Genomic DNA, 72089 nt, shown 5'->3' on the forward strand with positions numbered 1-72089 from the left:
AAATGGTCATAGAGGAAGACTGCTTGATAGGGCAGATGCTCTGAGCATAGGGATCCCTTACATGTAATGTGTCTGCTAATCTGTCAATAATTGGTTCTGAATGAGATCAGCATTGATCCCCTGTGTGGTTAAGGTAACTCTTCTGTGTATATATGACTTTTCAACAAGACCCACATTTATTCTGACAAAAATATTTGAATCTGGAACTATGACTTACAAGTTTCCATTAAACTTTCTTCTGGGGCTGGGGTCATGCCACTGCCAGTTCCCCCTAGATTTGGAGACAGATGCTTGCTGGTGACCGCCTGCGGCAGCATACCTTAAAACCAGTGACGACCTGGGAAGGTTCCCAGCTGCTGAAATTAGCCTGCAGGATCCTTGCAGGCAAAGTTATATTTTAGGACAGCAGTACCGAATAGCATCACAGAATGGTAAGTGATCTGAACAGAGCCCCTTCCACGTTTCCTCTAATGTCCAAATAGTTCATGCTCACATTTGACCTTATTGCATAGTTGCTTGTATATAGTGAAAGAACCTATTTATTTGTTAAATCAACAAATATTCATGCATACACAACTCAGGAACTGAATAATAATGACTTTCTTTTAATAAATTTTAATTATAATAAAACAAATTCTCTTCTTCTTCATAGATCTGCACCACATTTTAGTTAGCAAACTTATTTATTGCAAATGATTTCATTATCTGCTAAATTCTTCCATGGGAATCATTTAGAGTTCCTGGTAATAATAATAATGATGGATGATAATGCTTCTTAATGAATTACCATGAATAAAAGTATGACTCAATAGCCCAGTATGGAAAGAACTTTATGATCTAGATCAGGAATATTCAAGAAAGAAAAAAACTTAGATGTTTTATTCTACACCATCACCTGCCCCAGGAGCATAATTTACAAATCAGGAAGCAGGCTCAAAGACTCTAGATCATTTTCAAGGTCACTCAGTGGGTTTGAGACACAGCTAAGGGTCTGGACGTCCATGACAATGAAGTCACATCAGTTCACCATAGTTACTCATTCACTGTCTACCGTACAGCTATGGCAGTTACTGTGAACAGGTAACTCACTACTCCCCATTTTGGGGATGGAAATTAGAGGTTATTACACAAGTCATATTCACAGGAAGAATTCAAAATATACATCGAATAGAAAGTAGAGATGTGCTAGGAATCCAAATCCAGGAAAAATTTATTGAACCTTCAACATGCAGACACCCAGCATCTCATCACGCTTGTACAACAATCCATGGGAGTGACATAATTGCCCCATTTTACAGCTAATAAAATGGGGTTTAGAGGCATGAAATGCCCTAAGTTCACATAGTAAGTAATGGAATGAGGATTTATTATTGGACTTTGTGATTCCAGTTCAGGACCTTTTTACTTCCTCGTGGCAACACTTTATTGAAGTTTCCGCTAGCATCCCCCAAAGGAAGAACTAAGGCTCTTGTTGGCTCTATAAATGACGAGACACTGCATCATATGCTATTTCCAGTGCCCATTTAAGGTAAAGGCACAGCATTGGGCTTATGGCCCTTACCTTGAGGAATTATTCTTCTTTCTGGCTGATGAACTGAAATTATTCAGAAAGATCTTGGGTGAAGTGTGACTGCTGGCACGAAGGACAATGGTAAATGGAATAATAATAAATTCCAAACTCAAGCATCTTCCCTACTGTTCCAGCTTGGACAGCTTATTACTGCACAGATAAATCCTCCAACTAGCTCAGGGAAAACATAAACATCAGCGTCTGCATTTTGCCCATATTGATAGCTGGTCACATGCCAAATGGTTTTGTAATTTAGTATGCAACATTAAAACCTCTAATTCCACCATCTTTGGCTTATATTTGATCCATCTCCCTCCTCACACTCAAAGGCTCCACCATTCATTTCCATGCCAGCTGGGTATATGTAACTCTTTACTAATCTCCCCTGCCTCTTACAGATCAGCTTCTTCTTCTTCTTCTTCTTCTTCTTCTTCTTCTTCTTCTTCTTCCTTCTTCTTCTTCTTCTTCTTCTTCTTCTTCTTCTTCTTCTTCTTCTTTCTTCTTTTTTCGTTTATTGCATCAGCTTGCTATGTATGCTAGAAACCTTTAAATACTTAAAGTTGTAATTTAGCAAATTATAAAGAAGTCAGTAATAGAAGTTTGGATTTTTAAAATTTTCCTATACAAAAAGGTTTGAAATGCACTAACCCAAAAAGGGAAAAGACTGAATCTCCAGCAGAGGTTTGAGAAGTTGTTGCATATACATACTGTCTTTGTAAGGTGACACCTTGTTAACTATTACATGTATAGACAAAGGGCACAGAGTCCATATTGCTCAACTGACCCTCCTTCAGAGTTTCTCCCACCAGAGTCAATGCCCTTTCCTTTTGCTTTCTCTTCCTAACTTCCCATTCCCTGCATACCTGCACAGCAGTACAGTTACAGCCTAACCCCCATCCAATGGCACAGCTCTTATCATGACCAGCAATAACCTTCCAATCGCTAAATTTGTTGAGTCTTTATCATACTTGTCCTTTGTACCATACTGTTTCCTGTTCCCTCATCCTCAAAACTCTCCTCTTTAGGTTAATAATAATAATAATTATAATAATAATAATTGTTCTTGTCATTATTATAAATTTGCATTAATAGAGTGCTTACAATATATAAAGTGATATGTTAAACACTTTATAGGAGTTCTGTCCTTGAATATGCATGACCCCTTGGGGTAAATATTACTATTACGCCTATGTTACAGACAAAGAAATTGAAACATAAAAGGTTAACCAATTTGCCCAAAGTGACACAGCTAGTAAGCAGCAGAGCCAAACTTTGAACCCAGGCTTTCCCTAACTCCAGAGCCCATGTTTATAAGCCTTATCCTATACTGACTCCTAAAGTTTTCAACACAGTGACTATATGGAGACCATAGAACCATTAAAGCTAGATCTAGATTGCAATTTGTTTCTCCAAATTTGAGCTAGAGAGCAAAGTGAGAAAAGAAAAGAAATTTAAGAAGTAAGAGTGAAAATACATCATAAAAGTACCACCAAATAAATTCCAGCCTTTTAGAAATACTTTAAAGTAAAATAGAAAAGCTCTTCTCTCCAAGATTTTTCTCCACATCTTGTTTAGAATGGTATTTGGTTTGCAGCCTATGGCAGACAGACTCTGGAAAGCCCCCATGATCCCTACATCTTAATGTTCATAACCTTGGATAATCCTCTCCCATTAAGTGTGAGCAGGACCTGTGGCCGGCTTCTAAGTGATAGAATATAACAAAGGGATTCAATGCCACTTTGGTGACTAGGTTACAATTTTTTAAGACCATGTTGCTAGCACCCTCATCCTAAAGACTCTGCCTGCTGCCTCGGTGAAAAAAGTGGCCATGTTGGGAAGTCCATGTGAAAGTAGCCACGAAGAACCATGGGCACCTTCCAGGCAATAGCCAACAAGAAGATAGAGCCCTGAGTCCTACAATCACAAGAAATGAATTCTTCCAAAAGTCTAAGTGAGCTTGGAAGCAGATTCTTTCCTCAATAAGCCTCCAGATGAGAAGTATCCCAAATGACACCTTAATTGCAGCCTGGTTAGACCCTGAGCAGAGGAACTAGCCAAGTCAAGCTCTGATTCACAGAAGCTGTGAGATAACAAGTGTGTAGAATTTTTAAGCTGTTAAATTTGTGGTAATTTGATATGTAATAATAGATACTAATAGCCTCATTCATGGCCTCTCCCAAATTTCAACAAAAACTCTTATGACATCACATATAAAAACTGTAAAAAAAAAAAAAAAAACCCAAACCCCATAATGACACTGAATACTTGACCAATAGTCAATCTATTCTTAGAATCTCAAAGGGACTATGCCATGAAAAGAACCCATGACATACCAATTATTCTATGCACTAAAAGAAGGGCAATTTTTATCAATTCCTGCATAATAAACTGCCCCAAAGCTTTAGTAGTTTAACACATCTATTAATATTTATTCTCAAAAAGTTAAAGGTAGAATTACCATATGACCCAGCAATTCTACTCTTAGGTATATACCTGAGAGAATTGAAAATATGTGTTCACGCAAAAACTTATACACAAATGTCCGTAGCAGCATTATTCATAGTAGCTAAAAGATGGAAACAACTCAAGTGATTGCATGGATTATCTGGAGATGAATGGATAAACAAAATAAGGTATGTCCATACAATAGAATATTATTCAGCCATAAAAAGGAAAGAAGTGCTGATACATGCTACAATATCACAAAGCTTGAAAATATTATGCTAAATAAACAAAGACAGACACAGTCACATGTTGTGTGATTCCATTTTATATGAAATGTCCAAAAAAGGCAAATCCAGAAGACAGAAAATAAATTACTGGTTGTCAGGGGATGGGAGGAGAGAAGAATTAGGAGATACAGGATTTATTTTCGGGGTGAGGAAGTATTCTGGAATTAGGTAGTGGTGATGGTTGTGCAATAGTATGAATATACTAAAAACCATTGAATTGTAATTTTGAAAGTAGTAAATTATATGGAATACAAATTTTATCTCAATTTAAAAATTTAAATAAAAATAAATGAAATAAGCGTATATTGTTTCTCACAGCAGTTTCTTTTTTTTAATTTATAGATTTATTTTTTATTGGTGTTCAATTTGCCAACATATAGAATAACACCCAGTGCTCATCCCATCAAGTGCCCCCCTCAGTGCCCATCACCCAGTCATCCCCACCCTCTGCCCACCTCCCCTTCCACAACCCCTAGTTCGTTTCCCAGAGTCAGGAGTCTCTCATGTTCTGTCTCCCTTTCTGATATTTCCCACTCATTTTTTCTCCTTTCCCCTTTAGTCCTTTTCACTATTTTTTATATTCCCCAAATGAATGAGACCATCTAATGTTTGTCCTTCTCTGATTGACTTACTTCACTCAGCATAATACCCTCCAGTTCCATCCACGTCGAGCAAATGGTGGGTATTTGTCCTTTCTAATGGCTGAGTAATATTCCATTGTATACATAAACCACATCTTCTTCATCCATTCATCTTTCGATGGACACCGAGGCTCCTTCCACAGTTTGGTTATTGTCTCACAGCAGTTTCTGGGGGTCAAGAATTTGGGAGTGAATTGTCTGGGAGATTCTGACCTGAGGTTTCTCATAAGCAGTCAAGATGTCAGATGAAGATACAGTCATCTTAAGAAGTCCAGACTAAACTGGACGAGAGCTGGAAAAATTGTTTCAAAAGTAGTTCATTCACATGGCTATCATATTGATGCTAGTTGTTGGTGGGAGGGCTTGGTTCCTCTCCATGTGGGTTTCCTCACAGGGCCGAATGAGTATATTTATAACAGAGCAGCTGGCTTTCCCAAAAACAAATGATCAAAAAGATAGCAAGGTGGGAGATGCCATATCTTTTATTTCCTAACTTCAGAACCCATGAAAGTACTTTCGCAGAAAGTAAGAGATTTTGTTTATCTTCGAATCACTTTTCTTTCCTTATTAAGAAAGTCAGGGTCTTTACCAACTAGAACACTGAGAACACAACCTCCTATTATAGGAATGATAGATAGATAGATGATAGATAGATATTGGAATGTTGTTCTCTATCTCCAATTTATTCTACTTTTTCTACATTATCAGCAACTATAACTCCCATTAACTATGTCAGCATGAAGTGGGGAATGGAGGGAGGGGTTTAGGGCAGCAAAATCAGGTAATACCATTGGGTAAAGAACAGTAGATGGAGCTGGAGAAAGATAAACCCTGGGGAAAAGATATACAGTAAATGATAGATTTTCACAATATCATCTGTTTAGTTACTAGAGAGCTTGACAGTTAGAAGGTTATAGCATCTCAGTCCAGCCAAGCCACACAAAATGAAAGAGTATTAGATTCTGCTACCTGAAAACAGAATACAACCAAATTCAAGAGGGCAAAGAATGAGATCAAAGACCATCTACTTACCATAGAAATACCTCTTATTCAAGTATAAGTCAGTGGGAAAAAAGCATCAAGCTGATTTTTTAAATGTTGTAGAACAAAGAAAAAGGAATTCATACTCAGTGTGAGAAGAAACCTCTGAATACAATCTAATTTAAGATCCAGAAAAAGAAAATTATAGAAATCTGTTTGCTGGTTTAGCAGTGTATAAAAAAATAAGACTCTTATAAAAAATTAATCCTAGAAAAACTCTTCTGGAAAAAATATAAGGAGAACAGTCCAAGATGTAAGAGAACAGGATGAAATGAACATGGAGATGAGTGAGGAAAGAAAATATATGAACCCAAATATATAATAATATTTAAATCGACATTTGGAGGCGACATTTACAATATGAAAAAAGATGAGGGAAAAGGAATGGAGAAAATGGGATTTTTAAAAATAATAGTTATGGACAACAAAGAAAGAGCTGGACAGAAGAATTATTGATGTTCCTTCCTAAGAATAAAACTTGAGTCAGAAACAGTAATCAAAGATCTATTTTAGGAACATTTTTCTGAGTTGAAAAACACTGGAGTATGAAAGTTAGGAAGGAAAGGGTTGACTCCTTCTCTACACAAGGGTATAAATGACCTCATTCAGATCTCGTTGTAAACATGTCAACAGTATTTTTTCCAAGTAATCTCTAGCTGTAGAACATTATCATCAGGATATGCCTGGTCTGTCTAGGTTGCTTATTTTGAATACAGCAGGAATGTCTGGATTTAAGGAACATAGCTGGAGAATAAGGGGTAATCATGTAAGCATTTTCCTATCCATGTGTAGTTGATGGAATATAAATGAAACGGTCCTTCAAAACCAAAATAGCTCCCTTTGTGAATAAGATTTCCATGCACATTTGTTCAAAATTAATTGGTTCCATGCACATTGTTCAAAATGCGTTGGTTAATCCAAAACCAAAGCCCAAGCCCCAATGTGTTAAAAAACAAAAAAGATATTTTGCAAACTTTTGCAACCTTTTGATGATTTCAGGCTTCTCCAGGAAAAGAATGCTTTCTTTCTACCTGGTGTGTTTGCCTCTATTCTTTGAATTATTCAAAAACTTTGATGAGGAGTGAAATCTATGGCTCTTGAGTCTGCTTTGACTTTTGCATTAGAACAAAGATTGAAAGAATGAATCATGTTCCAGGTAAGACTAATGACAGTAATAATTGTCACTTACTATGAGCCAGGTACTGTGCTATACATTTTCTATCCATGCTTTCATTGAACCTTAACAACAAATGTAAGCAGTAAAGTCATTATTCTACTTTATGTTGAGGAAACTGAGTCTTGGAGAGGGTCATTAGAGGACATTTAAAAGTCTCAACTCAAGTAGCAGAGTTGACATTCAGTCTATGTTATTGGATTGCCAAGCTTGAGTCCTTAACTATTGAGCTTCTTGACTCCCCTTGACAAAAAGATAAATGCATAGACATATTCTGAAAAAAGTTTAGAATTATATGGATAAAGGAAAAACCTTACAGGAATATGTACAAACATGTTGTGCATAAAGGAACCAGGCTGGCCTCAGGCTTTTATTTGCAATGCTAGTGCCAGAATACAATGGAGTAAGATTTTCAGAGTTTTTGGAAGAGAAATGCTCCAACCCAGATTTTAAAAATTCACTCAAATAGATGTGAAGGCAATCAAAAGACAATCTTCTGTGTGTAACAGACTAAAAGTCTCTATTCACCTATCCTATGAAAAAGCAGAAAGCAAGAAAACAATAACCTTTAAGATTAAGAGACGAATCAAAATTAAAGGGAAAAATAGGAAGATGTAAAAGAATTGGCAACAAGCATTGAAAACCTTTGAAATAAGTCTAAAGAATTATAAACTTGGTTACAAAATGGAATATAGTTGTCAAATTGCAATCCTGATAGAAAGATTATATAATATAAAGACAATTTTAAAAATATAAAAAAATTTAAAGTAAACTCCAGATTACATTAAAAAAGACTAGAAATGGAGATGAGAAAGGGAAGTGTTGCTTCATCATTCATATATAGAAGAAAATCCAAAGATATCATTTCATTTCTTATTTTGGTAATTAGAAAAAAATATAGGTTAGTAATATTTTTGAAAAAGTTGAAAGAGAACTACTAGTGATCTTCAAAAACAGAAGATAATAAAAGAAAATAAAATCACATAACATATAAGAACATATTTTTTTATATATGAAAATAATAAAATTATAAAAGATATAAGACCAAGTATATACATGTTAATTAAATTATCTATGACTTAGTTTCTTATCTATGAGTAGGACTAATAATATCTACCCGAGAAGATATTGTGAAAATGAAAATGGTTACTATACATCAAGTGTTTAGAATGATGTCTAGCACATCATAAATACTATATAATATTAGCTGTATTATAGTATTCTACTGTATTTTAATTTTTTCTATAGTAATACAATGTTACTTTTTAAAGTCCAAACAGTAAGCAGACATTACTTTTTAAATCGAAAAGAAAAATAAATGTTATTTTAAAAATTAGACAACAGTTTTAGGACAAATTTTTCTTTCTATCTTCCCTTCTACTATATAAAACAATCAACTTTATAAATGATTATTATATATATTAAACATATATATACATTATATATATAATAGAGTGGCATAAAATCTGAGTTTGAGTTTTAAGATCCTTGACCATTATAATTGCACATCCTCTATTTATTTCTCCAAAACTTCTACATTGCCCTTGGTTAGATTCCATTTTTTCTTCTTTAAATTGCACCCCAGGGATTATAGGCACCGAATGTGATCTCATAAACTTCTAGAATTATAAAATATGCATTAGCAATTGTAACACTTGGCATTATGCTAGAGTACAGAAAATTTGCTATGTCCTATCCATCAACATTACCTCAAAGAGGGTCTGAAGAATGCAGCCCAGGTAATTATAAATGTTTGGAGAATCAGTAATAATCATGAGAGTAGATATTAATGTATTTTCCACACCTTTCTTTTTCAGGTTAGGTCCATAGAAATAAAGTAGAGAAATGTTCAGAAAATCTGAGCACAAATGTATGTACACCTACACTCCCACCTACCCAAGAGAAAATCCTTAGATTGAAACAATGAATACTTGCAATGTGAACCCAATCAGACCTTTCGATTCCTGGCTGTGTTACATACTCAGAGATTTAGTTTTCAAAGGATATAAAAGGAGAAATGATGAGACAGATGTGGGACAAGTTATACAACACTGCCTACCACAGAAAACAATCCCCTTGCAGAGACAGGCAAGCACCTGTTTTTCTAATTAAAGTTATCTCACATTTAAGAGGACAGAAAAAAGGAGCGATCAAAACCTTTTTCTAACTTCCATCACTAGGGGCACATTCATCAATGTTTTTGTAGAAATTCTCTTTAGTAGAAATTCACACTAGATGACAGCATATAGGCTTCTCTTTGTTTTCTGGCGTTGCTTTTTAAATACTCTTTCTTAGGCATTTTATTGGGGAACTTTGGGAGAGCGTATCAAGTACTCCTAACATGGAATCATGGAAACTCATCACTCCATCTTAAACCACTTTTTCATCAGGTTAAAACTTTAAATGACACAAACTGAACTTTAAAATTGTTATTTGGAATTATACCTTCCTTGTGGTTCTTAGCACAACTCTTCAACCTAGTTCTAATATCCTAGAATTAGGAAACTATACTAGCATCCACGTACTCCCCATGTTTTAATGATTTTATTGATTTTTTTTTTACATGTCCTCTCAGTCATCACCTTTTCAGATTGAATCCATGCTTTTCAACCTTATTCTCTCTTCACCAACACCTTATTGCCTTTGATCACAAAAGCACATTTTCCTAAGACCTTCATATGTGGAAGTACTCAGAGCACTAATAATTTGGTGCTCAAAGAAATATTCTAAAATTTTAGTTCACCCAGTGAAGAAAACCATCAATAAAACAAAAAGACAACCTACTGAATGAGAGAAGATATTTGCAAATGATATATCCTGTAAGGCGTTAATATCCAAAATATACAAAGAACTTTTACAACTCAACACTCAAAAAACAAATGATCTGATTAAAATGCGCACAGGAACCCAATAGACATTTTTCCAAAGAAGACATACAGATGGCCGACAAACACACGAAAAGATGCTCAACACCACGAATCATCAAGGAAATGCAAATCAAAACAATAATGAGCTATCACTTCACACCTGTCAGAACAGCTAAAATAAAAAACACAAGAAATAACAGGTTTTGGCAAGGATGTGAAAAAAAAAAGGGGGGAACCCTCTTACACTGTTGGTGGGAATACAAACTGGTGCTTCCACTGTAGAAAACAGTATAGAGGGGATCCCTGGGTGGCTCAGCGGTTTGGCGCCTGCCTTTGGCCCAGGGCGCGATCCTGGAGTCCTAGGATCGAGTCCCGCGTGGGGCTCCCGGCATGGAGCCTGCTTCTCCCTCCTCCTGTCTCTCTGCCTTTCTCTCTCTGTCTATCATAAATAAATAAATCTTAAAAAAAAGAAAACCGTATAGAAGTTCCTTTAAAAATTAAAAATAGAATTACCATATGATTCAATAATTCCATTACTGGCTTTTTACCCAAAGAAAACAGAAACAGTAACTCGAAAAGCTATATACACCCCTAAGTCTATGGAAGCATTGTTCACAATAGCCAAGATATGGAAGCAACCCAAGAGTCCATCCACAGGTGAATAAAGAAGATGTGGTTTATACATATACAATGGAATATTACCCAGCCATAAAAAAGAATGAAATCATGCCATTTGCAACAAAGAATGAAATCATGCTGTTTTCACAACCTGGGTGGCTCAATGGTTGAATGTCTGCCATCAGATCAGGGTGTGATCCTGGAGTCCTGGGATCGAATCCTACAACGGGCTCCTCACAGGGAGCCTGCATCTCCTTCCTCTGCCTTTCTCTCTGTGTCTCTCATGAATAAATAAGATCTTAAAAAAAAAAAACACAATAACATGGATGGACTAAGGGGATATAACACAAAGTGAAATAGTCAGCTAGAAAAAAACAAATGCCATATGATTTTACTCACATGGAATTTAAGAAACAAAGTAAATGAGCAAACAAAGAGACAAACCAAAACAAACAAAACAAAAAACCCCAGATTCTCAAATATAGAGAACAAACTGGTAATTGCCAGAGGGGAGGTAGGTGGAGGGATGGGTGAAATAGATAAAGGGAATCAAGAGTACATTAACTTGGGGTACCTGAGTGGTTCAGTTGGTTAAGCATCTGACTCCTGATTTCAGCTCATGATCTCAGGGTTTTAAGATTGAGCCCCATGTTGGGCTCAGCACTTGGCACAGAGTTTGCTTGAGATTCTTTCCCCCTCCCATTTCCTCCCCTTCTGTTCCTCCTCCCTTGCTTGCACTCTCTCTCTTTCTCTCTCTCTCTCATAAATAAATAAATAAATAAATAAATAAATAAATAAATAAATAAAATCTTTAAAAAGAGATGAGCACTGAGAATTATATAGAATTGTTGAAGCATTATATTCCACATCTGAAACTAATATATATCTTATGTATCTTAATTATACTTGAATTTTAAAAATTAAAAATAAAGAATAAGTCATCATTGATGCAAATAAATAAGTAAAAAAAATATTTGTTCAATGTCTATTTAATGGCTGTCAGGAAGAAATTGGCTTCTACTAATAAGAGAGAATACTGCTTGCTTTATATCAAAAATGTGCACCATCAAAAAATATTGAAGTGCAAGCAGCTGACAAAATATTGTCTGAGTATTCACTGCCTCTCCCATTTCCTCCTAACAAGAGTGGATTTTGGCTGCAGGACAGGCACCCAGACCCTCCTTTGCTCTGCTAAACCTGAGAAATAAGTACATTTGGAGGAAAAAAACAAACCTAAAGAAACCAGAGAAACTTGGTTATTCTCCATCATAAAGGGCTCAAGTAGAAAGGGAAGGAGAACAGAGAAGTCCAACATAGGGCTGAGTAATAGAAGAGTTTGCAGGAGAAAAGAGAGGGGGATCATTCACTTCAAAAACCACTGCCAGACGTGTGCGCGTGAGTGCTGTGTGTACGCCTGGGGATGGAATTGAAGAACATTCTCTTCCAGAACATTTACTATTTATTAATCATATTCTGCCATTTTAGCATTTCGTCAAAAGATACTGAGAAGATATGAAATGCTTCCAATTATATTTTCCTGTCCTAATCATGGGATGTATTTTTTCATTCATGTAACACCACAGGGTGATAGGTCCAAGTGGAGCTCCAGATATATGTGGGTTACAAAGATAAGCCATTTATTAGATAGGCTGACCATAAAAAAACAATTTAGTGTCTTGAAATTGCCTCCATTTCACTGTTTTTCCATCTTTTATGATTAGACAGCTATTTGCCTCTTGATCTTCACCAGTAACAGCAATAAATGGTAACATGCAGATATAGATGCAGTTCAGCTATCTTTAAAAACGTGTTTTTCCAGATTTTCTGATAGTAAAACATTTGCCAATTTTTTGGCAATTCTTGTTTTCTCCATAGATTTCCTTTGTGATTTTTTTTGAACCAGACAACTTCTTGCAAGGCATATTTAAATTTTACATATTTACATGGCAGTTGACAGGTTAGAAATAAAATAAGTTATCCATTCCAGATAAATAGCACCATGTCATGTGTCATGGGTTGTGTCCCCCACAAAAAAAGATATGTTGAAGCTCTAACCTCCAATACCTCAGAATGTGACTTTATCTGGAAATAGAGTCTTTTAAGAAGTGATAAAGTTAAAATAGATCATTAGAATGAACCCCAATCCAATATGACTGGTGTCCTTATAAAAAATTGAAATTTGGACATAGAGATAGACTTGCACTAGGGAGGACAAGATGAAGAGATGTAGGGAGAATGTCATGTGGGGGTAGTGGACTGGAGTTCCACAGGTAAACCAAGGGACATCTGGGACTGTTAGGAGTTATATGAACAGTTAGGTAGTCAGAGCCAGGGTCCCCAACAAGAAAATATGCAGTCAGAACAGCTCAAATAAAACAGCACTGACATTCTGTTTTCCAGCTTAGACAGGACTGCACTGACATTCTGCTTTTAAGCCTTTGCACAAATGACTTCTGAAAAATGTCCTAGAATAAGACAATTAACCATAAAAGCATTGTCAATATCATGGGCAGGGGCAGTTAAGACCTAAGCCTCCGGATGTCAGCCAAAAAAAGGACCATCAGCACATGGACATTAACCTAATAAGTAGACAGACACGTGACCAAAGCCCTGATTGGCAGGACTCAGCACACCCTGATTGCTTAAGAAAGTTCTGCAAAAGAGCTCATAAAACCCCCTAAACTTAGAAACTCCTAGGGCAACTCACTCAGGCCCCTCTCCCTCTCCAGGAGCTTCATACTCTTGCTCAATAAACTTTGCTTTGCTGCCCACTACTCTGGTCTACCTCTTCATTTTTTGAAGCAGCTCAACCAAGAGCCCAGGCCCTAAGGGAACAAAACTCCTGTAACGAGACTACCAGAAGCTGGAAAAGGCAAAAGAGAATCCTTACACTATAGGTTTTAGAGAGAGCAGGGCCCTACCAAAACCTTAATTTCAGATGCTTGTAGCCTCCAGAATAGTGAGACAATATATTTGTTGTTCTAAACCACCGAGTTTGTAGTACTGTGTCATGGCACCCCAGCCAACAAATACATCATATATTAAACAGTCTCAGTGGTTTGGCTGACTATCATTACTGTAACGAGGGGACTATGGGCTGGATGTGTTCAGGATTCCTGTGGTCTGCACCAGGTAATTTGCAGTCACTCCTTGTGAAAGTACTTGATAGGTAAGTGTCTTCCCTATGAGGAATTTTTTTCTCTTCACTTTTCCTCCCTTCCTTCTTTCCTTCCTTCCTTTGTTCCTTCTTTTTTAAAGTTCACCTTGATTATGTTGTCTCCCTTCGCAAGATTGGGTCAATTTGCATTTTTTAAGTATTTAAGGAGTTGCTCATGGAAACCTGAGTTCATTAGAACCATATCCTCAATGTATTCTAATTTAATTTCAGCATTTCAGCCTGATGCCCAGGTGAGTCTCCTGGCTCATTGTCAACCACTTAATATGACTTGGTTAACCCCCATCTCATCTGTCTCAATCCTGGGGCAGAGCTCAGCAATATAATCAAAATGTCCCTTCTCGCATTACTAGTTTCTTCTTACACTGAAATTTTAATTGTACTTTGTGCCCCAGCAAAATGTTCTTGGCTTTAACATGGCTGTATCATAATGGCTAAATCAGAATAGTTAATCTTAATACCTGCCCCAAACTAGCAATCCAAGAGCAAGTCAGTAACACTAGTATTCAGATACACTGAGATTGATCCAGGTTCCACCTGAATGATAACCACTGCCTGAAGGCTGTGGAAAAAGACAACATATGTAAGATGTCCTTAGGGAATCTTCCTCTGCCTTAACACCCTCCCTCTCTAACTGCTCAAACACACTCCAATCCTGAGATCTGAAGGGAGGCCTTAGGTGAGGCTAGAATAACCCAGATCGTAGAGATTAAGATACAGGAGATGCCACATTCTAGCTGCATTTCAGGCTGGTGCTACCGATGGTCATACCAGAATTGTTACAAGGCAATAAATGATTAATCATCAGATGGATTGTATCTATCTGCACTCAGCCACTTGGGTAACCAGTTTAGTCTTTTCCATAGTCTCCTACTGCATCCAATTTATGTAAATCAACTTTGGTATAAATTGATTGCAATGTTTCCCTAGCTCTTCTTCCCATCAATATCCCCTGCAATATGACTTTGCAGCTCCTCACACTTAGAGAGAGAGGAACTAGACTTGCAACTTGCTTGAACCACTATAATACAGCAAAAGTGATGGTGTACTAGTTTCACATGGCCTCAAGAGGCTGTGCACACTTCCGCTATATCTCTTTGGAACCCTGGCTCTACCATAGAAAAAGCCTGGCAAACCTAATAGGGAATGGTGGACCATGTGAAGAAGAAAGACAGGGCTCCAACAGACAACTAGCCAATCCCCATAGGCTTAGCCTTAGCAAAGCTGCAGCTGACCACAGACACATGGAGCCCAGTTGAAACCAAAAGATTTGCCTAAATGAATTCAGACTAAATTGCTGAACCATAAAATTATAAGCTCAATAGTCATTCTTTTTTAAGCCATTAAGTTTTGGAGCAGTTTGTTTTGCAGAAATAATAAATGATAGCAATAACAAAGACATCCTTCCATTAATGATATAAAAACTATCAGTGTGATATTTTTAAAAAATAACTGAAATCATGGGTCTGATATGCTAATATATTTTTCTAATATACAATAAAATGAATAGGTTGTTATTAAATTCTCTCACAAACGTTAAAGAAATTGGGAAAAAGAAGATACTATTCCAGGCAAGGCAGATGGTCAAGAGGACACTTAGAGAGGAGAGAAAATTTAAGTAGATTTGGAAGAACATGTAGGATGTGACTGCATAGAGATCAGCCAGGACAAAAAACTGGATTAGGGAGGAAAAGGATACTCTACAAATATACAGTACATTTGTGGGACAGTGAATAATTCAGCATGGTTAAGACATTGTTTTGTGAAGTTCTAAATCTGGAAAAAGAATTTGGTTTTGAGAAAAACTTTAAAGGAAATTAATGTTTTCACTTGAAAAGCTAAAAAAAAAAATCACCATCTGTTCTTTCAAACTGAGACCAATGTATTTCAACACATTCTAACCTCACTTTTAACCTAAAGAAGTTGATTTTCAAGGATCACAACTCTCCTTTAAAGTCCTTTTTCATGATAAGGAACAGAGAATGACTTGCCATTCCTACATTAAATGATTTGGATGCAGTATGAGGCAGTTCTAGAGCTGGTAACAAAGTAAACAGAAAATGCCAGTGACACCAGCTGATGCTTGTTCAGCAGCTAATGAGCTGTGTTACTTTGAGCAATGACATGTCTCTGGATCTCAGCCTCCTTATTCATCAAATGCATAGGGTTAAACCAGATGATCTCTAAGATCCCTTCCAGCTCTAAAATTCTGTCATTCTCTGTCAGAGGTTTAGTCAGACAAGCAGTCATCAAGAGATGGTCAAATTCAGTGCTGATTCAGCCCACTGGGCTTCTGAGTTCTTAAGGGCAGAAATGATGTGGTCCTGGTTTACCAAGCCCTGAGTGCCGCTCCATGTGTAACAGCTCAGTGTAACTCAGGATCTTTCCTGTGTGTGTGTGCGTGTGTGTTGAAATGAGGGTGAATAATGATAAAGTTAGGGTCTTATGACTATATTATATTTAGTCAGTCTGAAAGATTATTATGTTTCTAAGAAGTACTTAAGAGATTGAGTCACACTTTGCCTGCAAATACTGTCGTCAGGGTTAGCAAATTTCCAAAGCCAGATATCCTTAAAGGGAGCTCCTGGTGATCTCGTCTGGCAATTCAAAACAGCATCTGTTACAGCACTCAAAACAAAGCCCAGTGTCACTGAAATGAATGATAAATGGGAAAGGAGAAGAAGAGAAAGCCTTCTCAGAATCACCACTTATTCAATATCCATCCATTCACTCCAACCCTTTCTAGATTGTAGAAATCTAGAAGTATTTCTAGATTTTGTAGGCATCTAGAAGTTGTAGGCATCAGAGTATAGCAAGGAACAAAACCAATGAAAAATCCCTGCCCTTATGGACCATACAATCTGTTTCCAATTATTCCTTCTTTTTTTAAAAGATTTTATTTATTTGTTAGAGAGAGAGAGAGAGAGAGGCAGAGACACAGGCAGAGGGAGAAGCAGGCTCCATGCAGGGAGCCTAATGCAGGACTCCATCCCTGGACCCCAGGATCACATCCTGGGCCAAAGTCAGGCGCTAAACCGCTGAGCCACCCAGGGATCCCCAATGGCTGAGAGGAAAGCAAGTGCACAGGGAGGGCAGATGCATTCCATTTGGAAAATGGTGGTGGTTCTGTGTGGCTGGAGCAGTCATTCTACACCTCATTGCACAGGAAGATCACCAGGAGAGCCTTTCCAACCACAGATACCTTGACCCTACCACCAGATTGATAAAGTCAGAATCTTTAGGGGTAGAGTACAGGCCTCCCTGTACTCTAAAAAATTTTTAATTTAAATTTTAAAGCTCTTCAGGTTCTAAACAACTCTAAACTATAGCCAAGGTAGAGAACTATTAGGCTAGAATAGCATTTCTAAAATTTTAATGAAAATTCAAAGAGGTTATCAGTCCTGAGTTATCAGACTTCTCCTGGGGTTATGTCCCCTTGGATCTTCCCTCCTTCACTTTAAGCACTGCATTCCAGCCCCACCTCCATTCCCATGCCATCCCCTACTCCCAACTCAAGCAGGGTGCAGTACCCTGGTCCTTGGTTTATCCAGTACTGGACAGAAAGAGCTGAAAGTCAGAGACTCTATATCTGGCTGGCAGTGACTGGCTGGGTGACCAAAACTAACTCACTTCTGTAGGCTTCAGTTGTCTCATTTTGTTAATCTAGCCTCAGGAATTGGATTAAACAATCATTAAGGAAACCCAATATAAAATTCTATAATTGCATTGAAAGCATTTGCTGAACATGATTACGTTATTGAAAATATATTGTGTAATCTCAAGCCTTTTTCCCTGGATATAGAAGAAGTTTTATTTTTTTTAATACAGAATCTATCTTTATAAGCTCATATCACGGTGTAGAAAGATAAGACTTATGAAATATTAACTAATGTTTTGCCCCCAGATTTCTCCCCTCTGCCCTTCTCTCCTAGTCCAGTAGATGATTCTGTGCTTTCTGCCTCAGGGAGAGTGACACATTTGAAAGTAGAAAAATGGGTGTCTTCCCTGCTTTAGTTTCCATAAGTCTAAGCCTTTAGGGCAGAGGCTGTAAAATGGTGGCCCTAGGGGCAAAACTGGGCCATGGAAAGTGTTTTTTGTTTTGTTTTGTTTTGTTTTTACTCACAGTGACTATTAAAGTGTTTTTTGTTTTGTTTTGTTTTGTTTTTACTCACAGTGACTATTTTTCCAAAATGAATTAATTTCCAACATTTAAAATCAGGAAAGTTTGCATAATGTGAAAATTTCCAGCTTCTTCTTGAAAAACAAATGGGAAGACTTGGTAACTTTGGACTTCAAAGAGAGATCCAAAGCATCTTTTTTCCTAGATCAAAGTGTCCTGGAAAGAAGCAAGACCACAGAGCCTTAGCTCGGGCTAAGAGCCACATGCAGCCCCAGGGATTCATCATGAAGATAGTGGGGAGGTCTGCCAGGACCAGGACAGAAGATTGAAAACTCAGTGGTAACACATGTGGTCCCACAGCCAGGGACTCAGTGGATCAAGGATGGATCTCAGCACATGATTTTGTATACAAACAACAAAAAAGACAGATACTTCCAATTACACCCATCTCAGTCCTAGGTAGGCACTTCAGTTCTAGGTAAGTGCCCCCAGAATTGTCACACAATCCTTTGGGGCAGAGAGAGAAATAGAAAATCCCAAACAGAGGGATTAAGTCTCTGTCACATGAAAGGAATGGAGACTCAAAATAGAAATTAATTTGAATTTTAGAAAAGTAAAAGAAGGGGCAGCCCAGGTGGCTCAGCGTTTAGTGCCGCCTTCAGCCCAGGGTGTGGTCCTGGAGACCCAGAATTGAGTCCCACGTCAGGCTCCCTGCATGGAGCCTGCTTCTCCCTCGGCCTGTGTCTCTGCCTCTCTCTCTCTCTCTCTTTCTCTCAATCTCTCTCTGTGTGTCTCTCATGAATACATAAATGAAATCTTAAAAAAAAAAAAAAAAAGAAAGAAATGTATCTTTTCTGCATGCCTCAGTTTGGGACCTAGATATGTACTCATTATAAAAGGCAGTCAACACAGTAAAATTGTACTTATCTACTTGTTTTTTATGTGCACACACCCTTTTAAAAGGACATCAGGAGGGCAGCCCGGTGGCTCAGCAGTTTAGTGCTGCCTTTGACCCAAGGCCTGATCTTGGAGACCCAGGATCGAGTCCCACGTCGGGCTCTCTGCATGGAGCCTGCTTCTCCCTCCGCCTGTGACTCTGCCTCTCTCTCTCTCTCTCTCTCTGTATGACTCTCATGAATAAATAAATACAATCTTTTTTTAAAAATTAAAAAAAATAACAAATAAAAATAAAAGGACATCAGGTATAGATGAGAACAGTGGTAAGAACATACAACTATGGCTGAATCTTCTCTTCCTGAGACAAAGAACTGGTTCATTTTGAAGAGTTTGGAGATGGACTTGATCTGGACATGTGGTTCTTGACATGATTGGATCATGGACTCCTTTGAGTAGCTTATAAAAGATAGAGAACTTTTGTCCCAAAAGTGATACAATGACACTAAATTTTGTGTATAATTCCAGGGGCTTCCCTGGAATTATTCCCCTTCAGAAGCCCATCTGTGGATCTCAAGAAAACCTTCCCCACAGGGGCTGCCTATGCCTGACACTCTCCCTGTCCCCATTTTCTTCCAGAGAGTTTCAGTGAATAAAAGAAAATCCTCAGCCTATTTGGAACACAAAGAAAACTGCCTCCCACAGTCTGTCACCCTGTCACCCTCACCATCTGCAGCCATTTAAAGTGCTTGCCCATTCCCAACCCCCATGGCACCATCCTGCATGGAGGTCAGGTGTGTTCTGAACTCTGCCCTGAGTACCTTCTTTGGGGCTGCCTGACATCAATGCACATTATAAATAGAAGGGGATGAGGCCCTGAGTGCTCACCTCACTTCTGGCAGGAGATGCTTAGATTTGCCGCCTGTCAGGAAATTCACTCTGAACACAAAAGAATCCTGGGCAAGAGATGGTCAGTCAGAAAGAGTGCAGAAGTACGTGGCTGAAGGTGAGGCAGAAAGCACACTGTGCCAACTGGAAGGCATAGCACACGGTTCAGTTGACTCAGCTAATGCAAACCTCTATCCAGACACCATACCACATTGCTGGAGCCTCCTTTGTGGGAACAACTGGTTTGACTTGATGGCACCATGGAAAAAAAAATAGAAGCTAGTAACATGAGTCTGGTCATGGAGGACCGACTCATCCATCACACATACACTGGGCACTACTGTACATTGGGCCCTGGGCCAGGTACTCTGGAATCCCAGGTGCACCCACCTTCCTGCCCTCCAGGAGCACATCCACCATGCAAGAGGTTGGGGCCAGGCAATACCCACATCATGTCCTCAATGTGGTCAAGGTTACCCCTGGCTCCACTGACCTACTGTGAGGCCTCCAGAAAGTTGCTTTCTCCTCAAGAGCCTCCTTTTCCTTATTTGAAACATGAAGATGTTGGACATGACGATCCTGAAGGTTCTCTTCCAAGCTGTAAAAATTCTCTGATTCCTCTGGCCTACATACAAAGCTTTTGCAGGAAATTTTATGGCTATCTTTGAGCCACTAGATGGCAATTGTACTTAGTTAAGGAGGAATGCTGACTTGGAAGAATCACTGTGGAGGAGAAAGAAAGAAAGAAAGAAAGAAAGAAAGAAAGAAAGAAAGAAAGAAAGAAAGAAAGAAAGAAAGAAAGAAAGAAAGAAAGAAAGAAAGAAAGAAGGAAGGAAGGAAGGAAGGAAGGAAGGAAGGAAGAAAGAAGAAGGAAGGAAGGAAGGAAGGAAGGAAGGAAGGAAGGAAGGAAAGAAAGAAAGAAAGAAAGAAAGAAAGAAAGAAAGAAAGAAAAGAAAGAAAGAGAAAGAAAGAAAGAAGAAAAGAGAGAGAAAGAAAGAAAGAGAAAGAAAGAAAGAAAGAAAGAAAGAGAAAGAAAGAAAGAAGAAAGAGAGAGAGAAAGAAAGAGAAAGAAAGAAAGAAAGAAAGAAAGAAAGAAAGAAAGAAAGAAAGAAAGAAAGAAAGAAAAGAAAGAAAGAAAGAAAGATGCTTAAGGAAGGGAGGAATTGTGTAGAGTTAAACAGATGACATTGAAATGCAAAGCAGCTAATAGTGTCTGCTATCCATATAATAAAATAGGCTTAAGCAGTTATCAAACCAATATATCTAACTCATCTGTGCTGATTCAGCAGGCACTTGTCTGTGGCTGTGGTTTGGGAGCAGGCAGCAGAGTGCTCTGCACTGATTTCAAGAGACCTACTTCCAGTCCCAGCTGTTCCTCTATGAGGCTGTTGGACTTTGGTGAATCGCCCATCCTCCCTCTGCCTTGGTCTCTGCATCTTTAAAAGGAGAAGGAGCTCAACCATACTCTGTAAATTAGCCCCTAGCTCTAGCATTAAATGAGTATCTAAATAAGATTGCCAAATGCCACTTAATAAAGATTCCCAGCACTAAATACGAATGAGAAACTCCAATATTGTTGACCTCTAGGACAAGAGAAAGAAGCCTTATTGCCACATACACATTTTCAACACAACATGCTGCTACCACCATTTGAGGCAGCTTGAGAAGTATCTGCCCCTGGCCAAAGTAGTCATTTCTAAATTAAGGTAAACATCCTTTAAACCTGAAATTTGCTTCTGCTCAAGGGAGTGTGCAGTAGACCCAACTTGTCTGGCAGACAAACTGTCTCATCCATGAGCAGGCAAACAGCTTCCAATGGAATTTCCACAGGAAAGCTGTGGGGCTCCTTTTCCAGGCCACTACCATTTCTTTCTGTTCTTTGTTACTTCACCTGGCTTCATTTCCTCCCACTTTCCTTCCTCTGGATGTGTCTAATTTCACTCTGGTGGGGACAGGGAGGTACTCATGGCTCTCAAGAACAGAAAATATCCCTTGCTAGTGCTATAGACACAAATGAGTTAGCACACCAATCTAAAGCCATTTCTTAAAGTGTAGTCTATTGACTATGTGTATTAGAATTAGTTACTAAATGTGCTAAAAATGTACATTCTAAGGGCACCTGGCTAGCTCAGTTGATGGAGCGTGTGACTCTTGATCTTGGGATTGTGAGTTTGAGCCCCACATTGGGTGTAGAGATTACTTAAAAATAAAATCTTTTTAAAAAATGCACGTTCAAATCCTACCTGGATCTGCTGAAACAGGATCACTATAGGGAAGCCTGGAATGTGATTTTCACAAGCACCCAGAAGATACAAAATTTTGAGCTCCATTGCCTGACAACAAAGCCCCTCATCAAGGTCAAGGTTACTTGAGTTACAGGCCATTTTGTGGAATTCTAGGCACTGAAACTGGAATAAGGGCTAATGGTGCATGATTTGAGAAGACATATGTGGTATTTGTTGACACAGAAAAAAAATATCTGAGAGGTAGCTCAGGTGGGACTTCTCTGAGTGGCACTGCTTCTGTAGAATCCAGGCCTGCTTATTTTCTTTTCTTTTCTTTTCTTTTTTTTAAGATTTTATTTATTTATTCATGAGAGACACAGAGAGAGAGAAAGGTAGAGACAAAGGCAGAGGGAGAAGCAGACTCCATGCAGGGAGCCTGATATGGAACTCGATCCTGGGTCTCCAGGATCATGCCCTGGGCTGAAGGCGGCGCTAAACCGCTGAGCCACCTGGGCTGCCCTCATTTTCTTTAAAGGTGGAAAAATTTACATTTTCTTTCCCAAATTCATCAGAACCAAGGACAGCAACTCACCCTAATTAGCCATCTCACAAGAGATTGGTAAATAAACTAGAATGTTATTTCATTAATTATAAGGAAAGGCAGAACTGTTAAGCAAACTGGAATATTCATATCAGCATGCCAGGGAGTTGTCCTTTTTTAGAAAAATCTACATAGGAAGACAAATTACCATTAGCAAGTGGTTTGAGGCGTTTGGAAGTTAGATGATGTTAAGATCATGAAATGTGGTAACCAGAGACACAATCTTCGTCAAAGGAAGGGAGATAAGAACAGACCTGCCTGCCATTTAACTAAGCACCTGCTATGGATAGACACTGTCCCTATTTTTAATCTTGTAAGGAATACACTTGGCAAAGGAACAAGAATCTCTTTGCTAGCTGGTCTGAGCACCCTGTGTGTGAAGACCCAATGATAAATCCTTGCTGTCTTGGGTGGGGGATGCTATTTTTTCCCTAGATCCTGGTGGCCATCACATGTATCAACTCGGTCTTTATTCTGTTTCATTATAAGACAACTGAACAGGATTCTGAGATGCACGTTAGTCCTACTGACTAATAAAATGTCTTAGGGCAATTTCTTCTGCAAATAGGGTTCTAATTCATTACCCATAATTTTGTTTGCATTTCCAACCTAATCTGCAAATTGCTAAATACATATTTTAGCAAAATGAGGCATAACAAAGGAAATATTTGTGTTCTTACTGAACTATGTTCAAATTATGGGCACGTTTGATTCTTAACATCTCTTCTAATTTATAGCCGAAGCAGCCTTAGATGGAATGGAGGCAACCTGCACAGGCAGTGCACATCTAACCTATACATATCTGAGTTTCAGACTCAGCTTCCAGTCTAGGTCACAATGGTGTGCACAGCCTCCCTGATGTTCCATGGGTCCACTTTGTTACCACTAGTTAATGTCATTTCAGGTCTACTGATGTGATATGTCATCTTGAGGTTTATAGGTTAAATTTTTCCTATAATCAACTTAAATTTAGGGGAAAACACAAAGCCAAAGAAAGCACATGTATTGAAGGCTTGCTTATGCTTGTAACAGCTGCTGGGACTGCTGAAATAGAAAACACTGGCTTCTTTCCCAAGATCTTATATTTAAAGTAAAAATATAATATCATTGTATATATAAAATGGTCAAAGCTTTGGAGAAATAATACTCTTAGCCCTGGTCCACATTTTCCTATTTCAATGAAGAGAATGGGATTATCACATAGAAGAAAGCCTAAGGCACAGATAATACAAAATAAATAATTTACCAGACATTCGTATTTTCATTCATAATGCACTTTTAAATTCTACAGTACAATGTGGAAATAGAAGTAAAGTGTTCTGAAAAACATATTTTAGTGTAGGCATTCTCTGACCACACTATCCTGTCTTTTTAGAACTTTCTAGCCTCTGACCCTACTTGGTCTCTGATCTTTATAAGATCTTCAGCGACATGAGTAGTTCATTTTATCTCAGCCTTTCACTTTGCATCAGTCCCTTCCTGCATCATCCTTCCCTCTCCTGCCCAAATCCCATAGCCCATCAGTTCTACTCTCTACCTAGATAACCCAACTCCTTCATCCCTTTGCCCTGATATTACTTCTGTTTTATAATCCCCAGTCCTGAATAATCCAAACATATCTATCTTCTCCAGCTCTGCACACTAGTAGCCAAGCATTAAAGAAATACACACAGCTCGGTGGATTGATGCTACCATAGTGTTGGGATTTCCAGTCTCATCTGGGTCACCAGTGCTGCTAGCCAACCCTATCTGTTTCCCCAGTCACTGTTCTTTTAATCTTCTTCTCCATGGTAGGCCCAAGCTTGTGCCACTTTTCTAATGCTCTGTAGCCTACCTCAAGTATTCCCATTTTCTTTACCTTATGAATTAAGATGACCAGGATGAGGTTCCTCAGTTCTCTATTCCCTCTCATGAATTTATCTATACCCAGTGACTTAAGAGGATGTATGCCTCAAGGCCAGTATCAGCGCTCTTGAATTTATTCTCCTCCATTTCCATTCAGGAAGTTGTTCTATCAAATGATTCATTTGTTCTCTTTCTTCAACTTCTCCTTCCTTCTGGTTTCATCTCATCTAAACTTAATCATGTTCAAGTCTCTTCCAAAAAATAACAAATAAAACTCCCACCATCCTACATGCCTTCTCTGGCTATCACTGGATACATTTTTCTCTTATATCCAGGTCTCTGGAGTCATCTCCATTCAGCTTTGTCACTTCTTTGCTCTGCCCCACAAATCTACAGAAACTGCTTATCCTAAAGTCATCAATGACTTCCTTATTGTTAAAGCCAGTGAGTAGCTGGTTATTTCATACTTGACTTCTCTGAGATATTTGGCATCACTATCTGCTTTCCTTTTGAAATTCTCTTCTCTAATTCCCTGTAGGTATGTAAGCTGTAGGTATTCTGATGACTCTCAAATAAATCATATCTCCAGCCCAACCCTCTGCTTGGAAGTACAGACCCTCATATTGAACTGCATGCCAAATTCCTCACCTGGATCCGGATGTAACATATCCAAAATGGGTCTCATTTATTTCTCCCAAAAGTTCTTCCTTCTGTGTGCCCCAATTGCCGAGTCAGAAGCCTGGGAGTCATTCTTAACTCCCCCTACCCTCAACTGCCATCCTTTTGGCCAATGGTTACCAAATTCTTTCTTCTCTACTTCTTAAAAAGAAGGCCTCATTTATGACCTACCTATTAAAAGAATAAACCGACTGTTCTCCTACTTCTGATCTCATCCTAGATAAATCTTATGTGGATATTAGAATTATGTGGTTTTCAATCTGCTCTTCATATATAACTTCTATTCACTGAATGAAAACATTGGACTTGGGAAGAGTGAACCCAGCTGCAGTGAGGAGTGCCAAGTGTCAGGCTGATTTCTTTTTTCAATATTTGTGTTGAACAGATGAGACTTTTTTCAAAGTATAATCATCTTGAATTATGTATCTTCAAGCTGCTTTAAGCAGAAAAGTAAAAGAAATAAATGTGTAAATGTTCAGGAGAAGATTGGGCCATGAAAATAATCACAGTGAAATCATTTGGTGGGACTATGCCAGGTTCTTATAATAAGAATAAATTTCATCCGTTCTCTCTGAAATGGAGGGACTTGAGATCCTAAACTACAAAGTTCCATCTTTGTGCTCTAAGTAAGACATGAAGATAAACTAGAGGACAACAATGTGCCTTCCACCCCCTCAGTAGTCCTTCTGACACACATGGGTAGATAGTCACCCTACCACTCAGAGCCCTACTCTGGGTCTTCACGATGCATTTTCCAGAACCATCTGGAAGGTGTTTTGGAAGAAAAAGATCTATAGAGAACTTCAATGTTTATGAAACATTTCAAATTAATCAGACTCAAATTGTTATATCAGAAAAATTAAAAGAAGAGCAAAAATGAACTAAATACCAGCCAAGATTCATTTCAGCTCAAAATTCTGTAATCTCTTGAAGTCACTGGTTTTTAACTTTGGTGACAGTGGGGGTGGGGTAGATGCTTCAAATTCCTTTGAGAATCCAGCTGAAAAAAAAAATGGATTCTCTTTTCTGGAAGATGTTCTCTGTCTCTGTCTCTGTCTCTCTCTGTCTCTCTCTGTCTCTCTGTCTCTCTCTCTCTCTCTCTCACACACACACACACACACACACACACACACACACACTGCTTTATGTATGATTTCAGAAGTTTCATACCATTCCAGTTTAAGACCTCCTTTCTATCTCTGGCCACTGATTAAGCATGAATTTGAATACAATTGAAAGATTTTCTTTTGTAATCAGACAAATTTAAGATTTCTACCTCAAAGTACCCAGCCTCTCAAAACTGGTCTTCTTCTATTTCTTTTTTTTTAAAGGTTTTATTTATTTAGCCATAAGAGACACAGAGAGAAAGAGGCAGAGACATAGAAAGAGAAGCAGGCTCCTCACAGGGAGCCCGATGCGGGCGGGACTTGATCTCCAGACCAGAATCACACCCTGAGCCAAAGGCAGAAGCTCAACCACTGAGCCACCCAGGTGTCCCGGTCTTCTTCTATTTCTTTTTTTTTTTTTAATATTTTATTTATTTATTCATGAGAGACACACACACACAGAGAGGCAGAGACACAGGCAGAGGGAAAAGCAGGCTCCAAGTAGGGAGCCTGACATGGGATTTGATCCCGGGACTCCAGGATTACGCCCTGGGCTGAAGGTAGGCACTAAACCACTAAGACACCCAGGGATCCCCCTCTTCTTCTATTTCTTGAGGACTCTTGCAATGGATTTCCCTGGGGTACCCAACTCTCAGCTCAGCAGAGAGTACTGTTTTTAAGGCAGTGTGTCTTAGACAAGAACCTTTGAGGGATTTGATCCTTCTCCTATCTTCATGCCCATCCCCATAGGTCTGGCTACCTCATGGCACTGATTGGCTTTCCTTTCCAGTTAGACCCTAAGGCTATGATCAGATTTAGAAACTAGATCAGAAGTGAGATGTTGGAGGTTAAAGGGGTTCGAGCTGCTCTTTTCCTAGAGAGACAAGAAAAAATTGATTTTGTATACCACGGGTTTGAGTAAGAGATAGGTGCCTGGATAAAGGGAGAATTGGTGCCATTAAAATGAAGCTTTTAAGAGTTTTGAAGGTGCTGGCAGTTGGACTATGTGAGCAAGACCATAGAACTGGAGCTTGTATCAGGAGGTGAACACTGGGGTTAAACATGTCTCACACTTATATGTTCTCAGTACTCAGATCACTGCACATCTCTGAAAATGGGGGAGAGTATTTGGTATCTGAGGAAGCATTATTCTCACTGCTTTATTATCACCATTGCTATGTGCACTCTAATCTTTCTGTTACTAATTCCCACTCTGGTTTCCCCACATCCTTCAGTTTCTGGGAATTTCTCTCTGCATGATTTCCTAATGGCTGTTTATTTACCACTTGCATTTCCCTACCATTTAAAAGCTTTTTCAAGGATTTCAACAAATACTCACAATTTCATCTGACTCCCTTTTAATTCCAAGCCATGAGAAAATATTTTGCATGTCATAACAGCTAGATAAACACAAGTTGCAATTTCTCCAACTGATGAAAAAGTCCAATTTTGTTTCATGTTATTTCTGCGGAATTATAGAAAACAAAATGTTGGCAAAGTTCCATGAGGAAAAATAAGAATTTCAGCAGTTTCACCTAATTCCATCCTAATTCCATTACATCATCATTTTCCAAATTCACCAGTTGTCAGACCATATTGCAAAATGTCACCAACAATTTCACTATTTCATGTATTATGAAGAAGAGAATTTTGTTGGGTGCCTAGAGAGAAAGCAGAAGAGGAACTTGTACAAGAGAAGTGTCACATACAATCATGTGTACACTTGCCTCCTACAAATTCTGATAGGTACAGAGAAGACTTTGACAAAGTGTTTCTGTTCATAATGTTTATTTTTTAAAAAGAACAAAAACTGCTAACTTTAGTTTATATCATTGAGCTACCACATGTGTTTGGTATATTATGTAGAATACAATACCCATGAATTAGACACTTCTTGTGGATCTCAAGAGTAGGACCTATCAGCTTGGAGCTCCCTACCACACACACACACAAGCGCACGCACACATTCTCTTCCACTGGTTCATTTCAGGGCATTCTTTATGTTTCACCAGATTGGATAAGTGATTATAAACCCAATGTGGGTGGAGAAGAGACTCCACAACTGAGGATGTGGTGCCAACCTGTTTTGAAAAGAAGAGGAACAGTGAGAAATTAGCAAGCCTAAGTTTTCAACAAAAACTATACCTTTCTCTTCCTGCTCTAATCCCCACAGCACTGAAGACTAAACAATTATTTTTGTATGTAAGCAGTGAAGCCATATAGGGGTTAAGAACACAGAATGCGGGATCCCTGGGTGGCGCAGCAGTTTGGCGCCTGCCTTTGGCCCAGGGCGCGATCCTGGAGACCCGGGATCGAATCCCACGTCGGACTCCCGGTGCATGGAGCCTGCTTCTTCCTCTCCCTCTGCCTGTGTCTCTGCCTCTCTCTCTATGTGTGACTTTCATAAATAAATAAATAAATAAAATTTAAAAAAAAAAAAAAAAGAACACAGAATGCCTGGATTTGACTCCTTAATCCAACAGTTACTACCTATTACTATCTCACAGATGTCAGATAAATCATTTCATTTCTTTTTGCCTCAGTTTCCCCACTGTTAAAAGGGAGAATACTACTACTAATAATGATATCTGAGGAATAAATAATATGTATAAGAAATAAATGAGTTAAATGGGTGGCACCTTGTGTCTAGCACACAGTATGCACTATACAATTACTTACTATTCTTGCCTCATATGTTTAAACTATTTTACTGGGATAGGATAAGATTTTGAATTATAATCACTGTCTTTTACAACTATACTTCATTCTATTCTGTGGCTCCTTCCCTTTCACTCAATGGACCACCACTGTCGAGGGGAAAATACAGTAGGGATGATCTGCCAGCTTTCTCCCCCTAATGCCTGAGAAAGGATTAAAAAGCTTCTCTGTTCTGATGTTAGAGGAAAGAGTTAGAAGGGAAACAAAAGAGAAGAGTCTGGTGATGGTATCTGAGGAGGGTCCTTGGGCTCTGACATGCTCCATTCCCCTAAGACTTGCTATAAATGAAGAAACAGTAGAACCCCCAAACAAGAATGAGGACCTTAGAGGAGAACAGATCTCTGCCCTGCATCCCAACTGGACTGAGAAGTGCCAACTTCACAGAACATTCTACCACAGTGTGGCAGTAGTTCAGCAGAGGTGGTTGCAGATGGTGTTGAAACAAGGAAGACCTAAAATATCCCCAGTGGTTTTGTCACTGATAAGAAAGGTATAGGAGTAATAAACCTTCCCTGGGTCCCAGAGAAGTGTGGAGAAGTTTCACGGGGGAAACGAGAAAGTCAAATTAAGGGGATATTACAGTCCTGATGCATGGACACCACAGTGGAAGTAGAGACAATTTAATGGCTAGAGGTCAGTTAGGAACTTGGTGTTCCAGGAGGTGCCTGTGTGGCAGGATAGCGGTGCCTGAGCATAAAGGGAAGTTTTGTACCAACAGTGTGGAAAGGTGCCAATAATCAAGTGTTTGATTCTCTTCTCAATGATGCTGTGATGCTACATAAGGTCCCTGTAGATGCCAATTCTGGGCTTAAGGGTGGAATCAGGGAGGACAAAATCCTGGGTTAACTCAAGTAAAAACCTGAAATGAACAGTTTTACCTGAAAGTAATCAAATTGCCTGCCAGATAGTAAAATGGGGCTTGAAGTAGGAGGATAACTTGCGTTGCAAGGAGCAAAAAAGCATAAGGACTGAAAATTGATACTTGCTAACTTATCAGAGAATGGAAATGGCTAGGACTCATGTTCTAGATACTCCGTAAATTGAGTAACCAATGCCCCAGATTCCAAGATGACACTGGAAATTCTGCTTAGGCAGTCTTGGGTTTTGCCACTTTCTTTCTGAAAGAAGCCCCCGGTGTTGACGGGCTGCTAGAAATGGCAGAAAAATAACAAAGTGAGACATCATAGTAACAGAGGAAGTAAGTGTATGCTATTTATATGAAATTAAGGAGAGGCTATATTGGATACGCTGCAACTAAGGAAAAAGGCAGACAGCCTGGTAGCTGGAGCCCTGAATTTGGGTCAGAGGTCCTAACTTTAAATCCCAAACTTCCCCTCTTACTTAGCTGTGTAATTCTGGGCAAGCAGTTTAGCCCCTCAGAACCTCAGCCTCCTCATCTAAAAGTTTCTTTCCAGATCACCATGAAATAGAAGCAGATATGGAAAGTACTTTTAGGGACACCTGGGTGGCTCAGCGGTGAGTGTCTGCCTTCCACTCAGGGTATGATCCTGGAGTTCCAGGATCAAGTTCCACATCGGGCTACCTGCAGGGACCCTGCTTCTCTCTCTGCCTATGTCTCTCATGAATAAATAATATAATAAATCTTTTTTTTAAAAAAGTACTTTCATATAGCCAGACTCATGTAGGTGCTCACTGAGTATCTGCTAAAGAAAAAAAGCCCTTCCTCCAACTCCTTTATTTCTAAACCTTCGTGGATTCTTCCTCCAGGTTTATACCTGTTTACCACATGTGCTTCCATCTCTGGCTGGGGTCTTGCCCTGAATAGATAGATGACCCAGGAACCATGATGCTGCTTCACACGAATTTGATTGTTATTTGCTCTTTAGATTCTAGTAGCCCTGCTCCTTAACCCTGAGCCCCCAACACTGCCAACCACCCCCTACACCACACACACTCACTCTTCACACCTTCCTCACCAACCATGCCAGTGAGGTACCAGGTTGCCAGAGGTGAAATTCATCCTATGTGGCTACAGCCACTGCAGATGTCTCACCCCAGAGACATCTTATAACCAAAAGGGGAGAGACTACCTAAGATGAACAGACAGGTTAGGCTTTATACTTAAGCCAGAGCAAAATTGCACAGCAACATCCCATTGCCTAATTTAAGTGTTGTTCTAGGACCTGGTGCTTGAAGGGGACTCTGTGGAAGAAGCAGAGACAATGAACTCCACTCACCATAACAGAAGAACCTTAGGGATCCCTGGGTGGCGCAGCGGTTTGGCGCCTGCCTTTGGCCCAGGGCGCGATCCTGGAGACCCGGGATCGAATCCCACGTCTGCCTCTCTCTCTCTCTGTGACTGTCATAAATAAATAAAAATTAAAAAAAAAAAAAAAACCAGAAGAACCTTGGAAAGGAAGTAGTGCCTTTAAAACAGAGGCTCTGGGATCCCTGGGTGGCGCAGCGGTTTGGCGCCTGCCTTTGGCCCAGGGCGTGATCCTGGAGACCCGGGATCAAATCCCACGTCGGGCTCCCGGTGCATGGAGCTTGTTTCTCCCTCTGCCTGTGTCTCTGCCTCTCTCTCTCTCTCTCTCTCTCTCTCTCTCTGTGTGTGACTATCATAAAAAAAAAATTTTTTTTTTAAAACGGAGGCTCTTTGCAAAAAGACCCTGAGGCTGGTAGAAGGGAAAAAGAGGATGCACAGGGAAAGAACCAGAGATGGAGAGGGGCCCTAGAGGGTTTACCAGTGGGAAGCCTCAGTGCTTCCCTGACAGCTTGATGTATTTCAGTGCCAGAATTGCTGACCATACCCTTTCTGTTTAAGTTAGCACATTTTGTTGGCTTCCTTGTAGGCGTTGAGTTATTCTTTCCTAGCTCCCCGTCTGTATTCACTTTATTCCCTCTAATACACTTATGTCTGGGTCTACATTCTTTTTTTTTTTTAAAAGATTTATTTACTTATGATAGACATAGAGAGAGAGAGGCAGAGACACAGGCAGAGGGAGAAGCAGGCTCCATGCACCGGGATTCCATTCCGAGTCTCCAGGATCCTGCCCTGGGCCAAAGGCAGGCGCTAAACCGCTGCGCCACCCAGGGATCCCCCTGGGTCTACATTCTTAACAATGAATTCAAAATGTCCTGTTGTCAGGGCTTTCAGGGAAGAAAAAAAGGAAACAAACAATCAAATGACTACAAAGAAGCAGTGAGGGCAGCTGGAATTGCAACGGGAGGGAAGGCGAAATTCGAGCTGCACTCCATGAGACCTGGAAAACTTCATCAGCTTTTCCAGTTGCTCTCCAGCCTCCATATCCCCAAGGACCTCATTGTCCCTAAAGAAAGCCATTAGTGTGCACAGATTAATGAGACCCTTCAGTCACTGGAACAGGAGAGACACAGTGGGGAGTCTGTTTCTGCACACTTTGCAAGAGGCTTCTGGAAATACCTGGTCCTCTTCTTCCCCCAGTCCCTACCACCCTTAACCCAAGCTCCAGTCAGGGCAGGGCCAGCTGCTTCAACCTTGGCTGCCTGAGGCCTTCTGCTAGAAGAAACAGCTCCAAGGAATCAGAAGATTCTATCGGGGGGACCTGAGCCACCATCTGGGACTCTTGCTTCCATCCAGGGGACACTGTGTCACAGTTTCATCCTTGACAACGGCTTTGGGGAGTTCTTGGAAATGAAAAAGAGATTGTCATGAAAACTTAGGTAAAGACACTAATAGGTATCCACTCTTTGCTTTGGAAATAAGGAATTACTCTCAGTTATGGTGGTGGGGAAGTACACTATCATGGCAACCCTTATGTAAACATGAATTCACTTTCATAGATGAAATTCATTCAGTTGCTACTCACATTTCCTCTGATGGAAAACACTTAGTGCTAGGAGTAGCTCAGTCCTGTATGCAGAGAAGCTGTGTAGCAGCCCCTCATCTCTCTGGAACTTCAATGCCCAGCAAGGATCATATGGCACCATGTGGCCATTTCCTCTCATGATAGCACCAGACCATCTCTACCTCCACAGAGCAGGCACCATGAGTTCTAGCCACTACTTTGTAAGTCTCAGGAGTAAAGGCATTCATCCAGTGATGCTGTGATTCCAGAGTGACTATCTCACAATTCTGGGAAAGGCATGGTGACTTACAACTTTAATCTCTGCAGGAGCAACTTGCTCAATTATAGTTTTTATTGTGATTAATCAATGAGGATTCAGGGCTTGTTTATAGCCTCTGTGAGCTGAGATAGCGAGTCTCTCCCTGAAGAGGCATCCACCCTTGGCTGAAGATTAGCTCCTGGACTGGTGTGGATGCTCCTAGGTAAGCATGTGCCTACAGCCAGGCTTTTGGAGTGAGGCCCAACTCCTCTGTTTTTCTCTTTGCCCCAAATCATAGCACAGGCTTAAAAACGACAACCAGAAAAAGAGGTTTAGACTACACAGCACAGGTGGACATGCACATGCTGCAGATAGCATAGAGAAATCAAGGGCCTGCTAGGCTATTTCAGCTACACTCATGTCACCCAAAGAGGGAGAGCACCATTCTGAGCTTCACCAGCAAGGAAGAACACAGGCAGCCAGGTCTCCAGCTTGCCGGGAACTCTGCAAACTGCTCCAGTGTATCACCTTGTCAAGAACAATGCTTGCCCCCTCTACCTTTGGGAGCATCGTTTGCTTGTTTCCCTAAGGTTACCTGTCACAGAGCATACCTTCATCTCAGAGGAGGCAAACCTACCAAGTGTACCCACCCAGAATGCACAGTGTCTTTTTTTTCCACCCACAGTTCCTTTCCTCTGGAGGCCTAGGAAAAACCTCCTCTGCTGCTATCTGATGTTGACACCAGCTTCGTACACCAGGTTCTTCCATTCCAAGGTGGGTTTAACACTTTTCCTGGCACAGACAAAAGGAGTCTGAATGTAGTCATTCAGAGTTATATTACACTTCATTTGTTTCTGCATTAATTCATTCATTAAATGTTGCAGGATTCCTACTAGAAGCAGAACAGGGGTGGTAAGACTACAGATTCGGAAATTTTTGGAACTTGGCTTTTGCACTTAAATTAGGTGCTGGAAGAAATGAGAGCACCATGTATCAGCCTAAAGCTGGGTGCCTATCTCCCTTCAGCTCAGTTCTGCACACACCAGTGTTTCCTGGGCCCTCTTTTTATATTGAGCCTTAGCCAAAATCTACCCCTTTTCTCCTTTCCAGGAATTATATTGGGATTCACAAGGGAGAGAGGCCCTTGTGTTCATAAGTAAATAAACTTACAGGTTGTGCTTGAAAAGTGACTCAAAGGTATATATTTAAAGCCAAGGAAATGACAGCAAACATAGATATAATACACATCTGAAGAGATTCAGATACACATTTGGAAAGAATAGGAGTCATTGCATTCCTTCAGAAGAAGGGTAGGGATATGGCACTGAGGCAGTTAAAATACTACATAAAATACTACAGATACTTGGAATCATTGAGTTTCTAACTTTTAGAACACATGACATAGAGTTCTTCCAAATCTTGGAGTTTGGTTTCCTCATTGTAGCATTTCTTTGGGGAGAGACACAGATTTGGGCTTGGGATTAGGCTCTAGCTGACTGCAATAATGATACTGAGCAAAAAGAGAGCAAGACCCTACCACCAAGGGGCCCTGGAAAGGCAAATGCTCAAAACAGAAGTATGGATGTCTGCCAGCACATTTGACCCTGTCTGTGCATCAGAATTGCTGGAGACCCTGTGAAAAAAACCAGTCATGCCTGAGAGGCACTCAGTCTTCTGAATCTAAATCTTAAGCTTGGTTACCACCTCTACTGCTAAGACTTGCTGAAAGCCCTCCATATAACATAACTCCCTTGCCTGTGTACCTGTACATACTTCCCCGGTAGTTTTTTTTTTTAAAGATTTTATTTATTTATTCATGAAAGACACAGAGAGAAAGGCAGAGACATAGGCAGAGGGAGAAGCAGGCTTCAGGCAGGGAGCCCGATGTGGGACTTGATCCTGAGACTCCAGATCACGCCCTGAGCCAGGGGCAGGTGCTCAACCGCTGAGCCACCCAGGCGTCCCCCCTGGTAGGTTTTTATCACACCCCTCCTTACCCATTCGTTCACTAGCATTCCAGGTCCCACTGGACTCTGAGCCTGGTAAGTCACAGAAATGCCTATCATGGTTAGAAGGCTTCCCACCCCCTAGGAAATGGTTTGATATTCAAAATTAAAGTTAATAATTGAGTTTTTACATTAATGATTGAAATCAAATGTGATATTTCCTTTTTAATTGGGATCTAGGCATCTCATTTATCACTCCAGAATTTAGAAGGAAATTTCCTTAAGACTGTTGTTATATACCCTGAGACAGAGTCATTAGTCTAAGCAGTGACCATGGCCTAAATCTTTTTCAGCAGCAGGACTGAGAGGTGAGCCCAGGGAAGGGGAGAGCTGTCAGGCTCTGACTTTCTCTCTTGGCCAGTGACTCATTTGCAGCTGCTACATGACAAGGGGACCCAGAGAGTAGATGGGACACTGTGAGTGTCACCCAATTACCAATTTTCACATTTCAGAAAGACCTAGAAATAGGAAAACAGACTATGATAAGCCCTAAAACCACATCACATCTGCTCTTTCTATATAGTTTATTTTCAATTGGCAATGTCATCAGCTGTGTCACCCAGCAGTGACATATACTATTTCTCCTCAAAACCCCTCTAGTAGCAAATGTCCCACAGGGTCACCTTCAGTCAGCTGAGTCAGAATCACAGAATTCTGGAAATGGAAACCTGATAGAGATCATCCCAATAACAGGGGAACTGTTAATATTTCTTGAGTATCTACATGGGCCAGCCACTTCACATATTTTATTTCATTTAATCCTGACATGAATCCTGACATGTAAGTTTCATTGTTCTCATATTTTAGATGAAAACACGGCTTGGGAAGGTGAAGTGATCTGTGCAAGGTTACATATCTCATGACTCAGATCCGTGTAACCTAAAAGCCCCCATTTCTTTTTTTTAAATAAATTTATTTTTAATTGGTGTTCAATTTGCCAACATGTAGAATAACACCCAGTGCTCATCCCATCAAGTGCCTACCTCAGTGCCCATCACCCAGTCATCCTCACCCCCCGCCCACCTCCCCTTCCACCACCCCTAGTTTGTTTCCCAGAGTTAGGAGTCTTTCATGTTCTGTCTCCCTTTCTGATATTTCCCACTCATTTTTTCTCCTTTCCCCTTTATTCCCTTTCACTATTTTTTATATTCCCCAAATGAATGAGACCATATAATGTTTGTCCTTCTCCGATTGACTTATTTCACTCAGCATAATACCCTCCCTCCAGTCCCATCCACATCGAAGCAAATGGTGGGTATTTGCCATTTCTAATGGCTGAGTAATATTCCATTGTATACATAAACCACATCTTCTTTTTCCATTCATCTTTTGATGGACACCGAGGCTCCTTCCACAGTTTAGCTATTGTGGACATTGCTGCTAGAAACATCAGGATACAGGTGTCCCGGCGTTTCATTGCATTTGTATCTTTGGGGTAAATCCCCAACAGTGCAATTGCTGGGTCGTAGGGCAGGTCTATTTTTAACTCTTTGAGGAACCTCCACACAGTTTTCCAGAGTGGCTGCACCAGTTCACATTCCCACCAACAGTGCAGGAGGGTTCCCCTTTCTCCATATCCTCTCCAACATTCGTGGTTTCCTGCCTTGTTAATTTTCCCCATTCTCACTGGTGTGAGGTGGTATCTCATTGTGGTTTTGATTTGTATTTCCCTGATGGCAAGTGATGCAGAGCATTTTCTCATGTGCTTGTTGAAAGCCCCCATTTCTCAAAGTGGAGACTGTATACAAAGATATGCCTAGAGACATAAGAAGCCGCATAAACACAGCACGTCCTCTGAAATGCCAATTTTATTCAATGGTAAATAATTTAAAATACTGTTTTCATTAAAGCAAACATGCATTTATGATGGAGGAGGAATACAAATTTGCACAAAATATAAAGATAAAACATTAAACTTTAGGAAATTCTTATTTGTGGCAACCACTTCTGGTTTTGTCTCTCAGACTCCCAGGGCTCTTACCATATTTCCCAGCCAGGGAGAAGATACCCAAAGATTTTAAAGCAGAGCCATAAACCCAAACAGAATTTAGGAATGGCTCCCTCAAGTGGAAGATGGGGGGATGGCTTGTCATTAAAGAGCAAAGAGTAGTGACTCCATTTTGTGAGGAGGCTCAATTTCAATGTCCACCACTAAAGGAATATAAATCCTATAAGGCCATGAGTTCCCAAGACCCTATTCACCTGAGATGCTCTCAGGAGGTTTCCAAAGCTACACAGTGTAGAGATAAGAATCTACACAGAATGAATAAGCAGTGTCAAGCCCTACCTTCCCCAAACTCCCCAATGCACACACACATACACACATCACTTCTTGTCTTTATCCCTCCCACCTCCAGATCTTAATGAACCTAAGTCCCAGGTATCTTTTTCAAAGAAACACACAGAATCATATTTGAACTGGCTGCAATCATCAAGGGCCTGATTTTAAGGGTAGGCCAGGCTATACTCTGTTGAGGCTTGAATCCCCCTAGAGAAGTTTATCAATGGATTCTAAAAAGAATGAAAGGAAGGGCTCCAGCCAGACCATTGGCCCAGCAGAGCTGGGCACAACTGCCTGGCATCCTGATTTAGTTGAAGTTAATAGGCTTAACCAAGAAAAATCACTGAATAAGGCAAAAAAGAGCATCGCCTGGTTGGATTGAAAAGGAGAGCTGACCCAAAGGAAAGAGTATTGGCATCACATCTACAGACACACTGCAGTCAGTCTGTGCCATGCTCAGCTCCCCAAACACATATGCTCCTCCACCCCACTGACCCGCTGGTCTTTGCAATTCCCTTTGACTGGGAGGCTCTCCTCTCCACTCATTGCCTAATTCCTACTTACTCATTAGGCCTCAGCTTCAATGCCACTTCTTCCAGGAAGATTTCCATGATTCACTTCAGCCTAGCAGCTTCTTGTTTACTCCCATAAAACCCCATATTTCCCCCACCCTAGTGCTTATCAGACTACATTGTAATTGCCTATGTACTTGTCTGTGAATGGCACAAGAGTATGAATGCTCAAAGACAATGCCCAACACATCATTAAGTACTCTCTATGAATGCCTTCTCAATGAATGAATGAGTGAATGAATGAATGAATGTTAAAGATACATTACAAGTCCCCAAGGATGCCCACTGGGCCACAGGAATACACTTTTCTGGCAACCAGCCACTTTGAGAGCCCACAGCAGTAAGAGGCTGCTTTGGAAAGGACTGAAAAAGGAGAGGAGCCCAACCTCACATGTGCACTGAGGACATCTGAAAAAGAAAAGGTCTTTGCACTGGAGACACTCAATCTGACGGGGGAAACTATTAGGGACACAATAATGAGGACAGATTGCTTTGTTACAAAGCTGAAATGGAGACAAATGTGAAAACCAAATTAAGTGAGCAATGCCTTTGCTTACATACTAATCTTACTTCCCTAGAGTGTCTCACTAGAGAAAGATTTTAGAAGGAAATATTCATGAGAACTTTGATACTATAATATGCTGTTAATCTGTAAAATAATTGAGAGTCAATAAAACTCTTTCTTATATATCATTTTATTTCATTTTACTCATGCATCAAATATTTTGGTGTATGGTGCACTAGCATCTATTATTGGGCTAGTTGGGAAAGTTCAAAGATAACTCCAAGGAGCTTGGATTCACACGGAGGAGGTAACTGATAACTGTAATTCAAGGCAGATAGAGACAAGGGCTGGGCAAGCCAGGATTATTTCTGTTGTAAGTGACTTAATCTGATTTAGCTAACAAAGGAAACATATGTCTTACATAACGAAAATTCCAGGGATGTATTTCTCCAGGTTAAGCTTTATCCAAGGGATTGAATAATATATACCAGGCCCCTCTCTCAATCTCTTGTCTTTGCCTTATGCTAGGCTAGCATCACTCTCATGCTCCATCACAGTAGCCATTCAGTTTCTGGTTCAAATCTTTAAAGGTCCAATTTGACATGAGAGTAGAGCTTCTCTTCTCCCACAGGTTTTAATGAAAATTGGGGAGCTGATTATCCTGGGCCTGAGTAATGATCATACACTCTCTCATAAACCAATCACTGAGCCATGGATTGGAATTAGCTGACTGATAACCCAAGGCAATATGCTGCTCTTCCAAGCAGGTGTGGAGCCACACCCACTCAAACCACATGGGCTGAAAGGAGAATGAGTCTTGAGTAGCCAAGAGTCATTAACCACAGTCTGATTAAATGCTTGAGGCTTAATTCTCACAACAGATTGGTGTTTTCTCCCATTTTACAAACAAGAAAAAATGAGGCTAGTAAGACCAAGAATAAGGTAGGATCTGGTCTTTTGACTTAGTTGTGTGCTGCCTCCATTTGTGTTTGTTGCAATTTGGGATGTGACAGTATTTCTTTGGTTGAGACATTATAAAACATTCACGAGCATTGCAAAACATTTCGCATCCATGGCTCTAATACCAGTGACACCTGCTTCCCATGATTGTAACAACTAAAATTGCTCACACACATTTTCAAAGATCCCCTTGAGGGGCAGCACTTGCCTCACTTGAGAAAAACTGAATGCTACCCAACTGAACCTTATTATCAGGAGTTTTATCCTCCTCAAAGTTCCTAAATGTGAGCTTTAACATTTGGTTTCAGAGATAGATTGAACTTTTGATTGGATATCCCTTAAAGACCCTCTAGTCTAACCCTGCAGGCTGTCAGTTCTAGTGTAGAGGAGAAGGTATGAGTGAGCGTGGCAGGGAAGAAGATGAGCACAAAATGTACTCCTGGAAGGTAAGTGTAAAGGATTGGAGGTGGTAGGTCTCAGTTTCTCATTAATGCTCATCTGCTTCAGATACTAAAACCACAGAATCAACACATTTTATGGTCAGGATTCAAGCTGTTTCTTAGGGAAGATAGTATTATCCTCCCTTACTTGAGTAAGATAAGAAAGTATGGGAGGCAGAGTGTTCAATTCTGGACACTACTCACTATGAAAGATACTGCTGCCAAATTGGTCTGCAGTCCGATAGAGCAAATAGAATAGGTGGGAATTTGAAACCAGCTCTTGACATGAAGAACACCTCAAGGAACAGGTAAAATTACACCTGGGAAAACACTCAAAATCTGGCAAGAAAATTGGCCTTCTGAGATACTGAAGACAATCATCCAGGATTGTCGTATCATCCAGTAATCCCATAGACTGGGATTACTCTATATAGTCCAAATAGGCAGAACCAGGTGTGATCGAGAAACAGAAAACACTTGAGCAGAGTGAGTCATCTGGTTAGGTAGTAAGTTCCCCACTGCTGGAGTATCCAGCATCCAGAGATGGTGAAGTGGATTTGAAGCTTAGCCTTTTAAATGTTCTCAAACAACACAAAATAGATGAAGTTTTAGTGCCTCACACACTGCTAAGAGACATGCTAGAGCATGTCGGTTTTAATGTATGCTCAGTTTCTCCTAGAATAACTGTAGGGTAATCCCCCTTCTCCCCTATCCAAAAATCCTATCAGAACATGAGTGTGAGAAACATGTGGGATAATTTTGTAGGATAATTTTTAATCTGTTCTAATTCACAAAAGAAAAAAAGGACACCTTTAACAAAGTTTCATACTTTATTGATAACACAATACTTTTATCCAAACAAGTAATCACTTGGTAACTATGGTTACCATATTGGTTGCACCAGATGATCTCTAAGGTTTGTCCAACAAAAGTTGAGTCTAAACTTAGGGTTAGAGTGCCTACAGGGTGTTCAGTAATTTACTCACAGGACTTCTGGCAGGTATGACATGTACTACCATGCTTCTGACTATCTCATGGGCAAGAAAAGGCCCATAAACTACAAAGGTTAAAGTGACTTTACACATCACCCTAGAACTGCCTAGAGAAGTGGTGGCAAGTTTTAGAAAGCAACTGTGACCTCTCTATGTCACTCCTTTGTCTTAAGAAGTACCAGTTGAGACAGCTCTCTTTGTAAAGGGTCATCTCTGTGCATTAGCTGAGCTCTGAGATATAAAAGACATTTGGCATTACCAGCCTCTAGCAATGAAGCCATTTTAAATCAGAAATGTTATGAGATTGTGGGATGCCAGATCAGATATTGCAGAGGCTAGAAAACTCCCATCTCACCTGAAAATGCCATTGTAAGGACCTTTCCCAATCTTTGATCTTTGAAGCTACTGGAGCCGAGTTAGCTGGCCATTATATATTTTCATGACATCAAGTCCCTATGAATGAAAACACTATTCAATTTTGTACAATAGGACTTGGCATAATTCTAGGTCACTGCTTTGGTGAAATTACAAAAATTGATGTTTCTGGGGGATATCAGGAGCTTTAGAGATTATTGGAATCAATACAGAAATGTGGAAAAGTGGGACTTATTTTTTTTATCAAGAGGCTGTACCTTATTCTTTCTGGTTCTCATTAACAAACAAATGAATAGGGCAGCCTGGGTGGCTCAGTGGCTTAGCACCTGCCTTCAGCCCAGGTGTGATCCTGGGGACCCAGGATCGAGTCCCACATCAGGCTCCCTGCATGGAGCCTGCTTCTCCCTCTGCCTGTGTCTCTGCCTCTCTCTGTGTCTCTCATGCATAAATAAAATTTTTTAAAAAAAGAAACAAATGAATACCTTACTGCCACCACTGCCCCACACCTCAGGATTCTATAGTCAACCCTTTCTCCCTTCTTTTCTCTCTCTACACTTCTCCTTGGAGTATCAGATGTCCATTCATGATGATAATTATCACTAAAATCTACACCATCAATCCACATATTGGTGCTGAATTTCAGATCTGTATATCCAACTACTAACCAGTCATCTTCAGAAGTCTGGATGTTCTCAAGCCAGAATTCGTCATTTGACACCTCCTGACCCCCCCTTCTTGCTTCCCCTAACCCCCACTTCCCTTACCAACACACCAGTTTTCCTCCATGTACTTCTAGTCTTAGCTGGTGGTATCACCATTGGCCTGTCAGAAACATCGTCCCACTGGACTTCTTTTTCTTCATCACTGAGGTCTCAGCAACCCTCACCCACAGTATTTCTCTGATTGGAATCTTGGCCTCTAGTTAAAAAACCTCTGTGTGATCTTTCTAAAACACTAATCTGATCATGTCAGCCTCCACCCATCCCCACCTTCACCTCCCTCCATCCCCCCCACCCTCACCCCCATCCCCACAAAATGCTTCCAGCTTTCCTCATCCCCTCTGGAGAAATATCCAGGAGGGATCTAACCCTTGTATTTTCTCCCATTACCTCTGCATTTAATCCGTGTTTTAGATTTACCCATCTATAATCATCTCCATATTGCATACTAGTTCTTGCCACTGTATCTTTGCTTTTATTTTCTCTGCCTGATTCTTTTCCTACTTCATCCATCTGGTAAATTCTTGTTTGTGCTTTAAAACCCACTGGAGTGCCACCTCTTCCTGGACGTCTTTCCTGACTCTCCTTTTCCTTTCTGTTTCTTCATCTTACACCTGCAATCTCTATTCTTAACCCTCTATTGTCACTGGAAATCCCCTAGTAAGCCATGACCTTCTTGAAAAAAAAAAAGCATGGATTGTGCTTTAGCTTTCCCTGCCTGTTTGGTTCTGGGTACTGAGCCTGGCAAACACTAGAAGCAAATGACTCTTTGTGAATGTAAAGGAGATGTCCTCATTAGAGTCTAAAGGGGAGATAAGAGGAGAGATTTTTTTTAACCATCAACAATGTTTCTTGTCCTTTAAAGATGGATGTTTAGATTCACACCCCAGGGCACACTATTCCTTCATTTCTGGAAAACTTTAATGATCCTTTATGAAAAAGTAAAGCTATATCCTCAACTGCAATGAAGAGCTTCTGGAGATAGTGAGAATCTAAATTGCTCCACATGAAACTATAAGTAGTAGTCTTTAGTGATGATAGAGAGGCATCCCTAAGATTATCATGCTAAGATACTGATAATGGACTGAGAGTGAGAATGAAATGAGGTGTTTCCCTGAGTGTCAGTGGAGTAGGGATCTGAATCAGATAGGCAGGAACTTGGCAAGAACACTCATTCTGTGGGGATGCAAACTGGTTTAGTAAGGTCACAGGCTGGTGGTAAGAGGAAGGATAACCAAGAAGGGGTCTCTGTGGGAAAGCATGGCCAAAGGATTTGAGAAAGACAACTGTGGTGTCCAGTTTTAAGGCATCCCTAACTCCCTCCATCATTCCCTCCATCATCCTATTCTCCAATAAAGCTTTATAAAATATCACTGCCCCATCTTAGCTGAACTCTGGGGAATACAGCAGCCGATGTCCACTGTCACAGAATAAACACAAAGACCCCCAAAATAGTCTAAAATGGAGGCAGAGTATATGACCCATCCAGCAAAGAAGAATCATATTCCTTAAGAAAAGTCAGGGAGTCTCCTGCAAGCTAAAAGTGAAAGGGACAGACATAATACTGAGAAAGGGAAGGGTTTTTTTTGTTTTTGTTTTTCAAATTTCTGATTATTTCAGAAGTGGATTGGAAAGTCTCTCTTGAGATTAGTTACTGTTCTGGTTTAGAGTTATTGAGGCACAGGTATGGTTCTAAAACAGGTTAAGAATGGGCTGCAATTAGGCTCTCAGGGGTCTCAGCATCACTTAGTAGGCAAGTTTGAATAGGTGTGCTTGAGGCTTGGTAAAACCCTTATTCAATATTTTTGTTGGAGTAAAACAGTACATAGATAGTTTGTAAGAGTCTGGTTTTCACACAGAAAGTGGCCATAGTTCAAGGTCAGATGTCTGTCCAAGGTGACAAGCAACAACCAGGGTGAATTTTGAAATGTTTTGGTGTTCCTGAGAAATTCCTAAGGCACCCTGGAGAGGCTTACTTGGTAGTACATGAGGGGCTCAGATGATGGATATTTGGCTATTAAAGGAGAAAAACTTCTGAACTTGGAGCAACTAGGGCTACCAGGGTTTCTGAGTATCACTCCCAAAATAAAATCACCTTTAAACTCAGTCCCTCTCAACAGTTAGCAATATTGGCTCTTACCTTTGTATCAGTTAACTCTCCCACATCAGAGTTAAAGGTGAGAAACTGGATCTGTTCTGCACAAAGACAATCATGCTTTGAGTAACACACCAAAAAACCTACAGATGCTGATTTTGTCGACTTAAGCAACGCTAGGCTTCCACAATCTTTTAAAGAAATGATATCATTTCCTACCCATGAAAAATTACCAGAGGAATTGTTCATTTTTTTCCCCAACACAATTGAAATCGTACATGGTAGGGAAGTTTTTAATTAGTCTGTTCTGAGCAGGAACTGTGTGTGCTCACTGCAGTAGGAGCCTAATAAATTACTTCATAATCGCAACCAGAGGCTTTGTGTTGAAAAATACTCATTAGTTTGCACCAGCAGCCAGCAGCTTCCTGTGAAAGGTCTGAGAAACACGTTGCAATAGGTGTAGAGCAAGTTGCTTGAGCAGAACTTCTGGGGCAGTGAAAACAAACAGGCCTGCTTGGTGAGGGAAGCCATGCGGATCTGAGGTTTGGTGTCTGGGGACAAAAGAATTTCTAGAAACTGCATGCCAGCCCCTTCTGCCCAATCCACACTTTCCTTCTTCTCCCACCCCTGCAAAAAGGCTTGCTTGCTTTTCAGATCTTCCCAATATTTGTGTGTGTGTGAGTGTGTGTGTGTGTATAGAAATCAAATGCTTAGAAATTACTCATCCCAGGCTAGTAAGGCAATGCATATACTGTTCAGTTGAGATACATTCATACTTACATATACACAATCACACAGATAGATAACATCAGTAGGCAAAATGTTATTAGCCCAGCTCGTAAGAATAGTTCCTCTCAAGGGCAGCATAGGATTAGATATGTTAGTAAGTCACTTGGAGGAAAGATTGAGACCCCAAGAAGCCTGTTCTTATAATAAAAGATGTTCCCTAAATTGCTTTCTAAAGAGAGAGGGTCTTGCTGATCTCAGGTGGCTTGGTAAAGAAGTCTGGGTGATTGCTGGGGTAGAACTGTTCTGTAAAATAAAGAGGTGAGAATTTGAAACTGGGGGTGGAGGGTTCAGGGAGAAAACCAAGAAAGCCAGGCTTTGTAAACAAGAAAGGAGAAAAGGAAAAATGTACCTCTTAGCAGAGCAGGAGAGGTAAACGTCTCAGGGAGATTTTGAAGTTATTTGCTGTAGCATATACATGATAAACTCCTCCCTCCATTTGCCCTAGAAAACAGTTTCCCAGAAGCAGACCCTCAGGCTAGGATTTCTGTGCAAGGGGCTTATTAAGGAGGTGCTCCTAATGGAGACCAAGAAGGAAGCAGGAAAAACAAGACAGAGAAGAGGGAAAAGCCAAGCTAAAATACAATCCAGGCAAAACTCGTCAGCCTGATCCCACAGGGGAACTCTGGAGTATAAGTAAAGCTCAGTGTTGTCCCCACTGGTGGTAAGGGAGCTGGGCTCTTACATTCCTGCACCTGTCCGTCTTGGTCAAGAGTCAGGTGGAGGAAGAGGATCAATTCGCAAACACTTCTGGCTCTGTTATGGAGGAAAGTGTTCACTGAGGAAGGGTTGTACAAGGTGTTGCATGCAAGAAGCCAGAGGAGTAGGGAAGGCAGAGCAAAAAATAGTAAAAGGGGATATGAGATCTGATAGAGCACTGAGAATGTCCACTACATAAATCTATAGTAAAGTCTACATTTGCTCACCACTGATTGTGTATGAGTCTGTTCTTCACAATAATTAAAAAAGACAACCACACATTCAGGTCAAAAAATCTTTAAGGAGTAAAAGCAGAGACTCTCCTTGCAGGTGCAGAGAATGAGGAACATCTGACATCTAGGTCCGTAGGCTTTTGGAAGCAGCCTCATAGTTGCATCCAACTATATTATGTATCCTCATGAAGCTATGCTGCTGATGCTAGATTGAGATGGAATTCCTATTATCAAAATGCAATCTATATATGGGAAGTATGTGTATTCACATCTCTAATCATTTCTGCTAGTAAAATGTCCATGGCTCCTGTTTGCCCACCTAACACAGTCCAACTCCAGCCTCAGGCTCCAGTTTTATCTCAGCCAAACTCCTGCCATGAGCTGCTCCTCATCCATACTCCACACTGTCCTTGCACAGTAGCCACAACTAAACCTTCACATGCACCAGACACTGAGCCAAGAGGGGTTATGGGTGTCACTTAATTATAACAATAACTCCATGCCTTAGTGTTAATTTATTTCACAAGTGAGACAATGGCAGCTTGATGAGGTAAAGTCCAAGTTCTCTAAATGGGTAAGGGATGGGGCTGCATTTGGATCTAGGACCTGGCAACTGAAAAGCCAATGCTTTTAGCTGCCATGCTCCATTCTCCATGGACATTGTCTCCCCTTGGTGGGGGGGGGGATGGGGTAACTGGGTGACAGGCACTGAGGGGGGCACTTGATGGGATGAGCACTGGGTGTTATACTATATGTTGGCAAATCGAACTCCAATAAAAAAGTATTCAAAAAATAATAATAAAGCCCTTTCCCGAATTCAGGATTTTGATGTCCTACCATCTTCCAAGTGCCAATTCCAAGGCTATATCCTTCACAAAACCTTTTAAGTTAGGCAGAATTCTTGGAGGGAAGGGATAGAAATCCAATATATAAGAAAGAAAAATTACTGGCTTGAGCATTTGGGAAAAATACTGGTGTGGTCTACATGTTCAAAGAGATTGCCATAGGAACCAGGGCCCTCCTGGGTTGATAAATGGATAATGAGAGAGAAAGAGGTATCTCATATTGCTGAAGTTATTGGGCTGGGAGTGGCGGGGGGGTATAAGTGAACAATAGAGGTAGAAAGAAGACTCTAGCTGCATTAAGTTCCTATTAAGCCCTGGTTCCTAGAGCAATCTCTTTGAAATCTCAGAGTCCAAGGGAATGGATTATTGTGATTAGTGAGGCCATGGACACCAACCAGACTGTTACATGAGGAAGGGGGTGGGAGAAAACCACTCTGGCCAGTTCATAGCAATTGCTCATACAATTCATTATACCATCTATGAAGATCTAGACAGAATTACTCTGTTCCACTTTCTCTGGCATAAAACAACCATTTTATCATGCTCACAGACTCTATGGGCCAGGAATTTGGATGAGACACAGCACGGATGGCTTGTCCATTCCACCATGTCTCGGGCGTTGAAAGACTTGAAGCCAGAGGTTGTATTCATCTAAAGGTTCATATATTCATTCACATGAGTGGCAGTTGAAGTTGGCACTCAGCTTGGGGCTCAGTTCCTTTTCACATGGCCTCTCCATGTGGTCCCTCTGTGTGAGATGGTTTGGGTTTTCTCACAGCAAGGTGGCTGAGTTCTAAAGTTGAACATCCTGTGACAGAAAGCCAGGTGGGAACTGTACTGCCTTTTCTAACTTAGCTTCAACCTGCCGCATTTAATTTGTTGGAGCCTCACAAGCTTGCCCATATTCAAGGGAGTGAGATAGAGATCCATCCCTGATAAAGAATAGCAAAATTCTGGAAAAGATTGTGGGATCAGAAATATTGCTGTAGACATTTTTGGAAAATACAGATTGTCACACATTTTTCCCTGTGAATTCTCTTTATACTTGTCATACCTTCGCTAAATTATTGTGAGCTCTGTGAGATATTCATTTTCACATTTATATCCAGTGCCTTGAACAAGACCTTATACACACTAGGTCTTCAAAATATGTTGATTGGCTAAATATCTCTAATCTAATGGAATCATCATTTTTCTACCAACTGTGTGACTGTGAGAAATTTATGCTGCATCTCTAAGACTTGGTTTACAAACTGAGAAAGCTTAATAAAGTTGTGGCTTCTAAAATTCTAGTTTAGCAACAAATTACTAGTCATTTTCTTCAACCTGGTGCCCTATGGGTGGTAATACAAATCAATACAGCCACTAAAAGAAACAATATGTAGATTCCTCAAAAAATTAAAAGTAGAACTACCATATGATCCAGCAATCCCACTTTGGGTATATATATCCAATGGAAATGATGGCAAGATCTTGAAGAGATACCTGCATTCCCATGTCCACTGTAGCTCTGATCAAAATACCCAAGATATGGAAATAACCTAAGGGTATGTTAACAGACGAGTGGATAAAGAAGATGTTGTATGTGTATGCAGTGAATTATTATTCAACCAAGAGAAAGAAGGAAATTCTGCCTTTTGTGACAATATGGATGACACTTAAAAGCATCATGCTCATAAAGTAAGTCAGAGAAAAATAAATACTGTATGGCATCATTTATATATGGAATCTATAAAAGCCTACCTAATAGAAACTGAGACTGCAGCAGTGGTTACCAGGGGCTAAGGAAGAGGGAAAGGATAGTGGGGGAACTGGGTAGATATTGGTCAAAGAGCACAAACTTCCAGTTATAAGATAAATTCTATGGATCTAATACACAACATGGTGATTATAGTTAATAATACTATATTATATGCTTGGAAATTGCTAAGATAACAGATCTTAAATGTTTTCACCACCACAAAAAAAAATGGTAATGATGTGATATGATGGAGGTCTTGGTTAAAACTATGGTGGTAATCATTTGCAACATGTAAGGAAATCAACCCATGGTACACCTTTGATTTACACAATGTTATATGCCAATTATATTTCAATAAAGCTGGTTGAGGGAGGACCAGAAATGCTCTTTTTAAAGCATGTGTAAGAGGGCTGGAGAACTGCCCGCTTCTCTCCCCTCCCCCTGGCTGCCATGGCTAACCCTTAGATGGTACCACAGGGCTAGTGGTCATCTTCTATTCTTAATCTTCTAGAATCTCTTCTGATAACAGAATCTACTTCTTTTCTGAAGAACCTCAACTTCCTCTCCACCATCACTCTCCCAGTCCACTTGGTTCACACAGAACTGAATCTAGTCCCCAGCTCTAAAGATGGGAATGTGACCCAGACCTGCCAAGCAGAGTCATCAAGATTGGTTTGAAAATGAGCACATGACCCATTCAGGGTCACTGAGATGAATTCTAAGATTTGTTACTGAAAATATCAGGAAGGAAGATGTTCTTTGTTCTGAGGCTGCTCAACCAGTAGAATAAAAGCCTAGCACTGCTGTTGGCCATCTTTGCTGCTTTAAGGGAGAGAATCTGACTGACAATGAAGCTCTAAAACAGAGGGAAGATGAACTAGTAATTTGTTGCAAAACCTGGTGCTTTTTAGATCTTCTATTAAGACTCCGGGAATATCTCTGAATTTTTTGCACTTTATAGGGGGCCATTTATAGGTCTACATCAAGAACATGGAACCACATCAAAACCACAGATGAATCTCACAACTTAATCAGTATTGACCACTGCAGGATCTGACGTCTTTTGGCAAAGGATGTTATTCCAGCCTATCTCAGGACTCAAAAGAGTCTTGGTGTTGAGTCAAGTTGGATACTTTGCCTCTGCACGATGCTGTCTCTATTCATTTTCTGGTACTTATTTCAAAGATATTTCATAACACAGGAGGATTACCACATCGAAGATTTCTAAATGGTATTTAAATAGGAAACCCTACTCTTTCTGTGCTTTTCTTAAGTCACCTTTGTACCTTTTCTATTTGCAAATGGTATTGCGGAAACATCTGTGTTTTAAGCTGAGTCCCTATCACTTGCAGAAATTCCTCTCTCCTTTTTCTCTGGTGCCTCATCCTGCCTGGAGTGAGATTCAGTTATGTCATAGTTGTTTTCAGGAAGGCAAACAGTGCTGCCAGAGGCTCAGGATTATAACTTTCCCATATAGAACAATATTGTTTTTAGAACAATTGCCCTTAGAAATATATACCTCAAAGTGAACATGAGGAGGTAGTGATGAGGCAAGAGAGGGGTCTGGAGGCTCAGCCTCAGGGGCCTGCTATTGAGGCCCCTCTTGAGGCTCATGAAAAGGGACTAGGCAGGGCCCAGCACATACTAGGTACGTAATAAGTGCCAAGTGAATGAATGAATCAGTGACTAGAAGGGTGGCATAGAACATGCAATTTCACCCATTTCAGTGAATTCACATAGGAGTCCAATCGTGGAAGAGGGAGAAACGGTATCTGATCACCTATCATCCCTGTGGGAATAAACGATACAAAAATAATTTCCTAAAGATCATTTTCCTAGATTCTTAGCTTACTGATGCTTAGCATCAAGGAACATCAAAAATCGGAAAGGGGAGGAGGAGCAAGATGGCGGAGGAGTAGGGTCCCCAAATCACCTGTCTCCACCAAACTACCTAGAAAACCTTCAAATTATCCTGAAAATCTATGAATTCGGCCTGAGATTCAAAGAGAGACCAGCTGGAATGCTACAGTGAGAAGAGTTCGCGCATCTAGCAAGGTAGGAAGACGGGGAAAAAGAAATAAAGGAACAAAGGCCTCCAAGGGGGAGGGGCCCCGCGAGGAGCCGGGCTGAGGCCGGGGCGAGTGTCCCCAGGACAGGAGAGCCCCGTCCCGGAGACGCAGGAGCTGCACCGACCTTCCCGGGCGGAAAGGGGCTCGTGGGGAGTTGGAGCAGGACCAGGAGGGCGAGGAGGCCCTCGGGCTCCCGGGGACAGTAACAGAGCAACTGCGCGCCCAGGAGAGTGCGCCGAGCTCCCTAAGGGCTGCAGCGCGCACGGCGGGACCCGGCGGGACCCGGAGCAGCTCGGAGGGGCTCGGGCGGCGGCTCCGCGGAGGGGGCTGCGCGGCCCCGGGAGCAGCTCGGAGGGGCTCGGGCAGAGGAAGAGGCTCCGTGCGGAGGGGGCTGCGCGGTTCCAGGAGCAGCTCCGGGGTGCTCGGGCGGCAGCTCCGCGGAGGGGGCTGCGCGGCCTGGGAGCGCGAATCCACCAGCGCAGGCTCCGGAGCACAGGGCGCCGGGACACAACCCAGGATCCCGCCTCCCCCGGGACAGGCAGAGGCCGGGAGGGCCCAGGACAGCAAGGACGCTCCTGCCCCAGCTGAGCACATCAGCGGCCCCGCCCCGGAGCCTCCAGGCCCTGCAGACGGAGAGCTCTGGAGTTCCTGCCGGAGCTGAATCCAGGTTTCCAGAGCTGCCCCGCCACTGGGGCTGTTCCTCCTGCGGCCTCACTGGGTAAACAACCCCCACCGAGCCCTGCACCAGGCAGGGGCACAGCAGCTCCCCCAACTGCTAACACCTGAAAATCAGCACAACAGGCCCCTCCCCCAGAACACCAGCTAGACTGACAACTTCCAGGAGAAGCCAAGGGACTTAAAGAACACAGAATCAGAAGATACTCCCCGGTGGTTCTTTTTTTGTTTGTTTGTTTTTGTTTTTGTTTTTGTTTTTGTTTTGTTTTGCTTTTTGATTTGTTTCCTTCCCCCACCCCCTTTTTTTTTCTCCTTTCTTTTTCTTTCTCTTTTTCTTCCCTTTTTTTTTTTTTTCTTTTTCTTCCCTTTTTTTTTTTTTTCCTCTTTCTCTTTTCTTTCCTTCTTTCTCTCCTCTCTTTTTCTCTTTTTCCCAATACAACTTGCTTTTGGCCACTCTGCACTGAGCAAAATGACTAGAAGGAAAACCTCACCTCAAAAGAAAGAATCAGAAACAGTCCTCTCTCCCACAGAGTTACAAAATCTGGATTACAATTCAATGTCAGAAAGCCAATTCAGAAGCACTATTATACAGCTACTGGTGGCTCTAGAAAAAAGTATAAAGGACTCAAGGGACTTCATGACTGCAGAATTTAGAGCTAATCAGGCAGAAATTAAAAACCAATTGAATGAGATGCAATCCAAACTAGAAGTCCTAACGACGAGGGTTAACGAGGTGGAAGAACGAGTGAGTGACCTAGAAGACAAGTTGACAGCAAAGAGGGAAACTGAGGAAAAAAGAGACAAACAATTAAAAGATCATGAAGATAGATTAAGGGAAATAAACGACAGCCTGAGGAAGAAAAACCTACGTTTAATTGGGGTTCCCGAGGGCGCCGAAAGGGACAGAGGGCCAGAATATGTATTTGAACAAATTCTAGCTGAAAACTTTCCTAATCTGGGAAGGGAAACAGGCATTCAGATCCAGGAAATAGAGAGATCCCCCCCTAAAATCAATAAAAACCGTTCAACACCTCGACATTTAATTGTGAAGCTTGCAAATTCCAAAGATAAGGAGAAGATCCTTAAAGCAGCAAGAGACAAGAAATCCCTGACTTTTATGGGGAGGAGTATTAGGGTAACAGCAGACCTCTCCACAGAGACCTGGCAGGCCAGAAAGGGCTGGCAGGATATATTCAAGGTCCTAAATGAAAAGAACATGCAACCAAGAATACTTTATCCAGCAAGGCTCTCATTCAAAATGGAAGGAGAGATAAAGAGCTTCCAAGACAGGCAGCAACTAAAAGAATATGTGACCTCCAAACCAGCTCTGCAAGAAATTTTAAGGGGGCCTCTTAAAATTCCCCTTTAAGAAGAAGTTCAGTGGAACAGTCCACAAAAACAAGGACTGAATAGATATCATGATGACACTAAACTCATATCTCTCAATAGTAACTCTGAATGTGAACGGGCTTAATGACCCCATCAAAAGGCGCAGGGTTTCAGACTGGATAAAAAAGCAGGACCCATCTATTTGCTGTCTACAAGAGACTCATTTTAGACAGAAGGACACCTACAGCCTGAAAATAAAAGGTTGGAGAACCATTTACCATTCGAATGGTCCTCAAAAGAAAGCAGGGGTAGCCATCCTTATATCAGATAAACTAAAATTTACCCCAAAGACTGTAGTGAGAGATGAAGAGGGACACTATATCATACTTAAAGGATCTATTCAACAAGAGGACTTAACAATCCTCAATATATATGCTCCAAATGTGGGAGCTGCCAAATATATAAATCAATTATTAACCAAAGTGAAGAAATACTTAGATAATAATACACTTATACTTGGTGACTTCAATCTAGCTCTTTCTATACTCGATAGGTCTTCTAAGCACAACATCTCCAAAGAAACGAGAGCTTTAAATGATACACTGGACCAGATGGATTTCACAGATATCTACAGAACTTTACATCCAAACTCAACTGAATACACATTCTTCTCAAGCGCACATGGAACTTTCTCCAGAATAGACCACATATTGGGTCACAAATCGGGTCTGAACCGATACCAAAAGATTGGGATTGTCCCCTGCATATTCTCGGACCATAATGCCTTGAAATTAGAACTAAATCACAACAAGAAGTTTGGAAGGACCTCAAACACATGGAGGTTAAGGACCATCCTGCTAAAAGATAAAAGGGTCAACCAGGAAATTAAGGAAGAATTAAAAAGATTCATGGAAACTAATGAGAATGAAGATACAACCGTTCAAAATCTTTGGGATGCAGCAAAAGCAGTCCTAAGGGGGAAATACATCGCAATACAAGCATCCATTCAAAAACTGGAAAGAACTCAAATACAAAAGCTAACCTTACACATAAAGGAGCTAGAGAAAAAACAGCAAATAGATCCTACACCCAAGAGAAGAAGGGAGCTAATAAAGATTCGAGCAGAACTCAACGAAATCGAGACCAGAAGAACTGTGGAACAGATCAACAAAACCAGGAGTTGGTTCTTTGAAAGAATTAATAAGATAGATAAACCATTAGCCAGCCTTATTAAAAAGAAGAGAGAGAAGACTCAAATTAATAAAATCATGAATGAGAAAGGAGAGATCACTACCAACACCAAGGAAATACAAACGATTTTAAAAACATATTATGAACAGCTATACGCCAATAAATTAGGCAATCTAGAAGAAATGGACGCATTCCTGGAAAGCCACAAACTACCAAAACTGGAACAGGAAGAAATAGAAAACCTGAACAGGCCAATAACCAGGGAGGAAATTGAAGCAGTCATCAAAAACCTCCCAAAACACAAGAGTCCAGGGCCAGATGGCTTCCCAGGAGAATTTTATCAAACGTTTAAAGAAGAAATCATACCTATTCTCCTAAAGCTGTTTGGAAAGATAGAAAGAGATGGAGTACTTCCAAATTCGTTCTATGAGGCCAGCATCACCTTAATTCCAAAGCCAGACAAAGACCCCGCCAAAAAGGAGAATTACAGACCAATATCCCTGATGAACATGGATGCAAAAATTCTCAACAAGATACTGGCCAATAGGATCCAACAATACATTAAGAAAATTATTCACCATGACCAAGTAGGATTTATCCCTGGGACACAAGGCTGGTTCAACACCCGTAAAACAATCAATGTGATTCATCATATCAGCAAGAGAAAAACCAAGAACCATATGATCCTCTCATTGGATGCAGAGAAAGCATTTGACAAAATACAGCATCCATTCCTGATCAAAACTCTTCAGAGTGTAGGGATAGAGGGAACATTCCTCGACATCTTAAAAGCCATCTATGAAAAGCCCACAGCAAATATCATTCTCAATGGGGAAGCACTGGGAGCCTTTCCCCTAAGATCAGGAACAAGACAGGGATGTCCACTCTCACCACTGCTGTTCAACATAGTACTGGAAGTCCTAGCCTCAGCAATCAGACAACAAAAAGACATTAAAGGCATTCAAATTGGCAAAGAAGAAGTCAAACTCTCCCTCTTTGCCGATGACATGATACTCTACATAGAAAACCCAAAAGTCTCCACCCCAAGATTGCTAGAACTCATACAGCAATTCGGTAGCGTGGCAGGATACAAAATCAATGCCCAGAAGTCAGTGGCATTTCTATACACTAACAATGAGACTGAAGAAAGAGAAATTAAGGAGTCAATCCCATTTACAATTGCACCCAAAAGCATAAGATACCTAGGAATAAACCTCACCAAAGATGTAAAGGATCTATACCCTCAAAACTATAGAACACTTCTGAAAGAAATTGAGGAAGACACAAAGAGATGGAAAAATATTCCATGCTCATGGATTGGCAGAATTAATATTGTGAAAATGTCAATGTTACCCAGGGCAATATACACGTTTAATGCAATCCCTATCAAAATACCATGGACTTTCTTCAGAGAGTTAGAACAAATTATTTTAAGATTTGTGTGGAATCAGAAAAGACCCCGAATAGCCAGGGGAATTTTAAAAAAGAAAACCATATCTGGGGGCATCACAATGCCAGATTTCAGGTTGTACTACAAAGCTGTGGTCATCAAGACAGTGTGGTACTGGCACAAAAACAGACACATAGATCAGTGGAACAGAATAGAGAATCCAGAAGTGGACCCTGAACTTTATGGGCAACTAATATTCGATAAAGGAGGAAAGACTATCCATTGGAAGAAAGACAGTCTCTTCAATAAATGGTGCTGGGAAAATTGGACATCCACATGCAGAAGAATGAAACTAGACCACTCTCTTTCACCATACACAAAGATAAACTCAAAATGGATGAAAGATCTAAATGTGAGACAAGATTCCATCAAAATCCTAGAGAAGAACACAGGCAACACCCTTTTTGAACTCGGCCATAGTAACTTCTTGCAAGATACATCCACGAAGGCAAAAGAAACAAAAGCAAAAATGAACTATTGGGACTTCATCAAGATAAGAAGCTTTTGCACAGCAAAGGATACAGTCAACAAAACTCAAAGACAACCTACAGAATGGGAGAAGATATTTGCAAATGACATATCAGATAAAGGGCTAGTTTCCAAGATCTATAAAGAACTTATTAAACTCAACACCAAAGAAACAAACAATCCAATCATGAAATGGGCAAAAGACATGAACAGAAACCTCACAGAGGAAGACATAGACATGGCCAACATGCACATGAGAAAATGCTCTGCATCACTTGCCATCAGGGAAATACAAATCAAAACTACAATGAGATACCACCTCACACCAGTGAGAATGGGGAAAATTAACAAGGCAGGAAACAACAAATGTTGGAGAGGATGCGGAGAAAAGGGAACCCTCTTACACTGTTGGTGGGAATGTGAACTGGTGCAGCCACTCTGGAAAACTGTGTGGAGGTTCCTCAAACAGTTAAAAATATACCTGCCCTACGACCCAGCAATTGCACTGTTGGGGATTTTCCCCAAAGAGACAAATGCAATGAAACGCCGGGACACCTGCACCCCGATGTTTCTAGCAGCAATGGCCACGATAGCCAAACTGTGGAAGAAGCCTCGGTGTCCAACGAAAGATGAATGGATAAAGAAGATGTGGTTTATGTATACAATGGAATATTACTCAGCTATTAGAAATGACAAATACCCACCATTTGCTTCAACGTGGATGGAACTGGAGGGTATTATGCTGAGTGAAGTAAGTCAGTCGGAGAAGGACAAACATTATATGTTCTCATTCATTTGGGGAATATAAATAATAGTGAAAGGGAAAATAAGGGAAGGGAGAAGAAATGTGTGGGAAATATCAGAAAGGGAGACAGAACGTAAAGACTGCTAACTCTGGGAAACGAACTAGGGGTGGTAGAAGGGGAGGAGGGCGGGGGGTGGGAGTGAATGGGTGACGGGCACTGGGTGTTATTCTGTATGTTAGTAAATTGAACACCAATAAAAAAAAAAAAAAAAAGAAAAATCGGAAAGGACCTTATATGCAAAAATTCTCTTTTAAATATCTACAATTGGGGCAGCCCAAGGGACCCAGTGGTTTAGCGCCACCTTCAGCCTGGGGTATGATCCTGGAGACCCGGGATGGAGTCCCACGTCGGGCTCCCTGCATGGAGCCTTCTTCTCCCTCTGCCTGTGTCTCTGCTTCTCTCTCTCTCTCTCTCTCTCTCTCTCTCTGTCTCTCATGAATAAGTAAATAAAATCTTTAAAAAATATATCTACAATTGGCCCTGAGGTTCTCCAAACTGAGTTTTTCTGAACATATTTTGGAATATTAAGAGGTGTTACTTGGAGAAAGAAATACAAGTTTTGAAGCAACATAGTAAACAGAAGTAAATAGGCATCTTTACTGCTGGGTTTTCATATTCATTTTGGGGGGGGACAGGTAATAAACAGTATTTGTTTATCACTAATACAGTGGAAGTCTGCATCTTCCCTCCCCTCCAGCACATCTTGTCTCTCTCATAGTCTTTATTGGCTATTGTTTATCATAAATCTTTAAGAGGCAACATAGCGGACAATGTTTATCAAACTTTTAAACACCGAATCCCCCCCCTTTTTTTAGTTTTTCCTATTACTATTACAAGGGTCTTTGTTTTTGTTGTTGTTGTTGTTTCATTCTTTTTTTAAGATTTATTTATTTATTTATTCATGATAGACAGAGACAGAGAATGAGAGAGAGAGAGAGAGGCAGAGACACAGGAAGAGGGAGAAGCAGGCTCTATGCCAGGGGCCCAACATGGGACTAGATCCTGGGACTCCAGGATCATGCCCTGGGCCAAAGGCAGGTGCTAAACTGCTGAGCCACCCAGGGATCCCCCTTACAAGGGTCTTTGATACATGCTTTTGGAAAGGCTGCCCTAGAACAAAGTTCCAAGTTCCAATTGAATTTCTTTTTATTTTTCCTATGGATATATTCAGCACAAGGAAAAAATCATTCTCATCCCCTTCTTTTTCAAGCTCTTTCCTTCCTAATAATGTAGTTCTAAGACCATATTAAAATATCTTGCTTCTCCCTAAATTATTTAATGAAATATGAATAAAAATACCAAGTTTTTTAATTAGTAAAGATGATTCTAATGTCCAGATGAAAGAACAAACAGAAACAGTGAGATAAAGAAGGAATAGGGGTTATCACCATCAGATGTCAAAACATATTATAAAGATATAATAATTAAAACTGTGTTAATACTGGCACATAACTACATCAACAGATAACAGTGAAAAAATGGAAAGGCCAGAAATGCCCCAAATATGTACAGGCACCTGAAGTCAGTGGGAAAAAAGTGAGCACTGCAATTTTTAGAATTGGAATGCTGACTAGCCATTAAGACAAAAATAAAATCAGATCTATATTTAACATCTTATGCCAGAATAAATTCCAAATGTTCTTAATAAACAAAAGATTTACGTGTAATAAATGAAATCACAAAGTACTGAAAAAATTATAGAGGAATTGTTTTATGATCTTAAAGTGGGAAAGATCAAACCGTAATAAAAACACAAAAGCCATAAAAGAAATAAATGAAAAATTTGACTACAAAAAAAAAAAAAAAAAAGTCAAAGGTTCTACATGGCCAAACCCAACATCAACAAAGCCAACAAACTTTGAAAAAAAGTTTGCAACTCACGTCACAGAGGAAGGGTCAATTCCCTATTAGAGACAAGCTCCTAGGATCAATAAGAAAAAAGACTGACTAAAACTGCCATAGAAAAAGTAAATAAGGATATGATCACTCCACAGGGAAGGAAATACACATCTCTTAAAACAATCAGAAAATACAATCAACTTCATTCATAATAAGAGAGATTCAATATAAACTATAATGAGCTATCATTTTTCATAGTATGTATAGTAAACTCTGTGTAGAGAAAAATGCTAGAGGGGGAAATATGCTAAGTTCTGTTATATACATGAAATACATCTGCAGATTTGTCTGAGAAAATCTTAACACTCTTATTTGTAGGGAAACTTGGTAGTTGAGACACAAGAGAGAAGGGAGACCTCACTGTCTTTTCTTTTGTGGCTTTAGAATTTTGAACCATTAATGACTTTGAAACATATGGAAAAATAAAGAAATAGATCTAAGAAAATCTACTTTTATTCTCTTTCTACTATGCCAGTTGGCTCAGCTATGGCTAGCCTTTGCCACTGCCCTCCTCTTGTTTCCAAGGGTCCTTTAAGAACTGCAAGAGCTGCTCAAAGTCTTTATGACACCCAGGGCTGGTTTCACAGCTCATGAAATGAAAGTTGTCCTCATAACATTGCCACATGATTTCAGAACACATTTCAATGTGATGTTTCTGACAGAGCAGCTGTGGCTTCACTTAGCAGAATATTTGAGCATTTTAGTCTAAATAGAGCAGTTGGATTCCTAGAATAAAAGGTGGTAAAGGGATGGAAGTATGAAAATATGGAAAGAGACTGATTTTCTAGATGGCACATATTAAATTTCAGAACTGTAAATTTTATTCTTACATTATTATTCTGATTAGATTTTACAACATAAGTGATATTCATCTCAACTCAAATGCATAGATATACATGTTTTGTTTTTTATCTCTTAACTTTTACCTGATAAAATCTGATTATTTTCCTCACAACAGTTGCTGAAGAGTTGTAGGATGTTAGAGCTAGAAGAAACCAGAAACATCTTTTAATGGTGTTGTTTGGCATAAATAATCTACTTGCTAGGTATCAAGGGAATATCAGGAGACTTCTCTCCTTCTGTATTTGAACCCATTTCCCATTTCTCATAGGATTCAATACAATAGTTCATTTCAGACTCTGAAAAGACTTGTGGGGTCATGATAGCTTCTATTAACATATATTAAGCTTGCCTGGGAGGGTGATAAGGAGAACTAAGGGGAGACTCAGAATAGCAGAGATCAAACTGGTTTAGGTAATAACATGAAAGCCTACCAGCATCATGGGAGCAAGCAATTCAAACTCGGTTCAAATAAACAAAAGTTACAAAGATTTATATAAATTATGCCTCCCCACATTATGCAATCATGTTGTAGTTCAACCTCCCATTTTAAAAAGCAAAACACATTCTTTAATGACCATTCTCACCTCCCAGTCCAACCTCCTTGCATAATCATAAATAATCCCAATCTTTTAAGCAGCAAGGAACCAAGATGGAAAGGAGAATTAAAGCTGCAAGCACCAGCTTTGCTCCCAATGTGAAGGAAACACATCCAATCATTCTTCTTATGGGTATCTCACATCCCGTGCTATTCAATACCTGCCTTTGACATTGGAAGTGTCCTCAGATGGATCCAGACTTTCCTGACATTTTAAAACATATCAAATGAGCCCATATCAACTATAGAATTTCTTCTTTTATACAATGTTCACACCTCATTTGTATATCACAATTGTCTGAGAAAAGAATGCAAATAAAACTAGTTTGGAGTCCAAGCACTATAACAGGAAGGAAGATGACAGGATGTCCCCACCCACAGGGCGGGTCATGTGGGACTTCAGAGAGCTCCAAGCCCACAGAATGGAAGAATACAACCTGCTGAGGATTCTAGATAGTTGTTGACTTCAGATCCCCTACTCTCACCACTACTCCCCTGTTGAGTCTCCCCTCAAGTATTTGAAATATTCTCAACACAATGAACCACTGTTAGTACTGATGAGAATTCTACTCTCTTGTTTTCTTGTTCTTGGGTAAAGGATCTTCTCCAAAGGAAGCCATTTTGGAGCAAATACTGCCAGTTCTCTCCTACCTTAGTCTAGTTCCTCCGTATGGGAGAGTCACTTACCTGATTAATGAGATGGGGAGATTCTGACTTCCACTGGTTCACATTCCCCAGAGAGTGGGGTCCTGAGTTAGAACAGTTCTGGCCTTTATATTCTTATATTCTCTGATTCAGACTTGCTCTGCACCCATACATAGTGGGTACCTGTGCTTCTGATCTGCATTCAGGAAGTAACAAAGTGTGTCTCTGTTCTCTGGCCCCAGCTTTCCAGCTTGCCTCTCTCACTCTGCTCTTTTCTTTTTCAGGGGTGCTCTCTCTTTCTCTTGCATTTGACAAGATATGAAGTAGGCTCCCTTTGGCAGCTGGCAGGGTACATGAGGGGCCTGGGGTTCATTGCGTAGACTCATCCTTTCCTTCAAATGAGTCCCCAGGTCTAGGTTGAGGTGGAAGGGAAGTAGTAGGAAATCTCACCCTGCCCCAAGTCCAAGCTGTGTTCTCCAGTGTGATAGATTAGAAATCCTTTATCTTGGACAATACATCTAATATTATACTTTGAATCTTATTTGTCTTTTAGCATTTATTTCTAGAATTGTTAGAATGCAAAATGGAAAAGAGGTCAGGCTCCTGAAAATGTTCAACACTCACCATAGGGTTCGAGCAGTCGTGTGATCCTTCTGCCTTATATGGATCATGGTGTTCACCTGTCCACCTAGCAAGGGTATACAGGTACATTAACTGCCCCAGAGTCATTGGAAAGAGAAAAATTATGGTATTGTATTATAGCTTAGTGCTTCCAGCAGGAGGCCTGTGTGAGTATCAATGACCTAAACTGGGAAGAAGGTAGGCATTAGAGTCAGCCAGACTTCTGCTTCAATTTTAATTCTTTTACCTATTCATTCTGTAACTCTGGATGAGTTACTTAAGTTCTCTGATCCCGTTTTCTCAACAACAAGTAGGAATAATAATTATTTTCCTGTGGGATTTTTGTGAATTAAATTAAATGAAAGCATATACATTATCATAGCATATAAATTAAATTAAACCATATACATTAAGTGCTTAGCACATAGCCAGTGCCGCCAAAATTGAGCCTATTAATATTTCTGTGTAGCTGTAACTGGTTACACAAGGGGTTCTCCTTGCATCTACTCAGCTGTACTAACTCCACTAGTGATATATGTAATCTCACATACACAGCTGCAACCCTGGAAGGGTCAGCCTCTGCTTGCTAAGCATCCCCATAAAGAAGAGGGTTCCTGGTGGCAGCAGAGTGTGGGAGAATAGGGCACATAAGCTTTGGATATGTAGGTCTTTGGTTGGTAGTGAAGTTCCTGAGAGAGCCTGGCACAGTGAGGATGGGTTGCTGAGCCTTTGGCAACAGTGTCAAGGAAGAAGAACAGCTGGGGGGTGGCACTGGCTGCTATGAAGTGTGGGAGGGTAGGTTGGCCATTGCTAAGGCACCAGTAGCAATTTCTAAAGCAGTTGTGGAATGGCCCATTTGCCAACTAAGGCTGTGCTTCTGGAGCCGCTCAGTATGGCCTTGGCCTGGACCCTTTTGCAGATGGCAACAGCTATAGTGGTGAGATCCTGAACTACTTCAGGAACTCTGGTGGGTACCACCAATATGAGTTCTGTCTGTGTAGACCACAGGGAGGACAGCTTGGGACACGGGTGTTGTGATGATGGTCAGCAGCCTCATAGTTTGTTTCATGAGTGTATTCATTTATTAGGGCTGCTGTAACAAAGTACCACAAACAGGGTGGCTTAAACAACAAAAATCTATTTTCTCACGGCTCTATAAACTAAAAGTCTAAGATTAAGGTATCAGCATGGTTTTTCCTTTTGAGAACCAGAAGGGAAAATCTCTTCACACCCCTCTCCTAGCTTCTGGTGGTTTGCTGTCAGTCTTTGGTGTTTCTTTGGTGTTTCTTGGTAATGTACTTGCATTAGCATGATCTCTGCCTTCATCATCACATGGCATTCCCCCTGCGTGTGTATCTATTTCTGTGTCCAAATTTCCCCTTTTTATAAAGACATCAGTCATATTGGGTTAAGGCCCACCCTAATGACCTTATTTTAACTTGATTACATCTATATAAAGATCTTACTTGCAAATAAGGTCATATTCTGAGGTACTGGGGTTTAGGACTTAACATATCTTTTTGAGGGACACAAATCAACCCATAACAATAAGATAGACTTAGATGCAGCAGTAGGGTCATTCTTGGAAGTCTGTGGATTATTCCTTAGGTCAAAGTATTATATCCTTAGGGATTCCATTCCCATCCCATTGGGGAGATAGTGTACCCAGGCATTTAGACAGGTATGTACCTGTGTACTGTTGGAGCAGCATCTCTGGCCTCAACTCATCTGATATTAGTAGAGGCACCCTACTCAGTTGTGACAACCTGAAATGTCTCTAGGCATTGCCCTCCCTCTCCCCAGTTGAGAACCACTGCTTTGTATAATGACAGAGTTGAGCTATCTGAACCATCAAAACTTAAGAACCATCTGATACAGATAAAAAGAGTTAACACTGAATGAAGGTATCTTCACATGGTCACCAACTCTAATTCTTTTTTTTTACATATTTTATTTATTTATCCATGAGAACACAAAAAAGCGAGGCAAAGACACAGCCAGAGGAAGAAGTAGGCTCTTCGCAGGGAGCCCAAAGCGGGACTCGACCCCAAGACCCCGGGATAATGCCCTGAGCCGAAGGCACTCAGCCACTGAGCCACCCAGGTGTCCCTATCAACTCTAATTCTAAAAAGTTTATTGGGAGATAAATTCCTATGCAAGGGGTTAATTTGATTGTCAATTATGTCTGCAATCATAGTCTTGGACAAAGTAGACTGGACTCTAGGAACAAGACAGGAAAATTTGTGAAGCCTTCCTATCTTTAGACTCTACTTTGTTGAGAAACCACATGTCAAGAATGACACAAGAAAGAGTATGGAGACATGGAGGGGTTGTGGGGTCTTGCTGGTGGTTAGTTCCTTATCACAGGGCTGCCCAGGTTTACTCCATAGTAAAGTCCTAGAAGCTTGGAGGGATAGTTACCAACAAAATGACCCAGCACTTACTGGGTACCATTTTATATATAGGTATTTTGCTTTCATCATTTTTAAAAAGATTTTATTTTTAAGTAGTCTCTACACCCAACGTGGGGCTCAAATTTACAATCCCAAGATCGAGTCGTGTGCTCTACTGCTTGAGCCAGCTAGGTGCCTCCATTGTCTTATTTAATTCTCATAAAAACCTTAAGAAAGATTGTAATTATCCTCATTTCACAGATAAGAAAACTGAGACTCAGAGATTAAATACAAATTCCCACAACTAGTGAGTAGCAGATCCTAGGTTTGAATTCAGAGGTCTTAATTCCAAATCTCATGCTTTTTCTATGACATGAAACTGCCAGGAAAAAAAAAAATGGATGAATGTCCTCTTCCTGGGATCATGATATCATGATAGTCAGAGTTGAGACTTACCCAGATATATGATTCCTCCAAGCATTGGAGAGCCCGTTCCCCTAGGCAACCCAGGATCTGAAAAATCACACATCTCCGTGTTGCATAAGCCTCAGTAAGGTCCTAATATCGCCTAATATCTCCATTTGGGAAAGGGGATCAGAAGAGTCTTCTTACAATTGATTTTGAGGGATCTGGGGCAAAAGGACTGACAGTAACATTCTCTCTTTTTTAGAGAGAAAGAGAGAGAGAAGGGTACACAAGCTGGAAGTGTAGAGGGGAAGGGAGAGAGAATCTTAAGCCAACTCTCTGCTGAGTGTGGAGCCTGACTTGGGGCTCAGTCTCACAACCCTGAGATCACAACCTGAACCGAAACCAAAAGTCGGCCGCTTAACCTACTGCACCACCCAGGTATCTAGGCAGTAACATTCTTAAGGGAAGATGCAAGAACCTCCTATTCTCCGGCTTCCTTTTCTGGGTTCTAAAGGATAGGAGTTTCTCAATTTTATTAATCTATCATCATTCACCTGGACAGTGAATCACCTAACAGGTAAGTCACATTCTACCCCTTTTTTTTATTAGACCAATGGCTCTCACATTATAAAATACATCAGAATCACCTGGAGGGCTTTTTAAAACACAAGTTACTGAGCCCCGCCCCCATAATTTCTGATTTGGTAGCTCTGGGGTAGGACCTGATAATTTGCATTTCTAACAAGTTCCTAGGTGATGCTGACGATGCTGATCCAAGGACCATAATTTTATAATTACCTTATTAACTTATGGATAGGGAAGACGACTTCATGCTACTTAAAGCAAAGTTTCTCTGCCCTTTCTCCATGCTCAGGCTCATAACCAGACAAAGTTACTTTATGAGTCCAAGTTACATCTCCATAGCCTGACAGAACTTAGGAATTCAAAAGAACAGGATGAGGAGAGCATAGGGCATGGGATCCATTCTGCAGGAATGGCCTCCTCCTTAGAGTGGGGTTATTCTTTCCTTTGGGGGATCCAGAAAAATAAAGACATTCTTGTCCAGCCATGTCACAGCATTTCCCACTTCTAGACCTGAAAGGCCATCCATCATGATTGCCCACCCCCCCAACTCTCTGCCAGCACTCTTCCCCAGAACATCTTCCCCTAAACAACCTTCTCCTTAGGAGCAGGGCGCTGTTCTAGCTCACTGATGATCATGTGAATACCCAGCAGCCCATGAAAGGAGATGTGGATCAAGTGGCAAAGTTATGACTACTGAGGATAGTCTGTAGGCAAAGGGCCAGTAACCCTTGCTGGAAAGAAAATCATTCAGAGAGACCAGCCAACCAAGTATCAATATATGGGTCAGACTCAGGAGTCAAGGTTGGTATTAACATAATGGCATTTAAATGCCCAAGTGTTGAATCCTTGGAAATCCTAGGACTAGTCCTCTTCCTCTGCTATCACTCCCCCTGATAAATAGAAACAACTAAGGGGATTCCTGACCAATCAGGGATTAAAGTTTCCTGGACTGGATAAAAGTCCCAGGCTTTTATTTCACTTGGACATCAAATCCACATGCACAATGACATATCATAAACTGCTTGTTTTGTCAAAGGTATTTTCATCATGTCATCAGAGATTCAGAGTTTGCACTGCTGGCAAGTGGCTTGCAGACAAAGGTGAGTAAAATTCTGTTATCTGGGTATCCATTACCAGTCTATCCATAAGCCAAGGAATCTTTCCTTCAAGTGATATCTTGAATTATGAAGAACCAGCTGAGGATGCTAGAAGCTACAGTAGAAACTGTTGAGACTATGTAGCAGAAAGCAAATCCATGGACTGAAGCAGACATTCATGTGCCAGGGGTATAGGTTAGTATTACCACTATTTTAAATGGTGTGAAAAATCGGGGGACTGATTTTATCATACCCTCCCTCAGGCTGGTATTCAGATTGGAGGCAAGGCAAGAATAGTGTCAGCTTTAATACTTGCCAAGCTGGATTTAAGACTGAAGCTGACCTTTCTGGTCTAAGAAGGCACCTCCTACTACATACCTCCAGGTCTTATTGTGGGGGTCTGATGCAAGACAGCTGGGTCTGCAGAATAGACCAATAGATTGGGTCCCCAATCTATAGCGTGGTGTGTCACAGAGCATCCAATACCCATAGATTGCAGGAAAGAATCAAGAGAAAAAAAGCCTCTAGGCTGCCTCTAAAACAGTGATATCCAACCAGGTTGCAGGTTAAAATTACTAGGAAGTCTTAAAACCCCTAATGCCCAAGCAACATCGGTCATCTCAGAATCTTGAGGTTGAACCAGGTACTAGTATGTACTTGAAAGCTCCCAGGTAATTCCAATGTGCAGGTAGGGCTGAGAAACTGCCCTGGGGCTAGGCCTTAACCCAGGTGTGTTTACAAAAAGGAAAATTGAAGCAGAAAAAGAGAATGTGCACAGTTTTGAGTGCACATTCTGAGGCAGGCCTCAGAGATGGGGTCAAGATCAGCAGAAACTTCTCCTGAGTGAGTCGCCTCAATCAGGTAAGTCATTCTTGCCAGAAGAGGAAAGTGAGGGGGAAGAGACAGGCCGGGGCCTCCTCTCCAGGATTTTTGTCAGCAAAAGTGTGAGGAAACAAAGAGTATGCCAGCCCCCCTAAAAACAGTCATAACAGCTACATTGACTCAACTCCCACTGTACACCAGGAGCTGTTCCATCTACTTTTGTACACTTAACTTTGGAACAATCCTGTGAGGTAGGTCTATTTATCCCCATTTTACCAATGAGGAAATGGAGGCTTGGAGATGTTAAGTCACTTGCCAAGTTCAAGGAGTAACTGAGTCACAGTACTGGTTTGTCTGGCTACAGAGTCATACACAGCTAGTTATTCTTCTAAAGAACAGAGAAACAAAACTCCCAGAGAAACAAAACTCTGTGTGTGCTTGTGTGTGTGTGGAGGATGAGGATCTGTGTTTCATTCAGGTTCTTCAAATGCTGCAATTCTTCTTTTAAATACCCACACACGTACCCATAAAATACTGTCTTTCCATTAGATGAGGCATACAAAGTTCAGGCAGAGTGGTCTACCTGGATTATTGGAGTGATGTCCTGTGTATAGAAAAGTCTGTGACGTCAAATGATGGGCTAAGTCCTCCTAGTGCCAGGAATTTACCCAAGCCCATTAATATTAGTGGTTTTCCTTCTCCCTTTAGGGGCTGCAAAAGAAATACTATTTTATATACATTTTCCCTGAAGCTTCCTAGAGTGTGAAAGTCTTGGCATTTAGTTAGAGATTTCATCATCTGGGTCCCCTGCCAACTGCAGTGGAATAGTTCAAACCTCCTGGCTATGAAGGCTCCTTGTCAAGGACCTGTGTACAGTCTGTTTTGCCAAGGAGTATGCTGTTTGCAAGTCAGCAAAAGGAAGGTTTCTGTATTCCTCAAACATCCTAGTAGAAATAAAATCTTTGTGAAGAAGACGCTATACAGATTGATTTAAGCCACCTACTTGGCTTTCTCACAGAAGAATTGGCATGTTTAATAATATCTTTGTCCCTACCCACGTCATCCTAACGTAACTTGTGCATTTGACAAGATAGAAGGCAAAGAAAGAGCAAGAAGTAGAGGATGCTGTGGCCCCAGAGTTTAGGGAAAGGAGCTTAGGACCACGATGTCCACAGTTTTTTGGCACTTGCCCCAAGTTCTGAAATCCATAAATAATGCTGCAGTGAGAGGATGTAAGCTTGAATGTGATTCAAGCTTGAGTTGAAGACCAGGGAGGCTTCCATCAAAACTATTTTTCTTTTGTCAGGAATCCTTCATAATGCCCCAGTTTTGTGATGCTATTTTGGTGGAATTAAATTTCAAACAGTCCAGAATTATGGAATTTGTTACATTATCCTTTGGTGACAAGGCCAGTCACTCTAGAGGCAAGCTTGTTAGGGACCCAAGAGGTAACCAGGGGATCAGCAGGAAGCAGGTTAAGAACTCTCAGCCTCTTGGTTCACAGTTCTGAGCATAAAGTGACTAAGCAGCAAGCCCCTCAGTTAGTCCTGGGTATGTCTAATACTTTTAAATTTAATTCCAAATATTGTCTGTAAAAAAAACCTGTAGAGGCTCCAGATAGTCTTTAAACTTCTAGCAGACTAGAGGAAGAGGTCACTTTAACTTAGGTCTGCATTGCAGTTTTGCAAGGCCTGATCTATTTCTGTTTTTTTTTTTTTTCTTACTCCATGGATATAATACTTGAAGATCCCAGCTAGCATCTTGGACTATTTATCAGGGTCTCTTCTCCTTGTAAGACCCTGAAATCTGATTGTAGCTCTCCAGTGCTATGAGAAACCTCTATTGAGCAACTCTACCACTTTCTAATCAATGAATGCCTCAAAGGGGAGAAGTGGTTCAGATGGCCTCACTTCTCTGCAGAATTTTGGCCTCTTGAGTTATTGCACTCTCTGTAGCTCTAAATTCCTATGTCCACCCCACCACCACTATGAGAAACTAAGGAAAGCTCTGCTCAAATTCTCTGCCTCTTACAAGTCACTTGATGCTTGGTTTCTCACGCTCTGTGTCCTGGCTGCTTGAGAATCAACAAGAAATGCCTTGAAGGTAAAATCAGTTTAGAATAGCAGGCTTGCCTCAGTGATTTCCCTTGTATCCAGAATTTTCACCAGTCCTATTTTCATATATCTCTCCAAAGACTTCAAATACTTCTTTTTTTATTCAGGTCTCCAATTTTTTAATGGGAAATTTGGTTGGTAATACACTAGTCTACCAATACCAGAATCCCAAATTAAGTCTTTTACAATACAGTTCACAAGTGTTTCAAACTGTAGGATCCTGTAGAGCAAAGATTCTTGACTTAAAGTATGGCAGGAGTTCTACAGACCCATGAAGTCCTGAAATTGTATGTAAAATTGGGTGAACGTGTGTAAATGTCTTCAAAGGGACATATGACCCCAAGAGTTAAGGACCACTGCTGTAGAGTATCTACAGATACTTAGTTTGTATTAAATACAAATTTGTGGGGCACCAGGGTGACCTCAGTCAGCTCAGGTCATGATCCAAGGATCCTGAGATCAAGCCCTACATCAGGCTCCCTGCTTAGCAGGGAGTCTGCTTCTCTCTCCCCTACTGCCTGCCATGCCCCCTGCTTGTGTGGGTCTGTCAAATAAATCAATAAAATCTTTAAAAATTTTTTATTTGTATTAAATAAAATAAACTTAACAATTACCTATATTAAATATCTAACTTATTAAATACTTAACTTAACATAATACTGCTAAGGTCTTGTCCCAGAAAATGGTTCTCTATACCTAGGGTCTAAATGCTTGATTTCAAGCCAATAAGTATTTTTCTATTATAATATTTCTTTTTCTGTCACTAAATAACATTACCATAATAATGCCATAGACCTCTTTAGCACTTGAATGAAGCTCATTTCTAGAACTACAGTCTAAATTTAGGGAAAACTACTCATAAGACTGAAGTTTTTCTTTAGGGCTGTCAGACATAATGATAGCCAACACAAGACTATCATGATGGGAGTCCATTATGTCCCCATGTTTCCTTTGTAAAGGAAACAGGTAAAGGTTATAAATAAACTATGTTATATTTTCACAACTTAGGGTAATAAATATTTTGCTTATTACTGTGTATCCACTTGAAACTCTTTGGACATCTCCTTTTGGACAGGCTTTTAGATATTTGTTGTAGAAAATATACTGCACATAAATCTCTCTTCTTTTTTACATATTTGGACATCACTGAATAAGATTAAGCTGTGGAATTGTGAGTCCACTGATAATTAGCAAATTCACACACAAAGGGCAAACTAAACAAGCAGATTTCCACAGACTGTTTCCTGAAGAAAGATGCACTCTAGAGAACAAGGCTAAGGGTAGAAACAGTATTTTTAGGTCCTTGAAAGTTTCAAAATGTTATAAAGTCTCATATTTCTTGCCTTGCTCTGACCAGTCTACCTTCTGAGGCTCCTGGCCTAGTCTAGGGCTCAGCTGGTAACCGGGCTCCTGCTGCCTTTGGACAGATTCACCTCTTCCCCACCCAGTTCCACCTCCTCCACTACAAAATGACTGCCTGCCCTCCCTAGATACCATGCCACATTGAGACAATCTAACTGGAACCTCAAGGAATCTCATCTGGGGATTAAAAGGGGGAGCCAGGGAGTAATGGTGGCAGCACTGGGATAGCACCTGACACATTATAGGTATGAAGGAAGGAAGGAAACCAATGTATGTGAGAAGAGGCCAAAGAGGAACTTAAACTCAGGAGCTGGCTATTTGGATAGTGGTTTCTACTCCTCCAGTTTCCCCTAAACTTTTCTCTGCTAAAGGACTAGGTGAGCTCTAACCCTTAGATTTGGTTCCTTTATAAATGTCATGATCTCCTTGCCTCCTGGGTTTGGAAGAACTTTAGGATCCTAGTTTTCTGGGACTATCTCTCAACTTTTCTCTTAACTTGGATCCTATTCAGAGTTTATCCTGCCTGCTCAATAGCCATTCCAGATCTAGAATACTGAAAACATTTCTTAAACACAAAATGTTTCCTGGAATTATACTAAAATCTCCAGGAGACTTAACTATGTGTTTTTTACTTTATAGATCTGGATATAGACATTCAACATATATTTGGGGCCTGGAATAAGAGACTAAATCTATACTTTAAAATATATCCCTCTGAAAAAAATAATAAAAATATATTCCTCTGAGACTACTCAGAAAAAATAATGGGGTGGCACTAGACAATGGAGAGTTTAAGATAAATAAGATGTGAGGCTTATTTTCAAGAAATTAAGGCTTTTATACCACAATAGAATTTGGTTGCAAATGACAAATGGATTTTTTTTTAACTTATAGAAGTGAACTATTGAAATTCCTAGCCTGAAAGTCAACCAAAACCAGGAATAGACTGCTGCTATGACATGTCAGCCTCTCTCTGTAGGTCAGTTTTCTTCTCTTAGTCTTCTCCAAGTCCCTGAAAACATGACTGTTAGCAGCATCCAAGCTTACGTGACTCAGCTTTGTCACAATACATGACCCAAAAAACAATTCCAGGAAAGAGTTCTGACTGACCCAGCTTGGGTCAAGTGCCCATTCCCAGAAATATCAGTAGGGTAGGCAGTTATAGGTAGTATGATTGGCTCAACTTGGATCAAATGTCTAGTTCTGACCATTGAGCAGTGACCAGAGGACTGAGAACTATAAAAATACAACAGATCTCATTTAAATTGTATGTCTAAAGTAACTCTTGGCAGATAAAACAACAAACATCCACTACTACTTCCATATGACCATGTTCCTTTCACACTTAGAACATTCGAAGATAGGAGGATTTCCTAGGATTCTAGAGCTATTTGTTTTTCAATGTGTTATGACATTTTTCAAATGTAGATGCCTCTGTTTGCAGAGAAAAATCTGGATCTTTTCACTGTAAAGACCCCTCTGTTCTCTAAGTTGCTTATTATCTGTCTAGAACCCTCCTGGCCTAGGATGCGAACCACTGACTGGTCAAATCTCAGTTTTCTGCTCTTAGGAATGAAAATGTAAAAGCAAGTGTTCTTATCTCTGATGGGCAAATTTCTACCTTCAAGCCCCTAAGGTGTCCCATGGACTCTGAAGCAGTTGTAGCCTATGAATGATAAGGAGATAGCAGATCTGAGTTCTGGCCAGATGCCATTATTTTTCTTATGACTCAGGAGCACAATATGTGTATTTCACAGGTCACAGGTAGGATCATGGAAATGAGCATGTATACTTGAGGTGTGAAATGCCATGCAGACATAGGATGGTTGTTAACACAAGTGTACTTGTGGTCTTTTATTTTTTAATTTTTAAAGATTTTATTTATTTATGAGAGACACACAGAGAGAGACAGAGACATAGGCAGAGGGAGAAGCAGGCTCTTCGAAGGGAGCCTGATGTGGGACTCAATCCCCAGACCCGAGGATCATGCCCTCAGCTGAAGGCAGACACTCAATCACTGAGTCACCCAGGGATCCCTACTTGTGGTCTTTTCTAGAGCTTTTCAGGCTAGCCAGTTGGCCTCATACCCAGGAGCTCCCTCCATTTTCAGGCCCCACACCTGTCTGTTATGCCCACAGCTAACTTAAATCCCTATGGTCTTTGGGGTTGGCAGTAGAGAGTAGATGGCCACTTTTGCCCTTAATCTGAAGTGGGTTAAACTGAGTTATGCCCACTGTTCCCATGGTGTAGGACTTGGTCCTGGCTAGGAGCAGATGCCGTGCCATTTCAGGACTTGCTGCCTTAGAATGAGCAGGGAGTGGGAGGGTGAGGAGAGAAAGGAAATGTTTCCCATCTGCTCAAACTGAAGGACACTGAGAGATCAAAATTTTGGCACAAAATGTTACCATAGGAGAATGACGGTTTTTAATTTTTAGTAACAGAAAAAGCTCTAGACTGGGAGGCAGAGAACCCAAGTTTTACTGTTGACTCAGCCACTAACTAGCTATGTGAAATCTTGAGACTGTAAT

General features: G+C 40.6%; 1 long non-coding RNA gene across 1 annotated transcript; it reads right to left on the reverse strand.

Moving 5' to 3' along the window:
* Window positions 1-4729: 4729 nt before the first annotated feature.
* LOC140641576 (uncharacterized) lies at window positions 4730-59818 on the reverse strand. Its single transcript, XR_012038170.1, has 4 exons — window positions 59680-59818; window positions 59003-59061; window positions 27515-27640; window positions 4730-5111 (listed from the first exon to the last, which is right to left on the reverse strand). It is a non-coding gene; the product is annotated as an uncharacterized lncRNA (long non-coding RNA).
* Between the last annotated feature and the right edge of the window lie 12271 nt (window positions 59819-72089).

The sequence above is a fragment of the Canis lupus genome, chromosome 10 (genome assembly GCF_048164855.1).
Source record: "Canis lupus baileyi chromosome 10, mCanLup2.hap1, whole genome shotgun sequence".
Taxonomy (NCBI): domain Eukaryota; kingdom Metazoa; phylum Chordata; class Mammalia; order Carnivora; family Canidae; genus Canis; species Canis lupus.